This window comes from Monodelphis domestica, chromosome 3, assembly GCF_027887165.1.
Source record: "Monodelphis domestica isolate mMonDom1 chromosome 3, mMonDom1.pri, whole genome shotgun sequence".
Classification (NCBI taxonomy): domain Eukaryota; kingdom Metazoa; phylum Chordata; class Mammalia; order Didelphimorphia; family Didelphidae; genus Monodelphis; species Monodelphis domestica.
Genome location: NC_077229.1, coordinates 39997424 through 40069512, shown reverse-complemented (window position 1 = coordinate 40069512; position 72089 = coordinate 39997424). Strand labels below are relative to the sequence as shown.

At 39.8% G+C, this 72089-nt stretch overlaps 1 protein-coding gene and 1 pseudogene across 1 annotated transcript; both read left to right on the top strand.

Annotated features, from left to right (window-relative positions):
* Nucleotides 1-19265: 19265 nt before the first annotated feature.
* Nucleotides 19266-47303, top strand: LOC100028276 (mas-related G-protein coupled receptor member D-like). Its single transcript, XM_001378318.5, has 6 exons — nucleotides 19266-19543; nucleotides 19867-19995; nucleotides 34930-35033; nucleotides 36524-37482; nucleotides 45577-45613; nucleotides 47113-47303. The coding sequence occupies exons 1-6, from the start codon at nucleotides 19266-19268 to the stop codon at nucleotides 47301-47303; spliced, it is 1698 nt and encodes a 565-aa protein (XP_001378355.3).
* A 14217-nt stretch (nucleotides 47304-61520) lies between these two features.
* On the top strand, nucleotides 61521-62910 carry LOC100619867 (suppressor of cytokine signaling 5-like; annotated as a pseudogene).
* The last annotated feature ends 9179 nt before the right edge of the window (nucleotides 62911-72089 follow it).

The window sequence follows — 72089 nt, the reverse complement described above, 5'->3', positions numbered from 1 at the left end:
CTCAAATCTATAAAGAGCTAAACCAGTTGTACAAAAAAATCAAGCCATTCTCCAATTGAAAAATGGGCAAGGGACATGAATAGGCAGTTTTCAGTTAAAGAAATAAAAACTATTAATAAGCACATGAAAAAGTGTTCTACATCTCTTATAATCAGAGAGATGCAAATCAAAACAACTCTGAGGTATCCCCTCACATCTAGCAGATTGGCCAACATGACAGCAAAGGAAAGTAATGAATGCTGGAGGGGATGTGGCAGGCAAAGTGGGAACACTAATTCATTGCTGGTGGAGTTGTGAATTGATCCAACCATTCTGGAGGGCAATTTGGAACTATGCCCAAAGGGCAATAAAAGACTGTCTGCCCTTTGATCCAGCCATAGCACTGCTGGGTTTGTACCCCAAAGAGATAATAAGGAAAAAGACTTGTACAAGAATATTCATAGTTGCATTCTTTATGGTGGCCAAAAATTGGAAAATGAGGGGATGCCCTTCAATTGGGGAATGGCTGAGCAAATTGTGGTATTTGTTGGTAATGGAATACTATTGTGCTCAAAGGAATAATAAAGTGGAGGAATTCCATGGAGACTGGAACAACCTCCAGGAAGTGATGCAGAGTGAGAGGAATAAAATAAGGAGAACATTGTACACAGAGACTAATACACTGTGGTTCAATCGAAGGTTATGGACTTCTCCATTAGTGTCAATGTAATATCCCTCAACAATCTGCAGGGATCTAGGAGAAAAAACACTATCCTCAAGCAGAGGACAAACTGTGGGAGTTAAAACACCGAGGAAAAGCAACTGTTTGACTACAAGAGTAGAGGGGATATGATTGAGGAGAGACGCTAAATGAGCACCCTAATGCAAACACCAACAACAAGGAAATGAGTTTGGAGCAAGGACACTTGTGATACCCAGTGGAATTTTGCTTTGGCTAGGGGAGAGGTGGTCGGAGGAGGGGGCAAGGAAAAGAAAATGATCTCTGTTTTCAATAAATAATGTATGAAAATGACCAAATAAAATAATGTTAAAAAAAGAAGTAGAAAGCATTGTGATATATAAAAAGAATAATTTTGAATATATTAATTAAAATGTATTTACAAATAAATCTAATATGGCTAAGATTGGAAACAAAAGTTGAAGGGGAAATTTTATAGACATTTTCTCAGACATAGATCTCATATCTAAGTTACATAGGGAAATTTGTCATTTTTATAAGAATATGAGCTATTCCCCAATTGATCAATGTTCAAAAGATATGGACAATTTTTTAGGTATTGAAATCAAAGTTAAATATAACTGTCTGAAAAATATTTTTATTGATTAGAGAAATGCAAATCAAAACAATTGAGAAATACCATATCACTACTGTCATATTGGCTACAATGATAAAAGGGGGAAATGATAATACTGTGGTTGGAACTGTGAACTGATTCAGCCTTTTGGTGGAGCAATCTGGAATTGTACTTAAAGAGTTGTAAAACTTTTATAACTTTTCCCCCAGGGATACTACTAGGTTTATTTTCTAAGATGATCCAGCAAAAAGGATAAGAACTCACATGTTCTAAAATATTTATAGCAACTTTCTTTGTGGTAGCAAAGAACTGAAAATTGATGGGATACAGCCCAACTGGGGAATGGTCAAACAAATTGTGACATATATTTGTGATGGAATACTATTGCACCATAAGAAATAAAGAATGAGTAAAAATAGGAAAAGATCTTCTTGAGGTTTAAAGAGTAAAATGAGCAGAACCAAAATCTACAACAGAAATATTGTTTATAGAATTTCTTGTTTATGTAAGTCTCCAGAGAAAGAACTAATAAATAGAAAAAAGCAAGATATAGTTTTATATATAACTATTTCAAATAGAGGAGGGCAGGGAGGCAGGGTGTTAGCTGGGAATTTTAATCTAATAAACAAATAAATAATTTCAATGTAAAAAAAGAATATCAAGCAAATTAATTAAAATATATGAAAGTGACCTAGCCGTACTAGATCTCAAAATGTATTATAAAGTAGTAATTCCCAAAATAAGCTGGTAATTGGCTAAGAAAGAGCAGAGGATCAATGAAATAGATTAAGTACACAACACAGAACTATAAATGACCTACTGCTTTATAAATATAATGGTCCAAGCTTTGGGGAGAACTCACAACAGTGATCCCTCACCTATTGAGGGAGTTATGTTCTAGAGACCCTGATGATAGTTTAAAATCTGCAAAGTTTAGTGGTGTTATATTCATTTTATTATTTACATATTTTTCAGGCTTTATAAACCCTTTCCACTCTCCTATAAACCTTTTCCACACTCTTATTAACTGACAGTCACTGAGCTAATCAGTGCCCAGCATACAGAACCCAGTGCTGTGGTTTGTCTCCTTTCATTCCACCAGCCAATTGTCTGTTGTTATAAGTGTAACTCCACAATACAGAATTAGATTAAAAAAGAAACAGGATACAATAAAGGGCTGATAAGTGAATTGTGAAATAGTGAGGGAGGACCATATTTGATAAAATCTGCTGTGAAAACTAGAAAATAGTATGGAAGAAGCTAGGCATAAACTAGCATCACACAGCATAATAAAAAAGAAAGTGAAAATGCATACATAATTTAGAAATAAACAATTATGACATAAACAAATCAGAGGATCACAGAATAATTTACCTGTCACACATATAGATAAAGGAAGATTAATGAACAATTAAGACAGAAAATTAAAAGATGTAAAATGGATGGATTTGATTATAATATTTAAAAGGTTTTGACTAAACAAAACCAAAGCAAGCAAGATTAGAAGAGAAACAGCAAACTAGAGAAAAAAAATTATAGCTAATGTTTCTGAGGAAGGCCTAATTTCTCAAATATATATATATATATATATATATATATATATATATATATATATATATATATATATATATAAATGAGTCAAATTTATAGCAATACAAGTCATTCCCTAATTGATAAATGGTCAAAGGATATGAACAGGCAATTCTCAGATGAATAAATTAAAAGTATAGTCATATTTTAAAATGCCCCAAATCACTATCAATTAGAGAAATGTAAATTAAAATAATTCTGAAGTAGTACTGTGAAATTGAGATTAACTCTACCCTAGTTATTCTTTAGAATTTTAGCCACCAGGAATGTATATACTCCTATTTACCGATTAAGTGTGGGGGAAGAAGGTCAATGACCCTCATGTGCTAGCAAGTGACAAAACAGAAACAACTGACTGCCTCCTGGTCATGTTAAAGCCAAATTTAAACCACCATTGGTACAGGTAAGGCACAGGAAGTGATGCAAAGAACTGCCTTTAAATTTCATTACCACTTCCTGTGAGGAAGTCTTCACCTTGGAAATTGATCATGGAGTATCTCGGGCTTGAGATCTCAGACTGTTTCCCTTTGGTCTGTCACATAGTGAGTGAAAAGGCTGACTCCCTTCCCTTGGCTTTTCTGGAGGAACTAGCCTCTGGAGAAGCCCCTCATATTGGAGGAGGCCTTGTGTCTAGAAGATGTGTCAAATTTAAATCCTCCCCTTTCTGGGATCTTTGAATTCTTACCTGGTTCAAACCAGGCAGGAGCAGCTACCTCTCTCTCTCTCTCATTTCCTTAATTTCTTCTCACTATTTGTAAATAAATTACGATAAAAGCCATTCTGACTTGAGTAATTCATTGGGATTTAGTAACTTAAATCCCTGGCAACCAACTCAAATATTCAATTCAACCATAATTTTAACATTAACAGTACCTCAAATTTAACAAATTGATTTCTAAGACAAAAAAAGAAAAATGATGAGTACTGGATGAGATGTGAGAAAACTGGAACACTGATATACTCTTAGGGGAGTTGTGAAATAAAAAAAATCATTCTGGGGGCAGCTGGGTAGCTCAGTGGATTGAGAGCTAGGCCTAGAGACGGGAGGTCCTAGGTTCAAATCTGGCCTCAGACACTTCCCAGCTGTGTGACCCTGGGCAAGTCACTTGCCCCCCATTGCCTAGCCCTTACCACTCTTCTGCCTTGGAGCCAATACACAGTATTGATTCTAAGACGGAAGGTAAGGGTTTAAAAAAAAAATCATTCTGGAGCGTAATTACAAACCATGATCTGAGGTTATAAAACTGTACTTACCCTTTGATCCAGCAATACTACTACTAGGTCAGTATCCTAAAAGGGTCAAAGAAATGAAGAAATGACCTACTTGTACAAAAATATTTATATCAGCTTTTTCTTGGTAGAAAAGAATTGGAAACTGAGGATATGCCCAGGTAGCATTTCAAGTTAAACAAAGTGATTACATATGCTATCTCATTTAATCCTCACAACAACCTTATCAGGGTGGTGCTACTATTTTTTCCTGTTTTACAGATGAGGAAACCTTATCCAAGAAAGGTTAAGTGACTAATGCAGCCTCAAGTAATTAAGGACGGAGGTGAGATGGCAAAGTCAGGGTATCCTGGGTCCAAGGGAAACACTTCATTTTGCCATCACCTTACATATAACAAACCATACCTAGAAACATTGTTACAAGGATTTTTATATATATTTTTTCTAACAGAGGAGAGGGCATGGAGGGAAGACAGGAAATAAATGATTATTATTTGGGGGAAAAATAAAATTGAATAAAAATGAAAATGCAAAACCAAATTCTCAGAGAAGGCAGCAACATGAAAGTTCCTAGAGACACATGTAATACCTAGTGGAATTGCTTGTCAGCTATGGGAAGGGTGGGGGGAGGGAATGGAGGGAAAGAATATTATTCTTGTAACCAAGGAATAATGTTCTAAATTGACTAAATAAATATCTTACAATGAAAAAAAGGAAAAAAAAGAAAAAAAAATAAAGTTCCTAGAGGAGGACATCTCTCCCCAAAACATCCCCAAAAAATGCTAAAAAGGGACCAAGTGGAAAATGATCAATGTCAAGAAATTAATGAAAAAAAATACAATTAAAATCATTCTATCTAGTTGAGGACCACCCAGGCAGATAGCTAGAAGTCTGTAGGCACTTGTCATGGCATAGAGAATAGAAGTCAACCAGAGAATACTTGGAAGAGCCAGAGATCCCCAATACTTTGGCCTTAGTCTATCAGAAGCAATTAATGACGCATTAGATAGAGACCTGGATGTGGGGTCAGGAAATCCTGAGTTCAAATTCAGTTTCAACCATTATCTAAACTGCATGACTCTAGAAAAGTCACTCAACTTGTTTGCATCAGTTTTTACAGGTAGAAAATAGAAATAATAATAGCAACTACCTGACATGGATGTTGTGAGGATAAAATAAGAAAATATTTGTTAAATGCTTAGCACAATACCAGCCAGAAATAATTGATATGATTCTTGTCTTCCTTTCCCCAGAGATGCAGCATATATAGAGGCAGCTTTTGATACATCATTGTTCAGAGACAATGCATGCCATGATAGATTCCATACATTGACTTGAGAAGGTCTTCCATTGAGTTCTATGCTGCCTTTGTGACCAGACTGGGTCTTCTTCATACTACAGAGGGGGATGAAGTCAAGTCCTGAATGGAGATTAAGAAAATTGTGGGATAAAAAAATAAGGCAAGGAGTAGCCTCCCTGTTCACTTACCAGAACATGAACTGAGAAGACAGGAAGTAGGGAAGATTATTGAGTCCCATCTCTAAGAGAAGTAGGCTAGCCTCAAGTGGTCCCCTTCTTCATCATATTAACTTTTAACTACTATATACTATTAAAGAAAAGAGACTGTGAAACCCTTCTGGGTGAAGATCTGGCTCTTTAGTGACAAAGAAATCACAGGGCCAAAAGTCTGCTGGATTCTCCATCTTGTAAAATACACACACACATATAATTTCATGTCTGTGCCCAACCCCCACAAGAGATCTCTGAGAGATCTCCAAGATCCTATTCACACCTTCTGATTCCCAAGACTATTTCCAGACCATTTCTGGACCTCCTGGTCTCTGAGGCCATTTCCGGACCTCCTGACCTTTGGATGACTTTCTAGTCCCTTTAACTTCATGAAAGAATTTGTTTGATATAAATTACATTATAAAGTGGATCCACCCACTTAGGATTAATATAGCTACTTGTTTGTGACTAATACTTACACTTAGCAATACACATAATTGAAATTATAACTCAGATATTACTCTGGGACTACATTCTTAATCCGGTTACATACACCAACTCTTTCCTGGGACTAAATTTTTACAACAAATTACACAAATTGCACTCCAGGCACTGATGAGGCTATTAGTGATTGGTTTTCTAATTATTATGCTGTTGCAAGATCTTTCTTCCTACCTGTCCCTTTGGTACATGAATTTCAGAGAATCACAGATGATGTAATACTGTTTTGTAGCGTTATTACCAAATAAAAGATGACTTCTTGATAATGTCTTCTGGGGCCCAGGAAGGAACTAAGGTTTATCAGTTACATGATCTCTTTTAATATTACATTCGGATTCTTGTCCTAAATGCCAAACTTCCTCCCTTCTCACATGTTAAAAACAAAACAAAACAAAATCCTTTAGTGAGGTCCTGAGTTAGAGGAGCCAGTGATTGACAAGGATTCATCTGCATGTCATGGCCTGTGCAGTGCCAATAACCATCATCCTGCCACTTGTCTAAATCATGGATATAGTGAGGAATCCACAGTCTTTCCTGAAATGTGTGCAAAAGTCGGCAGGGAGGAGAAGGGAAACAAGGGCAGGTCCTGCCCAGACAATTTTAAATAGTGAATGGGTAAAGAAAGCTCATGTGGACATTGAATGCAATTTAGAATCTGCCATTTGTGATGGGAATAAAGTGAGGAGATGGTAAGCTGAGATGTGGGATGTCAGGTCAGAAATGGAACTGGAGATTTATTTTTTTTTTCATTTTATTTAATTAGTTAATTTAGATTAATGTTCAATGGTTACAAAAATCATGTTCTTCCCTTCCCCTCCCCCGCCACCCCTTTCCTTAGCCAACATGGAATTCCACTGGGTTTTGTATGTGTCATAGATCAAGACCTGTTTCCATATTAATGATATTTGCACCAGGGTCATCATTTAGAGTTTACATCCCCAGTCATATCCCCATCAACCCATGTGATCAAGCAGTTGTTTTTCTTCTGTGTTTCTAGTACCACTATTCTTTCTCTGGATGTGTATAACATCTTTCTTATAAGTTCCTCAGGATTGTCCTGGGTCATTGCATTGCTGCTAGTAGAGAAGTCCATTACATTCAATTGTGCCACAGTGTATATGTCTCTGTGTACAATATTTGTTCTCCTGGTTCTGCTCCTCTCACTCTGCTTCAATTCCTTGAGGTCATTCCAGTTTGCATGGAATTTGGAACTGGAGATTTAGACAACATAGAGGGAGGCTCATTTTCCACGGATTGATATTTGTACCTCTGATTTCTCTCCACTCATTTTGCCTTTGTTGGACCCTGCTCCTCTCCTCTAAAATCTACAATAGTTTCTTCCAGTTGAGTGTGGTTGTGGATGTGTGTATTAATGCCTTTTAGTCCCAGGGAAGTCTGGATGGCTTACACCAAAGGAGCACTCAGGTTCCACTGTGTTCCACTCCTCTGTTCACAGGTTCATTAATTACTGCTCATTTCTCGGGATGGAAAGCAGCCAACCAGGATTCTGCTTTTGCTCTGATTTTGTCGAATGATAGAGAATATCTCTTTAATTGGCTGGCTTTCACCTCATGTACAGAAACATGAAAAAAACACACCTTTGGGGCTAAATTGCCTTCCCTAAATTTTGAATATATCATGATCAAATCAGGAAGAAACGTCTAATTTACCAACATTATCAAACAGCAGACAAAATGCAGGCAGATGTTCAAACAAAATTTCAATATGATCCTCAGCAAGCCTTCTTTTTTCTTTTCCCCTTTACATCCCAGATGTCTTGTTCCAGAGCTAGAGGGATAATGGTGAGTGTGTGTGAGGTCGTCAGACAAATCACTTAAGCACTATATTCAGTTTCTCCAACTGTAGAGATGATACTAGCATCTACTTTATACATTTATTGATAGGATATTTAATAGTAGCTAATATTAACTGACATTCATGTGGTGGTTGCTGTGTGCCAGGCATTGTGTTAAGTGCCTTTGAAAATCTGATATTCTTGGTCTTCCAATCAACATAGATAACATTTGTAGAAGGCGAAGCTCGGTGCCTGGAACATAGTGAGCAGCACATCAGTATTTATTCTCTTCTCTTTTCTTTCCCCAGAACAGCAGCAGGTGGAGCATCAGGATTTGATAGGTCATTGTTTGAGGAGAATGTATGCCATGGTAGATCCAGTCATTGAAATGAGAGGACCTTCCACAAGGCTTGGGATGACCACAGAAAGAGGCTTTTATACTTCATTCTTTTGAGACAATCCACATCACAATAGATTCCAGGCACTGACAGGAGAGGAACTCTTAGGCAACCTAAAGTCTATTCTCTCTTGTGATCAGACTGGGCCATATTCATTACCCAGAAGAGGACAGAACCAACTCCCAAATTAGGATTGGGCAAACCAAAGTATAAAGGAATCAGACTAGATCCAGCCTCCCTGTTTCCTTGCCACAATTTAGATCAAGAAAGCAGGAAATACAGAATATTTTAAGATCTGCACTCTAAAGAGTGTTGATCAGTTTAGAATCATGTACACACCAATGAGACCTATCTTCCCCTTATCAGCTTTCAACGACTACTCAGGTTTACACAATCTTCCTTCCATGTCACCCTGTGTGGGAAACATCTCTTATTATCATTGTGACATTGTTACTGGGTAAATGATTGCTTTGTGATAATGAGTCTCCTCTGGCCTAAGGGGTAACTAGGGCCTATCAGTTTCCTGATCTCATTTTCTATTGCATTAGTACACTTTTTGAAATGCTAAACTTCCTCACTTCTCACATGAAAGAAAAAAGACCTTTAATGGTATCCTTGAATGAAGGAGCCAGTGTGAGTGACAAGGATGCATCTGCTTGCCATGGCCGGTGCAAGGTCAATCACCCTCATCCTTTCCCTTATATACTTAGGACACCTGGTGCCATGCCTGAAAGTGTATGGAAGTCACCATGGAGGAGAGAAGGAAGGAGAACTGTTATCCAGAAATGTTTAAAGTGTGAATGGGTAAAGAAGGTTCTGGTGGACATCAGTGCCTTAGACTCCACTGATCCTGTTGGGAAGGAAGAGAAGGAAAGATGAGCTGAAGTCTGAGGTGTCAGGTCAGACATCAAACCTGGGCATCTAGACAAGATGAAGGAACTTTGACTTTCCAAGAATTGATACTCGAATGTGAACTTTTGGATTCTCCCCATTCATTTTATTCTTATCCAAGATTCAGACTGTGGATCTCTAACACCTACCATAGGGCCCTCCCAGGTGAAGTGGGGAATAGGTGGATGTATTAATGGTCTTCAGTGCCAGGCAAGTCTGGGTACTTCACAAATACTTCTTCAATCCCTCAATCCCCATTAGACAAATGAGAAAAAGGAGACTTTTATTGAGGAAGCAATTTGCTCACATTGCCAGAGATAAGAAGTATCTGGATGGGATTATACCATGAATGGATGCCTATGTGAGGATCCCAAAGTGATGAAGACACTTTTCCAGAGTTATTCTGTGACTAATGTCAGGGGAATGAGACAGCTGGGAATTTTCTCCAAATATTGTGTGTTTTTGAGTGCATATAAACACATATATTACTTCATGTGTAATTCATTTGTAGAGTTAAAGTATACAATATTGTATATCTCTTGTGTGTGTTAAAGAGTGTTAACAGTGATTCCCAAATATATTTATTTCTTTTTTTCTATAAACTGTCTATACGCACATGCACCCAATCATATGTATATGCTAATCTTTCCTCAGCAAAGTCTAAGCATGATTGAGTACTGCAGGCCTTCTTTCCTCATCTGCATTCAGAGTAACAAAGCCTCAGACCCCACTAGCTTCTCCAGGAGAGCCTGAACATGCTTACTTTCATTGCCAGAAATATTGTGTGAGGATCAGGAATCTGAGCTAACAGATAATGGGGCCCATGGGCAACTCTCTTGTCTCCTGTCTCAATGGAAGGGCAGAGCACTTTCAGAGGTAGCCAAGGATTATGGGAAAGGCAAGCAGACTAAGGATAACAGACCAGTATGATACTAAGTCTCCCTTCTGATGTCTCTGACCTGAAGCAGGTGTTTCAAGAGAATTAAGTTCAATGCACGCACCTTTTAGTGGCTATTTGCTGGCATCAGTTATCTCAGAGTTGAGGTCTGGGAAATTGTTATTCATTGCGTAAAAAATAGAAAGTTTCTTCTTTTTTAGCTGGGAGCAGAAGCTAAGAAGCTATGAGCAAGTGCTCTGTTCCTGCCTCTGAGCTGGAGTGAACAGGTGTTGTAGGAGAGAAGATGGATTGTCATCTGGTGGCATTTTCTGTGACTGATACTGTCACAATTGGTTTTGCTGAAATCTCCTCTAAAGTTTCTATTTTTCTTTTAGATCCTCTAGGGAAATCTGTCCTATAGAGTAGGAAGGGGGTGTCATGGGTCACTAAAGACTTCTTTCCCACTAAAGACATTTCTGGATCTGAACTATAATGACAAAATCTAAGGATTTTAGGGATCTGTAATGAGGTAGGGGGCAAGTTACATCAAAAGTTTCAGTGAAACTTAATTTCAGACATTTCCAACTGGCTCTCTATCACTGCTCTTTCCCATTTTCTCCTTTTTCTTCTCCTCTTGGCAGCAGCCTGCTTTGCCTACCACTTGCAACAACCTTGTAGCATGAGACCACTTTGTATTAATACCTCTTTTGCCCTTCTTAGTCCCTGGGCAGCCATTGGATGGACTGAGAAAGAAGAGAGCATTAAATTAAGGATTCTTCTGAAGGAAACTAAAGGGTGATGAGTAGGGAGTGGAAATTCTTTCAACTCAAGTGGGAGTTTGTTGTCTAACTGCCAAAGGGAAATCTGCTTCTCTTTGCATGCTCCATGGCTGCACATTCATGGCTTTTGCTGGTCCCAGAGACTGATGACATCTGAGGAGATAATCTCCTCTGGCATACCAGGACTGAGGCAATGAGTTTAACAACTCCAGGATCCCAGTGACCAGCACAGAGATCACAGGATCAGACAGATTCACCAGTTCAAATTCTTTCTGAATAATGAACAAAGAGTCATTCTATATAATTGACTTTAGTGAACTTTCAGTTCAATAAAACCACAGATCTATGTTCATCATTGTTTTGATGAAATTTTTTCTATATAAACTTGTCTAATACCCATCAACAGACCTTATTTTTAGGCCAAATGTAAAATTTTATATTTATCCTATTAATTTTCATTTAAACTAGCCTTATATGTAAATGCAATGATATGATTGGGGTAATGACTCTGTGATCCAATGTGTCAGTGATTCCTCCATGCTTGGTGGCATCATAGAATCTTATTAACCTACAATGTTCTTTTCCCAAATGATTTACAAAAATATTATATCACACATAAGTTGTTTATGTTCCCTGGAGAAGAATTTTAGAGAGCTCCTTCCAACTTGTCACTGAATCATTAGCAAACTATTCTCTTTGGTGCTGCTTTCAATTAGTGGTGAATTGACATCTTGGACAAGTCTTTTAGCCAACATCTCTCCATGGCTTTGTTAGCATTTTATGTTTTTTTTGTGTGTGTGTATCCATTTTTTAGAGTAAGAGAAATGCTTTCAGTTATTTTGATGAAAGCTCATTCATTTTTTGTATACTATGCCCCCAGCCTACATTTTAGTAAATGGATCTAAAGGGGAAAAGTATCTCTTTTATGAATTGCTCTTGATTAAGATGCTCTAGGTTTTTGTGATCATTTTATTTTTGTTATCATTATTTTTAACCAACTGAAATACCTTCCAATTACAAAGTATCACAAGAACAAGAATGTGGATGAAACTATGAGATTAAATTTTAAATGATTCACTTTCTATATAAGATTTAGCATTTGCTATGTTTTTTAATACCTTGTTTTTTTAATTATGTTTAAAATATCTTTAATTTTAGTTTTTTATTTTTATTTTGACCTCCAAATTGTATCCCTCTTTCCCTTCTTCTTCCCTAAGGAGACAAACAAATCAATACAGATCATACATTTACTGTCTCATAAACTATATTTTCATATGAAGGGAAAAAGAACTGGGCAAAGTAGTCTCTGAGCAAAATCTGACTTCATGTGGTGGAAAAGGCAAACAAATCAGAGATCTTCAGATTCCCCACTTGAATTCAAAATCCTAAATTGCAGACTACACACAATTTCATACTTTCCCATCTGTTCCTAACCCCCTCCCACACAAGAGGTCTCTGAGAACATATCCAGTCCTCATGGTCTCTAGGACCATTTCCAGATCTCCTGGTCTATGAGACTATTTCTGGACCGCCTGGTCTTTATGGCCTTCTTATACCTGTAACTTCTTACATGAATTGGTTTGATATAAAATACATCATGAAATGTATTCATATAGGATTAACATAGTAACTTACCTAGGATTCATATGATAACACGCACTTAACATTACTATAAGAATACAAACACGATATTAAAACTTAGTATTCTGCTGGGTTGACATTATTAATCTGGTTACATATACAGACTCTTGCCTGGTACTATATTTTTACTACAAATCACATGTTTACAAGTTATCCAACTAAAAGGATTCCTAAGCTACTATAAATGAGGAAATAATTAAATTTACTTATTACACATATTCGTTATGCTATGAAAGAAATAATATAAAAAATAAAAAAAAATAAAGCAAGCAAAAAATAGTTTGCTTCAATCTGCATTTAGGCTCCATCACTTCTGTCTCTGGAGTGGAAAGCTTTGAAATTGTTCAGCCATTCCACAATTGACGGGCATCTCAAAATTTCCAATTTTCTACCACCACAAAAATAGCTGTTGTAATTACTCTTATGCATATAGGCCCTTTTTTCTTTTTTCTTCTTCATCTCTTTGGGCTACAGAACTAGTAGTGATATTACTGAGTCAAAGGATATATATAGCATAAATATACAGTAATTTGAGCATAGTTGCAAAGTGCTCTCTGGAACTGTTGGATCACTTCAGAGCTCTATCTAACAATGTAATAGTTTCCCAATTTTCCCACAAACATTTGTCATTATCCTTTATTGTCATGTGTGAATCTTAAAACTGCTCAAACTGTACCTTAGAAGATTTGGTTAAGTTTTCCCCCATTGTAACAATGGAGGTACTTGATAAGGAATGTATTGAGAACTTTTAAAATTAATCCACCCTACTCAGACAGTGCCTTAGGGGAAGATAAAGTTGAGAACTCCTGATTGAACAATGAAAAGTGCCCAACTCATACCTTATAGTGAAGCCAAACCCTTAAGTTAGGTGGTCTATTTTTAGATCTAATACAAAAGGGTGCTAAGTACCTATAAAGGTTAAATTAATCACTAAAAGGTCAAGCAACTTACAGAAGTCAAGCTTAACAAAACAGGTGTGAAGTTTTAGTCTACCCAGAGAAGGTGAGAACTAAAGAGTTGTGACTACTAAGAATGGACAGTCCTGGGAAAAACTGTCTACTGTGATTGGTAGATGTGAAAATTTAGGGGAGGGGACATAAGAGAAAATTTCTTTAAAAGGAGAATTTAGTTCAGTTTGGAGTTAGTTTTAGTTTGGAAGTTGAATTGGAGTTGGAGTTCAGAGTCGAAGTAAGGACGTTTTGAATGGAGTTCGCAATTGAACCAAGCTTGGAGATGATCTTGTCATGAGTGATAAAGATTGACTCACTCTCCCTTAGGCTCAGGCCTAGGCCCTTTTATACTGGTTGGCTCACCCTGAGCCAAAGCAATTAATTCTCTCTCTCTCTCTCTCTCTCTCTCTCTCTCTCTCTCTCTCATTCCCTTAATTCCTTCATTTATATTAATTAAAAATCTCCATAAAACCTGCTGGCTTGGGTATTTTCATATATTTGGGAATTTTCCCATGGTGACCACTTAATTTTAAATGTTTAAATCAAGACACTAAAAATTATCTTTACAGTTTGGCTGAAATCTTTACAGTTTTGGCAATTCACAGTCTTGGCAAACCACATTTTCAAGGTTACACATGTTACTTTGAGGTGATATTTCAGGGCTACTTAAATTTGCATTCTTCTAATCAAGTATTTTAGAGTATTTTTTCATAGGACTACAAATTGTTTTAGAGAGAGCAAGGTGTTAGAATGCAGGTAGAAAGGTAGGTTTGGAGTGCAAAGACCAGAATTCAAATTGGGCCTCAGACACTCCTTAGCTGATTGAATGTATTCCCCTTTCCCTGATTTGGGAGAGGTGAGCACATTTGCTTGAAATATATCACCCCTGCCACTGATGGATCCACATACACATTCTCATGGAACCATAAGTACAAACTTACAATAAACACATGCAAACATCCATCCACATCAACAATATGCTAAGAAGATTGATGATATGATAACTAGACATCACTATTTTCCAGGAGCATCTGCTAGGATGAGGATCAGAGCAATCAGATTAACTAAGGACCTAAAAAGAATGAGTGTATGCTACAATGAGGTTTAGGAAACTAAGGGGTCTCAGGAATGTCAGACTCGTGATACCTGCCATCATCTAGGTACTTAGTAGTGTCTTCTCTCATCTGATCCAAGCCTTCCTTCCATGTCAGGATCTCACCTGAAGTAGCGGGACCAGGGAGAAATCATCTTCATTATATAGACTTGGAATTATTTAAAATCTTGTCTGAGACTTTAAAATGTTCGCCAATGTGGCCCTATGGGGTGGAAGTGGGTAGATCACAAGGCATCAGAGGAAGAGGAGTTTAAGTAGAGTCATGGAGAGATGCTGAGAAAATTCCCCTAAGAAGATACTTTTAATACTTCTGTGCTCTGATTGGAGAGTTCTAGCATACCACAAACTACAAGGACTTATTTAAGATCTTGATTTCACTTGCTGTACCCTAAGTTTCCATTCAGAGGTTCTCACAGCCCAGATTCATACAAAAAACATCTCCAGGTAAGTATCCCCAAGGACATGTCTTCCCTTGAGGATAGACCTGTTCCTTCTGTCCTGAAGGAAATGTTGTAGAAGGGAATAGCAGGGATGCTTTTTCATTTTTGGGGGTTGTTTTGAGTGACAGTGTTTGAAATCCCAGGGGGACAATTTTGAGGGGCTAAGAGAGGAATAAGTTGATCTTCTCTTACCTTTTTTATTTCCTTATCTCAGCATAATTTCCTTTTCCATTTTCTTCTTTTGTCCTCTTTCAGTTGTCCCTTTCTTCTCTTTGAGTGCAAAGGACAAGACAAATTCATTTTGAAGGGAGAGGTGGCAAAAGAATTACTCTTAGAGGCAACTGGGGGGCTCAATGGATTTAGAACCAATTCCAGAGATGGGAGGTTCTAGGTTCTAGGTTCATATCTGGCCTCAGATACTTCCTAGCTGGGTGACCCTGGGCAAGTCACTTAACCACCATTACCTAGCCTTTACCACTCTTCTGCCTTGGAACCAATACATGGTATTGATTCTAAGACAGAAAGTAAGGGTTTAAAAAAATACTCTCAGCACATAATGAAAAGCTGAATAATTTGAAACTATGGAAGGGGGTCATTTTATAGATATTCAGGCAGATTTTAATATGTGTAGACAAAATATGTATCTGGTTTCTGTCTCTTTTGCTCATTCCAGGAATCAGTTTAACACTAACCTCTCTGCATCTCTTCTGAAAATTAAAAAGACTCAGAGTTAGTAAAGAGTTCAGTAACATTTTCACAATCATGAAATCTCTTTTATATCCTACATATCTTACCAGCATTTCTTTGGCCACCCTATTATTATGGGGAGAAAGGATTAATCACTCATGAGAAGCTTAGAATCTCAAGATCATAGAGTAGAAGTTGGAATGGATCTCAGAGGAGATGAATGATACTCAATACACTTTGACTCTTTCTGTAATAATAATTGTATTATCTTTCAAGATTGTAGATAGGAATTATATTGTCATTATAAAGTGTTACTTTTGTATATGTAATTACATAATTACTTTATATAATATATACAAAACATATCTAAAAATATATAATTCCTTTTGCATATAAATACTGCAGTGTGTGCTGTACTGCAGTATTTAAAAGGTTGTCCATTAAAAGATGGATTCATTTTGATCTTCTTGATCCAGATGGTACTCCAAGGGGAATGGCTACAATTTACTAAAGTAAAATTGTGGTTAGCTATAAGTGGATATTTAACAATCTCTCTGACTCAGGATCCTCTGAAATTGAAAATAAGAACCAGATTGGCAAGCATATGAAGGAGGAAAATCTATTTTTGTAAAGTACCTCACAACTTTCTGAACCAATTCTCAATGATTAATATGCTTCTGCTCCATATCCCAGTCATATCCTGTTGATTCTGACCATCACCTTGCTATTGTTCAAGGGCCATCCTCAATCTCCCACTTCACATTGCTTTAGTTCTATATCCTTACCCCTCTACAGACACAGATACACACCCAGAGACACACAAAGACACACAGACAGAGATACATACACACACACACACACCTCTAACCTCTTTCTTGATGTACATCCCCTCTTTATCAACTGCTTTTAGACCTTTGAACTGAATATCCCAGGGATGTCTTAAAATGTCTAAAATAGAACTAATTTTCTTACCTCTATACAAATCCAGCCATCTGTTGACCTTCCATCTTGAATAAAGTGTCATCTTCAACTTCTCTCCCAAACACACACCATCTAGTCATCCAGTTGTCCAAATTTTCTGTTTCTATGCCTCCATCATCTCACTTGTATGTATTCTTCCGTCAAATCTCAGCTAAAGTTCCATTTTCTGCAAGAATCCTTTCTTGGTTCCCCTTTATCTTCCTACCTTTCCCTTCTTCCTCCATTCACTCTATGACTACTCCCAATATGTCCTGTCTATATCTTGTTTTTGTATACATGATTCAATTCTATCAGCTACATTATACTGAGAGCACCCTGAGAGCAGGAACAGTGTGTGTGTGTGTGTGTGTGTGTGGTTGTGTGTGTGATTCATTGTATCCAAGATTTACCACAGTCACAACTGTAGACCTGGGACATAGCAGTTGCTTGGTAAAGGCTGTCTGCTTGGCTGACCAATAAAGAACACAGAGAAATGGAGAACTGATTGGTCTTCTCTGTAGAGCCCAGGAATCACCAGTCTGATGAGGTTTGCAAAACCAATATTCAGAATTTGTAGTCACATTAAGAGACAACATATCTCAAGCTCTCCTTTATGTATCAATATAAATTGAATGAATTTATAAATCCTGTTTCAGTATAAAGATATTTGTCTAACTGACAAGAGTGAGCATTGGAAGTCATGTAGTGAGCAGAGAAACATCTTCAAGTGATTCGGGGGGTTCTGAATAGATGGAGGACATCAGAACCTTCAGCCTCTAGTTGGGAAATATTCTCCCTCACAGGTTTTCCAGCCAAGATCCTCTAAATGCCTGCCTCCATTTCCCTCAGATATTGAATGCACTGAGGGGTGAGGCTCACCCAGTTAGAACAGCTAAGTTGAGGGCAAGTAAGAAGAGGCAAGTCACAAGGGAGAAATGGTAGACAGTAACCCATATAGGTGATGATTGTGGTCCATGAAGCGTGTGGGTGTGAGCATAAGAGGCTTCATTTCTAGCTTAGCAAATCAGTTTAAAGTCTCCCTTTTAAGATGAAGAGTCGTATGATTGATAACCTCTTACATGATTTCAAACCTTAGATCTCAGGCACAAAAAAAATCATTATTAATCTTTTGACATCAGCTTGGTAGGCAGTGTCCACTGAAGGGCACCTGAGCATCTCTTGCTTAGGAACTTTATCATTTTTTTTTAGAGTTTAAAGAAAGGCACATTGTACATTAGCAATTCAGGTGAAACAATGATGAGAGAAGAGGCAACATTGTAAAGAGAACAATAGGAACTGGAGCCATCTTTGAAATCTAATAACTGGGACCAAAGTTGAGAAGACCTGGGCTCCTATACCCTGAGCCCTCCAAGAGATTGGCTCAGCTCCTTCTGCTCTATATAGTGGATATAGTGAGAGATAAGGTAGGATATTTTCTGCTTTCTTTCCTGCACCAGGTTCTGATTGTGTTCTCAGAAATGAGCTCCAGATTGGCAATCAGTGAAAAAGGAGAAGGCAGTCTAGGTGTTGGGGTTAAGTGACTTGTCCAGGGTGACACTACTAAGAACTGGCTGAGGCCAGATTCAAATATGTTTATTCCTGCTTGCTGACCTGGCAGAAGAATGAGAAGTTTCAGAAAATGAAGCAATATTTAATGAGATATTAAGGGGCCTCAGCTTCTGTCCAGGAGAGAATCAAATCCCTTACTTAACCCTTAACAGTGTTCAGAAAGTCTCAGCTAGGAGTGAACTCATGATCACTCTGATGGCTCTGTCCCAGTTCTGAAAGTGTCTGTCTGAGACAGGCTATAGTCTAGTCAAATAGAGGCTGGGCTAGAGAGACAGGAGAAAGAAAAATCAGATATTCCATGGGAGAGTCTTCCCTTTGGAGTCCATGGAACACTGGAAGAGAAAAATGGCAGAATTTTCCTAGAGTCCCTTTTAAGCTGAACAGTGGACAATCCCAGAGGCAACCTTCCTGGACTACTGAAATAAAAGTACAACAATACAATATGATTTCACATGTGGATATGAGTATAGTGATTTCGTATTCCAAACCATGTCTAACAAAGAATCCCATGGGCAGCTAAGTAGCACAGTGGATGGAGTGCCAGGTCAGGAGGAAGGAATAAATGTATTTGAATCTGACCTGAGCCAGTTCTTTGCTGTGTGACCCTGGACAAGTCACTTAACCCCAACTGCCTAGCCATTTCTGATCTTTTGCCTTCAAATCTTAGTATCAATTCTAAGAAAGAAGATAAGTTTTTTTTTTTAAACCTTCAACCTTTGCCATAAAACCAATACAGTCTCTTAGTTCCAAGGAAGAATAGGGATAAGGGTTAGGCAATAGGGGTAAGTGACTTGCCAAAGGTCACCCAGATAGGAAGTGTCTAAGACCAAATTTGAATCCAGGACCTCCCATCTCTAGGCCTGGCTCTCTATCCACCAAGTCACCCAGCTTCCCCCCTCCCTTCCTTTTTAAAAATAGAGAACTCTACCTTCCATCTCAGAATAATTAGCTCTGGAACAGTCTCTCACCCACTTCCCTGTGTTGGTGTCCCCAGGGCAACTGAGAGGAGCTGAGCTTTCTGAGGCTGGAACCACCTACCATGGCTGAGTCTCCCACAGCTGAGCAGTTGGAATCTGTTCTTGACACCACAGTGCAAACGAGTACAAATTGGAGCCTAGATCCTCCTACTGAGGCACCTGGAGAATCTGTCTTTCTCCACTGGATAATAATCCCCTCTCTGGTCATTGCCCTGGTCGGGCTGGTGGGGAACAGCATCGTCCTGTGGCTGCTGGGCTTCCGCACCCGGAGGAGCCCCTTCTCGGTCTACATCCTCAACCTGGCCGCGGCCGACGCCCTCTTCCTTGGCAGCTGCTTTGGGTTGTGAATGTGGAGAATTGTTGGAGATTTAAAAGATCTTGACCTGGCACTGTTAGGGCGCTGCCTCCTAGGCCTGCCCCACTGTGTGGGTCTGAGCCTGCTGGCGGCGATCAGCACTGAGCGCTGCCTCTCTGTGCTCTTTCCCCTCTGGTACAGAAGTCACCGGCCCAAGCACAGGTCTGCAGCTGTGTGTGCCTTCCTATGGGCTCTGCCAGGCCTGTTCTGTGGAGCATTGCTGGCTCTTTATTTCCTTGACAAGGACCACACCTTCCATTTCTACTACTTTCTGTGCTTTGTCAGTCTGGCTGGTTCTCCCTCCTCAGCTGTGTGCTCTGCGTGTCCAGCCTGACCCTGGTGCTGAGGGTCCAGTGCAGCTCCCAGTGCAGGCGCCCTCCCAGGCTCTACCTCCTGGTGCTGCTCACAGTCCTCACAGAGCAGTTTCCTGCTCTGCGGCCTGCCCTTGGGGATTATTGAAGCAGTTGGGTTTTTTAGCAGCTCCTCTTTAACGCCTTCTAGGCTAGGCAGGCTCCTGGCCTGTGTGAACAGCACTGCAAACCCTTTCATTTACTTCTTCCTGGGCAGCCAATGGCATAGAAGAGGGAGGGAGCTGCTCAGGGTGGTCCTGCAGAGGGCCCTGGGGGAGGAGCAGGTGGGGTCGGGTGGGGGGAGGGGCACTTCCCTCCCCAACACTGCGGATAAATTATCCTGAGGATGAGAACAAGATGCTCAGACGAGGGAGCCCATGACATGACCCTCGACTTCCTCCACCCCTGTTGACTTTGCCTTTCTAGGAGAGGAGACAAGATTCCGGCCTCTCCAGGTCAAGGTTGGGGCTCAGGATCCTCTCTGTTTCTCTGGCTGTTTCTCTAGGGCTTAGTTTCTTTCCAAGTCTGTGTTTCTTTGTCTCTGACTGCCTCTGTTCTAGTCTTTCACTCTTCATGACTCAGTTCCTGATGAGGTACCTATATGTGGGGGTATTGTAGGGGTCACATGGCAGAGGAACCTCATGGAGGTCAAAAACAAGGGAAAGGATGACCCCTCTCTCTCACAATTCTCAACACCCATATATGAACACAGCACAGAAAAACACACGTGAACATATATGACAATACATATGAGTGCACACACACATATCCACCGAATCACAATCTTTTCTGGAACACCCAGAGTGTACAACCCAGTTCACACTGGGATCCTTCAGGGACAGTGACCTCACTCTCTTCTCTGGGGTTTCAGGCCCATATTCACCTCATGGAGGCAGGGCAGCCTCAGCTTCTCTCATTATCACTTATGTCCTGGCATGTCATGAGCATTACATGAAGGAAATCTAATTAAGCCGCCTCTCATTTGTCTTAGCTTAAGAATCTCTTTTATTTGATACCTTCAACTTGTGAATTAGAGAAAGAACATGGACCCAGGCAGGAGTCTGTGCATGCAGTGAGAAGGTCTCAGAGACCAAGAAGATCTGAAAAGTTCTCAGAGACCAGAAAGGTCTCTAGAGGTATGGAGGGCATCAAGAATGTCTTGGAAATGAGGTTTGGAGCTGTCCTATTAGGACAGATAGGTCTATTGCAAATATCAGTAATATAGAAATAGTTTTTGCACAATGTTATAGGTAAAACCCAGTGGAATTGCTCATCAGTGTCATGAGGAGGGGAGTGAAAGAACATGAATCATGTCAACATGGGAAAGTATTCTAAATTAATTAAATAATTTTTTAAAAAGAACAAATTTGAAACTATAAAATACAGCATAAATATACAGTAATTTGAGCATAGTTGCAAAGTGCTCTCTGAAACTGTAAAAGTGTGTATTTTACAACATGGGATCTCAGTACCTACTAGGGGCTCTAATCCTCTGACTTGTTTGCCTTGCCCACCAAATAAAGTCAGACTTGGCTCAATAAGTGCTTTCCTCCATTTTTTTCTTTCAGCATCAAGAGTCACCTAGGCAGGGAGTGGGATGGAGTAATCCTGGCATCCAACTTTCCTCAGTCATGACACTGTAAAGCTCTACTATTGATTTTCTGTTTTCTTGGCTCCTCCCAGAGTAGGTGATGTGATCAGCAAGACTCCAACAGGATCTGTTTTCCTCCCTAATTTACTCCTTCACACCCTCCTTCCTTCTTTCCCTTTCTTTCTTTCTTTCCTCTTTTTTCCCTCTTATCTTTCATTTCTTCTTCCTTTCAAGGAAATAGAGCATGGTGGGTGAAGAAAAATTAAATTTTTGCCATTTGGAGAAGAAAGAGAGAGATAAAAAAGTGGGAGAGAAAGAGAGAATGAGAGAAGGAAAGAGAAGAAGGAAGAAGGCAACAGTCTAATTCTCAGAAAAGACTGGAACAAGGAAAATCCTAGAAGAGCACAGATCTCCCAAAAGCATCCCAAGAAAATGTTAAAATGGTACTAAATAGAAACAACCAAAACCAAGGAATTGTAATGTCAAGATGAAAATAATATTTTCTAGTTCTTCCATCCAATTCAGGACCACACAAGCATATTGCCAGAAGTCTGCAAGTATGTGGAGTAAAGTCATAGCACGGAAGATGGAAACCAGCCAGAGAAAACTTGAAAGGCCTGATACCTACCCAGTCTATTCCATGATCTATCAGAAGCAGCCAGTAACACAATAGAGAGAGAACTAAGCCCTGAGTTAGGAAGACTTGAGATAAAAAACAGTCTCAGACACTTCTTGTGTCTGAGTTGTGTGACCCTAGCAAAGTTAATTTACATCTGTTTGCCTCAGTTTAACTGTCAAAGGTAATAATAATTGAATTTGTCCCACAAGATTGCTGTTAGAATTAAATGACATAAAATTTGAAAGACTGCTTAGCTCAATATCTGAAACATAGTGGGCACTATCTAAGGTTTATTTCCTTCCTTTTCTCTTCCTCTTCTCTAGAGTCACAACAGGATCCAGAGCCAGCATTTGATAGATCATTGTTCAGAAACAATACATGCCAGAAGATATTCCAGGCATTGACTTGATGAGGGCTTCCAGGACACTCACTTTATGATCAGATTAGGCCATGTTCATAACCCAGAAGGGGTCACAGCCAACACCAAGACAGGGATGGGATAAATGAATGGATAAAGAAATATGACTGAGTGCAGCCTCCTTTATTGCTGAAGAAAACATTGAAATAAGAAAGTAGGAAATTTTAATTGTGATTAGGTCTGCTCTCTAAGGGGTATATAACAGTGGAAAATAATGTAAACCCCAATGAGACCCGTCTTCCTCGGATCAGCTGTTAACTTCTACTTTGGATTACAATATCTGCCTTCAAATGCCAACCACTGATAAACCAACCTCTGAGAAGCATCTATTATACAATATTTTTGTTGTGAAATTTTTACTGGGTAATGATTGCTTCTTGATAATGAGTCTACTCTAGCCCAAGGGAGAACCAAAGCTTCTCACTTTCCTGATCTCATTTTATATTGCATTAGTACTTCTTAATAGGTCAAACAATCTCCCTTCCTTCTCACATAGGAAAACAAAACAAAACAAAACAAACAAAAAAAAAACAACTGTTAGTGATGTTCTTTGGTGAAGAAGCCACTGTGCCTGACACTGATTCATCTACTTGCCATGACCTGTGCAATGCCAATAACATTCATCCTTTCCCTTGTTTAAGTCATGGACATACTGAGGACTTGGGATTCCTTTCTTGAAAAGGGTATGAAAATTGCCATGGAGCAGAGGAGAAGGAAGAATGGTTCTTGCCCTTCTTATCTTACCCAGAAAATTGAATGTGTATGTGTGAATGGGTAAAGCAAGCTGTTGTGGACATTACTGCTTTAGAATCTGCTAATTCTGATGGGAAGGGAGTGAGGGGAGGGTTAGCTGAGAGTCTGGACTATCAGGCCAGACATGGGACCCAGGGATCTAGATATGATGAAGGAACCTTGCTTTTCCAAGGCCTGAAATTAGGATTTGAACCTTTAGACTCTCCCCATTATTTACATCCTTATCAGACCCTGCATCTCTACCACCTATAACGGGGTCCCCAGGTAAAGTGGGGCATAAATATGTCTGTTAATGGTCTTTTAGTGCCAGGTAAGCCTGGGTACCATCAGGATATTTCTTAAATGCTTCTTCAATCCCTCAGTCCTCATTGGATAGATGAGAAGAAGATTTTTACCAAGTAAGGGTTTTGCTCACATTCCAGAGATAAGAAATATCTGGGTGGGATTATATTCTGAATGAAAGCCTATATAAGAACCTCATAGAGAAAGTTATTTTCCCAATTTTATTTTGTGACTAATGATTGGGATATCTGGGAATTTTATGTTTGTGTGTGCATATATACACATTTTTGGTTTATAATTCACTTGCTTAACTAATGCATATATCTATGAATACATTAGTGTTGTCAGTGATTCCCAAATATGCTTATTTCTTCATGTATATAAACTGTATATATGTACACAAATGCACTCACACACCTGTGCTGTGTTAATCCTTCATCCACAAAGCCTTAACTTAGTTCACTGGATCAGGCCTCCTTTCTTCATCTCTATTCCAAATAACAAAATCTCAGGCTCTACTGTATTCTCCAGGAGGATCAGAATTTGGGGAAGAGTGTTTGGTCTCATTTCCAGAATTATGCTGGGAGGACTAAAGGTGACTTTCTTGTCTTTTGTCTAAACCACAGGACACGGGACTTTCAGAATTCTGCAAGGAATCTGGGAAAGACAAATAGAATGTGATAATGGGTCACTGTGATGCTGGAGATGTCTCTGAGCTCAGTTGGAAATTTAGAGGGAATGGACTGTCATGCATACACTTTTTACCTGCTCTTTCCTGGCATCAGGCTCTTGAGGATGAGTTTTGGAAAATTACTACTCATGATGGTAAAGGAATAGAAGTTTCTACTTTCCTAGGTGATGGGCAGAATTCTAGCACCTATGAGCCAGTGCTCTGTTCTGTCTCTGAGCTGGAATGAACAAGTGCTGGAGAAGAGGGGAGAGATTGTCATCTGATGGTATCTTCTGTGTTTGCTGCTATCACTCCTGGTTTTGCTGAAACTTCCTCTGTAACTTTTGTGCTTGTATTGAAGATGGGCTAAGAAATCTATCCTATAGGCCAGGGATGTAGTGTCATGGCTCACTGAAACTTCTGTATCTCTCATGAAAGAGGAGGGAAGCTAAAATACAATTAGTATATCTAGGAGTTTTGAAGAAGCTAATATTTTTGTCCTTCTGGTTTCTTTTCCTTCTCCTTTGATCTGTTTGTGGAATAGTCCTAGTAAGTATCCAGTGCTGAGATTCCTGGGAATTAATTTTTTTAGCATATAAAGAAGTATTTTTAAGTGGGAAAAGTTCTGCATCAATCTGTATGCAGGTGATTAGCTAGCTTAACATCACACCAGTAGAATGAAACTTAATTACTGTGGTATTCTTAAGTTCTTAAGAATAAGGATTTAAGTCCTTTGCAGTTTTTTACAATGTTGATGATTTATTATCATTCTTTCCTTAACTCTGCTCATTTCATCCTACTCGAGTTGATCTATGACTTCCCAGTTTCACTGAAACCATTCCTTTCCTCATTTGCATATCACTATTTTTTTCTCTTTTATTCTCATGCCACAATTAGTTCAGCCATTCTCCAGTCATTGGGCATCCTCTTAGATTCCACTTCTTTGTTCCTGTGAGAAAAGCTGCCATAAATATTTTTTGTCCATATGGGTTCTTTTTCTCCTTCTTTGATCTTTTCATGAAATAGTCCTGGTAGTAGCCTTACTTTCTAGAATAGCTAGATCAACAGAAAACTCCACCAAGATGAGAGGAAATGAGGGCAGTAAGGTGCATCAGTAGATTGAGAGCCAAGCCTAGAGACAGGAGGACCTGGATTTAAATATGGCCTCAATTATTTCCTAGCTGTGTGACCCTGGGCAAGTCACTTACCCCCACCCATTGCCTATTCCTTACTTCTCTTTGGCCTTGGAACCAATATAAAATATCAATTCTAAAATGGAAGGTAAGGATTTTAAAAAAAGAGTGGAGGGAGTGCTCTCCAACAATCCCAAGAACCTAGAACTCACAGGTTCTAGCCTCTTGATAAAACTTAATCTAATTTCAGATGCCCTTAATATCTCTAGGACAGAAAATAGTGACATATCTAGATCAGTTTCCCCACATGAAGTATTGAGTCTAGCTCCCCTCAATAATCTCCTTTAAAATGTCTTATCACTCCTGAGAGCCCAGAAATGATGAATGGAACAGTTTCAGAGAAATTCTCCAAGATTTGCATAAACTGATTCAAAGTGAAGAGAACAGAACAAAGAAAAAATAGTTGCAATACCAAAAACACTTAAAGAAAATTTGAAGGAATTAAGAACTCAAATCAATTCAAATAGGCAAAACTTTGGAGGATCAGGGGTGACATAGATTGCATACATCCTAATAGAGAGATATTGGACTTTAAAGTGAATTTATTTTCCCTAGAATAAATCTGTTACAAGATTTGTTTTTATGGTTTTCTTCTTTTGCAGTGGTATCCAGTGGGTACATAAGAGAGGTGGGGGGACATTTTTTAATTGAATTCTTTTTAATTTAAAAGCAGGACTATTAAGTGTTGCTTGTATCATTGTGGAATCTGGAAACCCCCAAACTCAGCCCTGTAAGATCTGATGAACCAATTTTGTAATTGATGATTAATGATTAATCCTAAAACTTGGAGTTTATCAGATCTTACTAGACGGTATGTTTGGGGGTTTCTAGATTCCATAATGGCAAATTCTATTTCTCCCCTTTAATGGAGCCTCTTTTAATTCTTTTTTTTTTAAAGAAAACTTTATTTAGTCAATTTAGAACATTATTCCTTGGTTACAAGAATCATATTCTTTCCCTACATCCCCTCCCTCACCCCTTCCCATAGCTGACCCACAATTCCACTGGGTTTTACATGTGTCCTTGATCAAAACCTATTTCCATGTTACTGATGTTTGCACTAGGGTGATCATTTAGACTCTACGTCCCCAGTCATGTCCCCCTCGACCCATGTATTCAAGCAGTCATTTTTCTTCTGTGTTTCTAATCCGACAGTTTTCCCTCTGAATGTGGATAGTGTTCTTTCTCATAAATCCCTCCAAGTTGTTCAGGATCACTGCATAGCCACTAATGGAGAAGTCTATTATATTCAATTGTCTCTGTGTATAACATTCTCCTGGTTCTGCTCCTTTCACTCTGCATCAATTCCTGGAGGTCATTTCACTTCATATGGAATTCCTCCAGGTTATTATTTCTTTGAGCACAATACTATTCCATAACCAAAATATACCACAATTTGTTCAGCCATTCCCCAGTCAAACGGCATACCTTCATTTTCCAATTTTTTTTGACAGCACAAGAAGTGCAGTTATAAATATTCTTGTACAGGTCCTTTTCCTTATTATCTTTTTGGGGTATGAACCCAACAGTGCTATGGCTGGATCAAAGGGCCTTTTACTACCCTTTGGGCATAGTTCCAAATTGCTTTCCAGAAAGGCCCATCTCTTGGGACTCCCTTTTCCTTGGCTTTTCTGGAGAGACCCCTTGACTGAGGCCTCTGAACTATTGCCTAGTTCAGATCAGGCTGGAGAACATCTTCTTCCCTTTTCCCTCTCTCTCTCTCTCATTCTTAATTTCTTCCTTGTATTGTAAATAAACCACCAAAAAATTCCATTCTGACTTGAGTATTTCATTGAGATTTAGAATTTAAAGCCCTGGCAACCAACTAAAATATATATTCCACCCAACCATAAAATGTACCCCTTACAGTAGGAGAAAGGAGGATCACTTGTCAACTCAGGACCAACCAAAGGTCAGTCCAAAAGGATTGCCCTGAACACTTCATCTTAAAACCTAGCTTTGACAGACTGCCTTTGCCAACAATAAGAGATTCTTTATTCTGGTCGTTTTGAACCAGAGGGGCCAAGGACTTACTGGGCAGCTCTGAGCTGGCTCCCCAGAAGACCTTTGCCTGGGCTTGCCTTACTTCCATTACTTGATAATATAGTTGAGATTAAGATAAGGATTAGGGGAAAGGAAGGTGAATTGGCCTTTTGGGTCAACCAGGGAGAAGGATCTTTGGGGTGTGAAGATTGGATTTAGCTATCTCCTGATTGTAACAATGAAGATACTTAGCTCTTATTTTATTGTGAAGATAAAATTGTAATCTGCTGATTGTAACAATGAAGGTACTTAGCTCTTCATTTATAGTGAAGCTAGAATTGTAATCCCCAATCTATTTTTAGATTTTAATCTACTGTAGGGTCCAAAAAAATTCCCCAAGAATGGAGACATGGAGACAATGAAAGTAAGTAAAGGATCACCTTTAATAATTCTAATGCATTAGGGCTTCCCCAAAGAAGGAGCCACACTGGCTTGGCTAGGGGAACACCTTTTATAGCACAGGGGGCTAGCATGAAATGTTGAACAACAGGATGTCATGATTTGGCAGTTGCAGCTAGCTGAGGGGTTCAAAATACAGGGAATGTCTGCTTTGCTGCTGGAATGGTTATGCTGACTTGTGCAAGAGTTTACCCCTTACCCCCAGAAGGAGATTGTTCTGACCCCCTTCACTACAGAAGGTGATAACTCAATATTTTAAGTACACCTACCCATTTTAACCACAAAAAGGTGTTAAGTAACTTCAAAAGGTGAACTTACCAAAAAAGATATAATCTAACCAAAGAGGCTGAGAACTAAAGAGTAGGCAGCCCTGGAGAAAAGTATCTGCTGTGATTGGTAGATGTGAAATTTAGGTGTGGTGACACAAGAGAAAAAGATTCTATAAAAAGAGGACCAAAAGGCCAAAAGAGGACACATTTGACATTTGGGATTTGATATATTCAACTCGAGTTTTGAATTGGAAGAAGGATCTCTGACTCAGAGGTTGACTTGGAGGAGAGACTAGATGACAGACCCTTGAGGAGTGACCAGAAGACAGACACTCAGACTTCTTTACATTTAGACTGTCACTGTTGGTGAGAAAAAGGCTGATTTAGTGACCCTGATTTTTCTCTTCCCCTGGCTGGGGCTTAGAAATTCTAACTGATATCAGAAGAAGCCAGAGTTTTTTCTCTCTCTCTTGTTCCTTAATATCTTCCATTATAAATATTGTAAATAAACTACAATAAATTACATTTACTTTAGTAATTCATTTTGGGATTTAGAAATTAAATCCCTGGAGACCACCTATTAATATATTTGAGTCCAATTTCAATTAATTTTAACAAGCGTTCAGATTTTAGGTACACCTCATATACCTCTACCCACTCCCCACCTTCTGTCACCTCATCATCATGATACTTTAACTTCAATCACCTTCAGATAAGGGAAGACCTTTATACAGAGGGACATAGAGGAAACTAGAAGCAAGAGACAAGTGATCATTTTGAACATTTCCACACTATAAGAAGGTTAAAAAGCTTGCACAAAAATGTGAACTGAGCAGTAGGCCGTTGTTGTTCATTTTGCCCACACCATGTTTGCCGAGCACTCCTTTCCATCTTTCATGGTCCTGGCCAACTCGGGCATTGAAGTCTCCCAGTAGTATCAGCTTGTCATTTGTGGGCACTGAGTGCAGGGCGGCACTCAGGTCAGAGTAGAACTGCTCGATGGTCTCCTCTGCGCTGGTCAGTGTTGGGGTATATGTGCGATTGTGGCGTACCGGTCTTTGCTGAGAGGCAAACAGATCTTCATGAGCCTCTGGCTGATGCCCACAGGCAAGTCTGGCAGATGTTTGAGCAAACTGGTCTTGATGGCCCAACACCGTGGATTCTGTCTTCATTTGAGGCTCTGCCTTTCCAGAAGAAGGTGTATCCAGTGGTGGGTTCGCTGAGTGATCCCTCTTCTGGTAAGTGTGTTTCACTTAAGGCTGCAATGTCATTCTCAGTCACCGAGAGACTACTACTACTACTAGACTGTGAAGATCCTTTGGCTGTGGTGAGGAGTTATTCTTCAATCATCTGCTGGTCAGAGATTGAGGAGCTGTCTTCAACTTGAAGGAGTTATCATCTGTGGACATTTCACCTTGGTTTCCTGTTTTGGCTCTCAGAGACTATTTTTAGATCCAGTTTATGAGTTTGACTTCCCTTAGGATTTTAGAGTAATTAGATAGAATTATTATTTTTAGAAGTGAAAATTAAGGGTATAAAGATAAGATCACCTCTCCTTCACTTTCCTTTCCCCAAACCCTCTCCCTAATTTCTAATAAATACAAACTATTTAAATATTAATCCTCATGTTTTCCCTATTTACCTTCCTAAAATCCTAGTATTACAGGAATGAGGCTGAAATACAGTGACAAAATCTGAGGATTTGAGGGATCTAAAATGAGAGAGGGGCAAGTTGCACCAACAGTTTCAATGAAACTTAATTTCTACTTTTTCTTCTCCTTTTGGTGGCAGCCTGCTTTGCCTACCACTTCGTTTCAACATTGCAGCATGAGATCACTTTGCAAGAAGAGTTCTTATGCCCTTTTCAGTCCCTGGGCAGCCATTTGATCGACTGAGAAGAAAGAGAGAAAAGGTTAAGGAAGGGAACTAAAGGGGAATGAGTAGGAGCAGAGATCTTTCAACTCAAGTGGGAATTTGTTGTCTTACTGCCGAAGGGAAATCTGCTTCTCTTTGGATGCTCTATGGCTGCACATGCATGGCTTTAGCTGGTACCAGAGACTGATGACTGGTGAGGAGATAATCTCCTCTGGCATACCAGGATTGAGGCAATGACTTTAACAACTCCAGGATCACAATGACCAGCACAGAGACCACAGAATGAAGCAGATCCACCAATTGAAATTCTTTATGAATGATGAATAGTCATTCTATACTATTGACTTGTAATGAACTCTCAGTTCAATAAATCCCTAGATCTGTGTTCATTATGGTTTAGATGAAATGTTTTCTACATAAACTTGTCTAATCCCATGCCATCAGAGCTTATTTTTAGGCCAAATGTAAGATATTATATTTATCCTATTAATTTTTATTTAAACTAACTAATGTGTAAGTGCAATGATATGATTTGGGGTGATGATTCTGTGATCCAATGTGTCAGTGATTACTCCATGCTTGGTATCATCATGAAATCTTATTAGACTATAATGTTCTTTTCCCAAAGAATTTACAAAAATTTCATATCACACATAAGTTGGCCACACTCCCTGGAGAAGACCTTTAGAGAGCTTCTTCCAACTTGTCACTGAATTTAGCAAACCCTTGTCTTTGGTGCTGCTATTCAATTAGTGGTGAATTGACATCTTGGACAAGTCTTTTAGCCAACATCTCTCCATGGCTTTGTTGGCATTTTTGGTTTATTTCATTGTGTTTCCATTTTTTAGAGCAAGAGAAATGTTTTGAGTTATTTTGATGAAAGCTTCTTCATCTTTTGCACACCATGCCCAAAGCCTAAGTTTCAGTAACTGGATCTAAATGGGAAATGTATATCTGTAATGAATTCCCCTTAATTAAGACACTCTAGGATTTTGTGATCATTTTATTTTTGTTATTATTATTTAACCTACTGAAATACCTTCCAACTTCAAAGTATCATAATAACAAGAATGTGGATGAAATTATCAGCCTCCATTTTAAACGACTAGCTTTATATATGATTCACTATTTGCCATGCTTTTTAATATTTTTTCTAATTATATGTAAAAACATCTTTAACTTAAGTCATGTGTTTTTATTTAGGGCTCCAAATTGTGTCCCTCTTCCCCTCCCTCTTCCCTGAGGACACAAATTGATATAGATTATATGTTTGCAATATCATAACATATATTTTCATATGAAGGAATAAAGAACTGGGAAAAGTAGTCTCTGAGCAAAATCTGACTATTTGGTGGGAAAGGCAAACAAGTCAGAGATCTTTAGATTTCCCTTTTTGAATTCAAAACCCTTAATTGCAGAAAAACCACAATTTTATAGTTTCCTCTCTCTCAGCAGCCCCCTGCCACACAAGAGGTCTCTGAGAGCATTTCCAGTCCTCCTGGTGTCTAGGACCATTTCCTGGACCATTTCCAGATATCTTGGTCTTTGAGACCATTTCTGGACCTTCTGGTTTCTGTGATCTTTAGATGATATTCTTATCCTACACTTCTTAAATGAATAGGTTTGATATAAAATACATCATGAAATGAATTCACACTCATTTAGGAATAACGTAGTAACTTATTTAGGATTCATATGATAACACAAATCTAAAATTACTATAACAATATACAAACTTGAAATTATAACTCAGGTATTCCCCTGGGTTGACATTCTTAATCTGGTACCATGTACATACTCTTGCGTAGGACTATATTTTAACTAAAATGTACATGATTACAAGATATCAAACTAAAGAGATTCCTAAGCTACTATGAATGAGGTACTGCTTAAATAAATTTGCTTCTTAAAATATTCATTATACTATGAAAGAAAACATCATAAAAAGTGAAAAATGAAAGCAAGGAAAAATGATATGCTTCAATATGCATTTAGGCTCCAAAAGGGATGATATGAAAACTGGGGATGACTATTTTCCAGGAACATCTGTTGGGATGAGGATCAGAGCAATTATATGGGGGAAGGAACCAAAAAGAATGAGTGTATTCCACAATGAGGTTTAGGAAACTAAAGTGGCCTCAGGAATGTAAGACTCATGTTACCTGCCATCATCTAGGTACTTAGTAGTGTCTTCCCTCATCTGATCCAAGCCTTCCTTCCATGTCAGGATTTCACTTGAAGCAGGGGGCTCAGAGAGAAATCCTCTTCTTTACATAGAGCTGGAATTATTTAAAATCTTGTCTGAGACCTTAAAATGTTAGTCAATGTGGCCATATGGAGTGGAAGTGGGCAGATCACAAGGCATCAGAGGAAGATGAATGTAAGCAGAGTCATGAGGAGATGCTGAGATAACTTCCCTAAGCAGATATTTTAGTACATCTGTGCTATGATTGGACAGTTGTAGCATACCACAAACTACAAGGACTTATTTAAGATCTTGATTTCACTTGCTGTACCCTAAATTTCCATTCAGAGGTTCTCACAGTCCCAGGTCCACACACAAAAATTATCACTAGGTAAGTCTCCCCAAGGGCATATCTTCACTTGTGGGTAGACCTGTTCCTTCTGTCCTGTAGGAGGTAGTGTGTAGAAGGAAGTAGTGGGCATATGTTATCACCTTTGGGGATTGGTAAGTTATAGAATTTGGAATCCCAGGGGGACAATTTTGAGGGAATAAATAGAGGAATAAATGCTTCCTTTCTTGCCTTTCTCATTCCCGTATCTTAGCATTATTTCCTTTCCCATTATCTTCTTTGTGTCCTCTTTCAGTTGTCCCTTCCTTCTCTTTGGTACAATAGGAGAAGACAAATTCATTTTGAAGGGAGTGGGGGCAAAAGAATTATTGTAGAGGGCAGCTGGGTGGCTCAGTGAATTAAGAGCCAGACCTATAGATGGGAGGTCCTAGGTTCAAATGTGACCTCAGACACATCCTAGTTGGGTGACCCTGAGCAAGTCACTTAAAACACCATTGCCAAGCCCTTACCACTCTTCTGCCTTGGAACCTATACATGGATTGATTCTATGTTGGAAAGTGAGAGTTTAAAAAAAAGAATTACTCTCAGCACATACTGAAAATCTGAATAATTTGAAATTATGAAAGGAGGTCATTTTACAGATATCCAGGCAGATTATAGTAGGTGTAGACAAAATATGTATCTGGTTCCTGTCTCTTTTGTTCATTCCAGGAATCAGTTTAACCACTCTGCATCTGTTTTGAAAATTAAAAAGACTCAGAGTTAGCAAAGAGTTCAGTAACATTTTCACGCGTAAAGAAATGTCTTTTATATCCTACAAATACTACCAACATTCCTTTGGCCACCCTAATTCTATGGCGTAAGGGATTAATCACTCATGAGAAGGTTAGCATCTCAAAATCATAGTATTGGAATGGGTCTCAGAGGACATGAATGATACTCAATACCCTTTGATGCTTTCTGTAATAATAAATGTGTATCTTTCAAGTTTGTAGGTAGGAATTATATAGTCATTATAATGTATTACTTTTGTAAAACTTTTGTAGTGCAAAAGTACTATACTGCAGTATTTAAAAGGTTATCAATTAGAAGAGGGATTTGTTTTGATCTTCTTGACCTTAGATGGTAATCTAAGGGGAATGGCTACAATTTCCAAAATAAAATTATGGTTGGCTATCAGGAAATATGGTTAAATAATGTCTGCCTCAGGATCCATGGGAAAGAGAAGGCTGACATTGAAAATTAGAGCGAGATTGGGAAGTATATGAAAGAGGAAAATCTATTTGGGTAAAATACCTCACAACTTTCTCAACCAATTCTCAATGTTTTACATACTTCTACTGCATATACCAATCCTATCCTGATGATTCTGACCATCACCTTGCCATTGGTCAAGTGACATCCTTAATATTCCACTTCTCATTGCTTTATTTCTAACTCTTTCCTCCCATTCATACATACATACATACATACATACATGCAGACAGACAGACACAAACAAATTTCCAACCTCTTTCTTGAGGTACATCCTCTCCTTATCAACTGCTTTTTGACCTTTGAACTGAATGTCCCAGAAGTATCTTAAAATATCTAAAATAGAACTAATTGTCTTACCTCTACACAAATCCAACCATCTGCTGAACTTTCATCTTCTTATATTCTCATCTTCAACTCCTCTCACAAACACACAACACCTAGTCATTCAGTTGTCCAAATTGGCTGTTTCTATGCTCCCATCATCTCATTTGTATGTGTTTTTTTCCCAAAATCTCAGCTAAATTTTCACTTTCTGCACGAATCCTTTCTTGGTTCCCCTTTATCTTCCTGCATTCCTCTTCTTCTCCTTCCCTTCACTCTGTGACTACTCCCAATATGTCCTGTCTATATCTTGTTTGTGCATACAAGATTGGATTGAATTCTACCTGATACATTATACTGAGAGCTCATGAGAGCAGGAACAGTGTGTGTGTGAATGTGTGTGTGTGTGTTTCATTGTATCCAAAATTTGCTACAGGCACAACTGCAGGCCTGGGCCATAGCAGTTGCTTGGTAAAGGCTGTCTGACTGGCTGACTAATAAGGAACGCAAAGGAATGGAGAACCAATTGGTCTTCTCTGTAGAGTTCAAGAATCACCAGTCTGATGAGGTTTGCAAAACCAACTTTCAAAAGTAATAGTCACATGAAGAGGCAACATATAAATTGAATGAGTTTGCAAATGCTGTTTGAATATGAAGAGATTTGGCTAACTGACAAGAGTGAGCATTGGAAGTCATGTAGTGAGCAGAGAAACACCTTCAAGTGATTCAGGGCTTTCTGAATAGATGGAGGACATCAGAGCCTTAAGCCTCCAGTTGGGAAATCTTGTCCCTCACAGGTTTTCCAGCCAAGATCCTCTAAATGCCTGTCTCAACTTCCCTCGGATATTGGATGCATTGAGGGGTGAGGCTCACCCAGTTAGACCAGTGAAGTTGAGGGCAAGTAAGTAAGAAGAGGCCAAGTCAAAAGGGAGAATAGGTAGACAGTAACACGTTTGTGAAGATGTGTGGTCATTGAAGGGGGTGGGTGTGAGTACAAGAGGGCTCATTTCTATTTTAGCAAATTATTTTAAAGTCTCCTTTTTAAGATGAAGAGTTGTATGACCGACAGCCCTGTTACATGATTTCAAACCTTAGATCTCAGGCACAAAAGAAATCATTATTAATCTTTTGACATCAGTTTGATAGGAAGTGTCCAATGAAGGGCACCTGAGGCATCTCTTGACTAGGAACTTTATCATTTTTATTTAGAGTTTAAAGAAAGGCACATTGTACATTAGCAATTCAGGTGAAGCAATGATGAGAGAAGAGGCAATATTCTAAAGAGAACAACAGGAATTGGAACCATCTTTGAAGTCTAAAAACTGGGACCAAATTTGAGAAGAGCTGGGCTCCTATACCCTGAGCCCTCCAAGGGATTGGCTCAGCTCATTCTCCTGCTTTATTTAGTGCATGTTGGAGATAATGTAGGATATTTTCTGGCCTTGTCTGCTCCAGGTTGTGATTGGTTCTCACACATGATCTCCAGATTGGCGAACAGTGAAAAATAAGTAGGCAGGCAGAAGAATGAGAAGATTCAGAAATTGAAGCAATATTTAAGGAGATGTTAAAGAGACTCAGCTTCTGTCCAGGTGAGAATTGAATCCCTTGTTTAGGCTTTCACAGTGTTCAAAAAGTCGCAGCTTGGCGTGAACTGATGACCCCTCTGACTTCTCTGTCCCAGTTCTGTTAGTGTTTATCTGAGACAGGCTACATTCTAGTCAAATAGAGGCTGATCAGAGAGGCAGGAGAGGGAAAAATCAGGCATTTCATGGGAGAGTCTTCCCTTTGGTGCCCATGGAACTTGGAAGAGAAAAATGGCAAAATTTTCCCAGAGTCCCTTTTAAGCTGAAGAGTGGACAATCCAGAGCCAACCTCCCTGGACTACTGAAGGAAAGGTGTAACAATACAATATGATTTCACTTGTGGAAATGAGTACAGTGGAACCCTATTCCCATTCATGTCTAACAAAGAATCCTGTAGGTAGCCAACTGCCTATTCATGACTGATGTCCTGCCTTCAAATCAATACTTAGTATCAACTCTAAGATAGAAGATGAGGCTGTTGTTTTTTTTTTAACTTTTACATTTTGCCATAGAATCAATAATGTGTATTGCTTCCAAGGAAGAATAGGAATAAGGGCTAGGCAATAGGGGTTAAGTGACTTTCCCAGAATCACCCAGCTAAGAAGTATCTGAGGCAAGATTTGAACCTAGGACTTCACATCTCTAGGCTGGCTCTCCATCCACTGAGACACCCAGCTGCCCTCCTCCCTTCTTCTTCTTCTTTCTTTTTTTTTTTTTAACAGAAAACTCTACCTTCCATCTTGGAATCAATAACTCTGGAACAGTCTCTCACCCACTTCCATGTCTTGGTTTCTCCAGAGTGACTGAGAGGAGCAGAGCTTTCTGAGGCTGGAACCACCTACCATGGCTGAGTCCCCCGCAGCTGAGCAGCTGGAATCTGTTCTTAACACCACAGTGGAGAGGAGTACAAATTCGAGTTTAGATCCTCCGACTGAGGCACCTGGAGAATTTGTCTCACTCCACTGGGCAGAGATCCCCTCTCTGGTCATTGCCCTGGTCGGGCTGGTGGGGAACAGCATCGTCCTGTGGCTGCTGGGCTTCCGCACCCAGAGGAGCCCCTTCTCTGTCTACATCCTCAACCTGGCCGCGGCCGACGCCCTCTTGCTTGGCAGCTACTTTGGGTATGTCATGTGGGAAATTGTTGGAGATTTAAAAAGTCTCTTCCAGTCACTGCTAGAGGACTGCCTCCTAAACATGTCCTACTGTGTGGGTCTGAGCCTGCTGGCTTCGATCAGCACCGAGCGCTGTCTCTCTGTGCTCTTCCCCCTCTGGTACAGGTGTCACCGGCCCAAGCACACGTCTGCGGCTGTGTGCGCCATCCTATGGGCTCTGACAGGCCTCTTCTGGGGAGTTCTTGTGGCTCTTTATTTCCTTAACAAGAAACATTTCTTCCGTTACTACATCCTTCTCTACTTCAATCTCCAGTTCGGCTGGTTCTCCCTCCTAACCTGTGTGCTGGGCTTGTCCAGCCTGACGCTGGTACTGAGGGTCCAGTGCAGCTCCCAGCGCAGGCGCCCACCCAGGCTCTACCTCCTGGTGCTGCTCACAGTCCTCGTGTTCCTGCTCTGCGGTCTGCCTTTGGGGGTTATTTATGCGATTAACTTTTTTAGTGGCTCCTCTTTAATGCCTTATGAGCTCTGCAGGCTCCTGGCCTGTGTGAACAGCAGCGCAAACCCTTTCATTTACTTCTTCCTGGGCAGCCAATGGCGTAGAAGAGGGAGGGAGCCGCTCAGGGTGGTCCTGCAGAGGGCTCTGGGGGAGGAGAAGGTGGGAGGGGAGGGGGGAGGGGCACTTCCCACCCCAACACTCTGGATAAATTATTCTGAGGATGAGAACAAGATGCTCAGACTAGGGAGCCCATGAAATGACCCCATTCCCCTACCAGTGCCCTCTGCAGGAGCACCACTCTTTCTAGCAGAGGAGACAAGCTCCCTTGCTTTCCCTTATGGTGGGTTCTTGGGTTTTGAACTGTAAGGAACAAACATTTATTAACTGCCTACTATATGCCAGGAACTTTTCTAAGGGCTGTAAAGATTAAAATTAATATCTATCACTCCAAGTATTATATTTAATAACACTTATTAAATATTAAACTCAAAGTATAAGGAAGTAATCCTAGCCAAAACCCCAGAGCACTCCTATCTCCTCCACATGGATCCACAGAGAGTGTGCCCACCCCACACTGAAACCAAGTAGGAATTCAATATAATGATGTATGTACACGAAAGAGAAAGGGGAATTGTGGGAATTATAGTTCCCAGAGTTCAAGATTCCAATCAATACAATCCACCCTGTGATCCTTTGTGATATCAGTCTCCCCAATGGATCATAAAAAACATAACTAGCTTATAACTTGAACTAGAAGTATATACAAATATTATATTTTTAAAGGGAAATTACAATAATTTGGGAGTAAGAGAAAAAAGTGAAAGAACAAAATCAATGTTAATGCATTGACAAAAACAAATTAGGGGTCAGTCCCCTTTGGCATAAAAGTTTACACTAAAAACAAAAGCATTTCAACCCCCCAAAGTTCAAATTCACCACATCTCAAATTTCACTCTGGATCTTCTGGTGCAGTGTGTGGTCTCTGCAAGAATCTTCATGGTTCCTTCTTGATTCTGGGAGGTAGTCTCTTGTTCTAAATTAGGCTCAAATTCAAATCAAAGTTCATAACAATAATGTAGTCCTCCCTGATGAAGTGGGGTGTATGGGGTGCTCAGGGAAGGGGAGCACCTTGGTATGGAGGGCTTGTTGTGCCCTCTGAGGGCAGCTTTCCAGCCTCTGACCCCCACTTGACCCCCAGCTCTCACTTGTGGCTCCCAGTAGCTGCTAGCATGCAGCAGCGGCCACACCCCGGGCAATGGCTTTGACAGGCCGGCCAAACCTTGTGAAGGTAGCCATCGGGTCGTCGACCCCTGGTGAACCAGGGTTTTGCTCACCCAGCATGTGAAGACTGCTTCGGCGGAACAAGAGGAAGAAACCAACAAGAAGGTTCAACGGCTGAGATGGTGACCCAGCAAAGCACTGAGGAGTGCTTAGGGCATGTTGGAACATAGATGACAACACGGCCATCCAATGCAGCTGAGGAAGTCTCCAGGTGTAACGACTTTTCGTGTCATTGGACCCAGGCTTCCAACGCTGAGAGAGTGGGACTGTCTCTGTGCACGGACTCTTCCACTTAAATCTTTTTCACACTATCAAATTTAGAAAAATCAAACCAAAAAATAAACAAGAAAGAGGTAAAAGAGGTGAATGAAATCTTAGAAAAATTAGAGTTAATAGACATATGGAGAAAAATAAATAGGGACAAAAAAGAATACACCTTCTTTTCAGCACCACATGGCACATTCACAAAAATAGATCATACACTAGGTCATAGAAACATGGCACTCAAATGCAGAAAAGCAGAAATATTAACTGCAGCCTTTTCAGATCACAAGGCAATTAAAATATTGATCGGCAAGGGTACATGGAGACCCAAATCAAAAATTAATTGGAAATTAAATAACATGATACTCCAAAATCGGATAGTTAGAGAAGAAATCATAGAAACAATTAAAATTTCGTTGAAGAAAATGACAACGGCGAAACATCCTTTCAAACCTTATGGGATGCAGCCAAGGCAGTACTTAGAGGAAAATTCATATCCCTGAGTGCATATATTAACAAATTAGGGAGGACAGAAACCAAGGAATTGGAAATGCAAATCAAAAAACTTGAGAATGAACAAATTAAAAACCCCCAGAAGAAAACCATACTAGAGATCCTAAAAATTAAGGGAGAAATTAATAAAATAGAAAGTGACAGAACTATTAATCTAATAAACAAGACTAGAAGCTGGTACTTTGAAAAAACAGACAAAATAGACAAAGTACTGGTTAATTTAATTAAAAAAAGGAAAGAAGAAAGGCAAATTAACAGCATCAAGGATGAAAAGGGGGACCTCACCTCCAATGAAGAGGAAATTAAGGCAATCATTAAAAACTACTTTGCCCAACTATATGGCAATAAATATACCAACCTAGGAGATATGGATGAATATTTACAAAAATATAAATTGCCTAGACTAACAGAAGAAGAAATAAAATTCTTAAATAATCCCATATCAGAAAAAGAAATCCAACAGGCCATCAAAAAACTCCCTAAGAAAAAATCCCCAGGATCCAATGGATTCACAAGTGAATTCTATCAAACATTCAGAGAACAGTTAATCCCAATACTATACAAACTATTTGACATAATAAGCAAAGAGGGAGTTCTACCAAACTCCTTTTATGACACAAGCATGGTACTGATTCCAAAACCAGGCAGGCCAAAAACAGAGAAAGAAAATTATAGACCAATCTCCCTAATGAATATAGATGCAAAAATCTTAAATAGGATACTAGCAAAAAGACTCCAGCAAGTGATTAGAAGGGTCATCCACCATGATCAAGTAGGATTTATACCAGGGATGCAGGGCTGGTTCAACATTAGGAAAACTATCCACATAATTGACCATATCAACAAGCAAACCAACAAGAACCACATGATTATCTCAATAGATGCAGAAAAAGCCTTTGATAAAATACAACACCCATTCCTACTAAAAACACTAGAAAGCATAGGAATAGAAGGGTCGTTCCTAAAAATAATAAACAGTATATATCTAAAACCATCAGCCAATATCATCTGCAATGGGGATAAACTAAATCCATTCCCATTAAGATCAGGAGTGAAACAAGGATGCCCATTATCACCTCTATTATTTGACATTGTATTAGAAACACTAGCAGTAGCAATTAGAGAAGAAAAAGAAATTGAAGGCATCAAAATAGGCAAGGAGGAGACCAAATTATCACTCTTTGCAGGTGACATGATGGTCTACTTAAAGAATTCTAGAGATTCAACCAAAAAGCTAATCAAAATAATCAACAACTTTAGCAAAGTTGCAGGATACAAAATAAACCCATATAAGTCATCAGCATTTCTATATAATTCCAACACAGCTCAGCAGCAAGAACTAGAAAGAGAAATCCCATTCAAAATTACCCTAGACAAAATAAAATACTTAGGAATCTATCTCCCGAGACAAACACAGGATCTATATGAACACAACTACAAAACACTCTCCACACAACTAAAACTAGACTTGAACAATTGGAAGAACATTAACTGCTCATGGGTAGGACGAGCCAATATAATAAAAATAGCCATCCTACCCAAACTCATCTATCTATTTAGTGCCATACCCATGGAACTTCCAAAAAATTTTTTTACTGATTTAGAAAAAAACATAACAAAGTTCATTTGGAAGAACAAAAGATCAAGGATATCCAGGGAAATAATGAAAAAAAATACAAAGGAAGGAGGCCTTGCAGTCCCAGATCTCAGACTATATTACAAAGCAGCAGTCATCAAAACAATTTGGTACTGGCTAAGAGACAGAAAGGAGGATCAGTGGAATAGACTGGGGGCAAGCAACCTCAGCAAGACAGTATATGACAAACCCAAAGATCCTAGCTTTTGGGGCAAAAATACACTATTTCATAAAAACTGCTGGGAAAATTGGAGGACAGTGTGGGAAAGATTAGGCTTAGATCAACACCTCACACCCTACACCAAGATAAATTCAAAATGGATGAATGACTTGAACATAAAGAAGGAAACTATAAGAAAATTAGGCGAACACAGAATAGTATACATGTCAGACCTTTGGGAAGGGAAATACTTCAAAACCAAGCAAGAATTAGAAAGAGTTACAAAATGCAAAATAAATAATCTGGATTACATCAAATTAAAAAGTTTTTGTACAAACAAAACCAATGTAACCAAAATCAGAAGGGTAGCAACAAATTGGGAAACAATCTTCATAAAAACCTCTGACAAAGGTTTAATTACTCAAATTTATAAAGAACTAAATCAATTGTACAAAAAATCAAGCCATTCTCCAATTGACAAATGGGCAAGGGACATGAACAGGCAATTCTCAGCCAAAGAAATCAAAACTATTAATAAGCACATGAAAAAGTGCTCTACATCTCTTATAATCAGAGAGATGCAAATCAAAACAACTCTGAGGTATCACCTCACACCTAGCAGATTGGCTAACATGACAGCTATACAAAGTAATGAATGCTGGAGGGGATGTGGCAAATTGGGGACATTAATTCATTGCTGGTGGAGTTGTGAATTGATCCAACCATTCTGGAGGGCAATTTGGAACTATGTCCAAAGGGCGATAAAAGACTGTCTGCCCTTTGATCCAGCCATAGCACTGCTGGGCTTGTACCCCAAAGAGATAATGGACAAAAACACTTGTACAAGAATATTCATAGCTGCGCTCTTTGTGGTGGCCCAAAATTGGAAAATGAGGGGATGCCCTTCAATTGGGGAATGGCTGAACAAATTGTGGTATATGTTGGTGATGGAATACTATTGTGCTAAAAGGAATAATAAAGTGGAGGAATTCCATGGAGACTGGAACAACCTCCAGGAAGTGATGCAGAGCGAAAGGAGCAGAACCAGGAAAACATTATACACAGAGACTGATACATTGTGGTACAATCGAAGGTGATGGACTTCTCCATTAGTATCAATGCAATTTCCCGGAACAATCTGCAGGGATCTAAAAAAAAAATACTACCCACAAGCAGAGGATAAACTGTGGGAGTTAAAACACCGCTGAAAAGCAACTGCTTGACTACAGGGTTGGAGGAGATAAGACTGAGGAGAGACTCTAAATGAACACTATAATGCAAATTCCAACAACAGGGAAATGGGTTCGAGTCAAGAACACATGTGATAACCAGTGGAATCATGGGTCGGCTATGGGAGAGGGAAAGGCGGGGGGGGGGGGGGGTGTGGCATGGGAGGGGAGGAAAAGAAAACGATCTTTGTTTCCAGTGAACAATGTATGAAAACGACCAAATAAAATAATGTTTAAAAACAAAAAAAAATCTTTTTCACGCACAAGTATATCGTCATACTTGGCTTCTGAGAGACTACTACTACCCTGAGGAAAATAATATTATATTCCCACCTGAAGAGAATACAGGGATACAAATTGGAATTACACAGGGATGCATGGTTGAATCATAAGGTATATAAATGAATTATCAAAAATATCAAAGAATACAAAGAAATTTAAAAAATAACCTCTGAGTAATATACACAATGTAAAAGGAAAACTTGAAAAAATTTGGGGAAGCAGGAAAAAAAGAAAAAATCCACAACTCACAGCATGTTCTTATAGCAATCCATGTCATATAACTATGCAACAACAATCACTCACTAACCCAGTTTAGCAGTCCAGACTACAGTATGTTGCCACATGATGAAAGAAAATAGAAAAAGACACTGGATTTTGAGACAAATGGGAAATAGAATTCCCCAGTTCAACCCTTTTCCTCACTTTTCGAGATAATGGAGCTAGAACAATCGATGTTATATGCTTGATATAGAGTGTGGAACAAGAAAGTCCTGCATTTAACACATGTTAAACAGTCACAACCTCACTCTCACACATGACCAAGTTATTGCACTTTTTGTGTAGAATGTGTGAAGATTGGATTTAGCTATCTTCTGATTGTAACAATGAAGATACTCAGCTCTTCCTTGATTGTGAAGATTAAATTGTAATCCCCTGATTGTAACAATGAAGGTACTTAGCTCTTCCTTTATTGGGAAGAATGAATTGTAATCCCCTATCTATTTTTAGATTTAAATCTCCAAAAAGTGTTAACTCAGTATTTGAAGTAGATCTACCCATTTTAACTACAAAAGGTGCAAACTAACTACTAAAGGTGTGAACTAGCTACTAAAGTTGTGAACTAGCTACTAAAGGTGCAAACTAACTACAAAAGGTGTGATCTAAACAAAAAAGTTATAATATAACCAAAAAAGGTGTGAACACCCATTCCATGCATTGAGTGGAAGGTCTGTGATGCACCTGTGAATGACTGAGCAGTCCTAGAGAGGAGGGTCTGCTGTGATTAGCAGGTATAAAATTTAGGGGAGGTGACACAAGAGAAAAAGGTCTTTAAATAGAAGACCATAGAGGATAGATAGATAAAAGAACTCTAACTTAGAGTTGGACTGGAGGATTAGTCTCTCAAGCTTGGAGTGAAGAAGAGTCACTCGGAGGAGAGAGTGGAAGACAGACACTTGAGAGACTGGAAGACAGACACTAAGACTTGGCTGTGGAACTCGACTCTGGAGGAGATTGTGCAGGAGACCTCAGACTGCTTTCCTTTTAGATGGTCACCGTGGTGAGTGAAAGGTTAATTTAGTTTCCCTGCCTTTCTGAAGGTGCAAGCCTCTAACAAAGTCCCATCATCTTGAGAGTCTTTTCCCTGATTAGGACCTTAGAATTTCTACCTGGCTCAGGAGGAAGCTGGAGTTTTTTTTTTCTCTCTCTCTCCCCTTTTATCTCTTCCTTACTATCTTTCCTCTATTGTAAAAATAAACTACCATAATTCCATTTACTTTAGTGATACATTTTGGGATTTAGAAATTAAATCTCTGATGACCACCAATTAATATATTTGGAGTACAACCATAATAAATTTTAACAAATGTCATCAATCCCCATAGGATTAGCTTGGCTCCTTTTGTGCTCATTTGACACTTTTCAGGTCAAGTTCTGTGTTCCTTTGTTGTCCATTTCAACTTGGATTAGACATAGTCATTGAGCAAAAGTCTCATAATAGTTAAATTAATGAGTGGCAGGTTGCCATAGTCCAAAGCTGTTTGGGTATGTTTTATATGCTCAGTAAATGGACATCTTAGCTTATTCTATGGCAAAAATTAAAAATCGTTTTAAAAAGCCTTTTCAATACTTGTAACATATGGTTCAAAAACAAAAAAAAATGAGAAAAGAAGAAAAAAATCAAATACTGTATGACACAAGTAGGAAGAAAACCAAATATTAAAATTGTGTATATTTCATAATTATAGAGTTAATTGTGAAAATATAGAGGCTAGTTTTCAAAAAATAAGATTCATTTCCTTTTTGTTTTACCATGATCTCCAGTGTGAGTGCAAATGAAGCAGACAAAACAATGTGAGTGCAAATGAGGTAGATAAAGCAATAATACATTAAAGAAAATACAAAAAAAAGAAAAGGCACAAAATGTTACAAAAGGCACATCAGGTCAATATAGGTCACTAATATAGATTTTCTTCTTTGAGGTTGTATGTATAAATATGTATATGTATATATATATATGTATGTATGTATGTATGTATGTATGTATGTATGTATGTATTGCCCTAAAAGGAAATTTGTGCAAGGACTTGCAAATTCTTCCTCACTCTAACCTTGTACTCTATTACTTCCAAGTAATCATGCTCTTTTTTTTCTCATGGTTTTCCTTCTTGGTCCCCCTCAAAAACATTGCAGGGTTCAAATTGGAATCTGCTGTCAGAACTAGGTCATCTTTCTCTAACAAGATGGTCCCACACTTCAATATCCTTGAGTCAAACTGTAAAGCCCTCCTCAGTTCTGAGAATTTCTCTTCTCCCTCTGAGTCCCACCTTATAGGATCCGAAGATTCCTTTTCTACACATTGTAATTGCTCTGATATATTTGCTTGCTCATATTTCTCTTCTATTGGCTGGGAGTTGGGAACAGGAAAATCCTCTCCTTTTACCCCAGGCACCATAAGTCTCATTTTACAAAGCTTGGCCCTTAGGGCCAGCACAATAATGGGACAACTTAGCTGCCCCTTTATCTGGTCTCTGCTTCTTGATCTTGTATTTTCTGGAGTTTTCTACTAAAATTTGGTGAGGAATTAACAGTCACATCTAAGCCAGAATTTTAAAAAATCTGTGGGGGGTTTCATTTTTCTCCTACTTGTTTTCATACACCTCATTCAGGCTCTGATTTGGGGGAACATCTGTTCTCTGGACCTGAGTGAGTGACCCCTCTCCTAAGGTTTCTCATATTTTCCTAATGGACTGAATCATTGTTATCCTGGAGAGGGAATTCCTGTTCAGCTCTTGGTCCACTTTGATCTATGGGATGCTCATGATCCCAGGCCCTCATAGTAGCTTGTCTGCTCTTACTCTGAGAAGAGTTGTTCCAAACCTGGCATCATTTCAGTACATACATATACATGTAATTGGGAAAATTATGAGGCTGGATGTAAATCTAATAAATTTATTTAATCAAAAAGAATTAAGGGAGAATGAGAGAGGGGAAAGAGAGAGAGAGAGAGAAGAGAGAGAGAGAGAGAGAGAGAGAGAGAGAGAGAGAGAGAGAGAGAGAGAGAGAGAGAGAGAGAGAATTTTCCTTGCTGCTCCATTTAGTTTGCTATTCTGGGGCCACCATGTGGGCCCCTAGCCACTCTTTCACAGAAGTCCAGCCAGCACCAAACATGGAAGAGAACAGGCTTCATGCTTCCTTGTTCACTATTGATTTGCCCTCTTGACTCTGCCATCAGTACTGGTATTGCAGGCACACTGACAACTAACATCAGGGTGCTGGAGATGTTTATGATGATACCAGATGCCTAGCTTACGTTGACAAAGCTGTAGTCAGGGAATGCCAGGCTGTGGTGAGTCCTAGGAAGGTGAATGGAGCTATTTTTACTCACACAATCTTTAAGCCCCCAAATTGGGTAAATTGATCTGCCAGACCAATTGGTCTTCCAGCAGGTTTCTCATTTCTCTCTCAAAATTTCTCACTTCAGAACCTTTCAGGGGGGCATTAACACATCCAAATCCCCTGTCCTATTGGAACTTTCCCCAGTGGGTATTGCTTCACTACCCCAACCAGGGGCAAGTTTCTCTGGTCCTCTACTAACTGTGTAAGCTCATGACAAAGGGGTGATAAAGATCAGGAAGAGAGATTATAATCTCCTCAAGTGGGGGTGCTGCTGCTTGTGAAACAGGAGGTGGTAATGTCTGAGGAATAGGAAGTGGTGGAGGAAAAGTTTCAAGTGGATCCCATAATATCTCATCCTTATGACATAATTCTAATTGACATAAATGACATAAATGACATAATTCTTCTCATATAATTAGTTCTAGTATCTCCTCTTTTAAAGCCAATGTTTTCACTCTTGGTAACCAGAGTCACATAAACATATTCTTCCTCCTTTCTAGGCTATTTTGACTTTACAATGATTTTGATCTCTCACAGGCCCATGCTTCTGTAAAACCAAAATGAGGCCAACATAAGTCATTTTTCCCAAGAGAGAGTCTCCTCCATAACCCCCTCTCCCAGCAAAAACAACAGTATCTGATCATCTCTTTCTCCTCCATGTTTTCCTATGGAGTGAACTGTTCTAGGCTATTAATTAAACCCTATAGGATTCTCCTTGGGGATATCATATCCTCTGTTTCTGTCCTTCCTCTCTCTTGAATGTTTCTGACCCATCTTCTCTATAGGTAATCTTTGTCTGCTTTCAGAATCAGTATTCCAGCCCCCTGTGGCAAAGTTCTGCCAGCCCTCATTGCTGGCCTTTAGCCTCAGACCACCTTTTGAGTTGGGTTCTTCAACTCGAACTCTGTGGAATGATGTTCCTAGTCTACAGCCCAGCTCTGATCCTGTTCTGCAAGCTAAGAATGCTAGACAAGTCCCTCCAAACCTCTTTGTTTAGGGAAACCTCTGCAAGACTCTGCTGAAACCTCATGGCCAGCCCTTTGATATCTAGCATTGTCCTCCCTCACTCTCAACAGACCTAAGATTACAAAGACTCTGTCCTTCTCTGTCTCACTTCTGTGCACAAAGAAGCCTTTCAGAGTCATGACTTGCTTCCTTTCCTCCCCCAAACTTCTCATCTCTCTTGCTTAACAGACTTGGGTATCCCATCCTGCTCTGGTCTGTTCTTCTGGATCTCTTTCATACATATCATATTTGCTTTGCCTGGTTTCTTTTTTTTTTTTAATTTGCAAAGCAATTTATTTGTGTCATTTGATTTTCACAACAATCTTATGTGATATTGTTATCTTCATCTTACAGATGAGAAAACTGAGTCATAGAAAGGTGAAGTGACTTGTCCAGGGTCATGCAATTATTTTTATGAAGTAAGATAAGTGAAGAAGAATCAGGAAAACTATATAAATGGTGACTACAAAAATGGAAATGGAAAGAATAAAAGAAATTGAGACTGATTGCCACATAATTATGATAACTAAGCTTGGCCCTGATAAGGTGATATGAAGATGTAATGTGTTTCCTTACTTTGAAGACTTAGGAAACTATGGAACTAAGTTGATGGGTAGATTCACTGATGTACTTTCCCCCTCTCTCCCTTTTTCCCTTGTAAGAAGAGATAGTTCTCAGGGTGGGAAAGGGGGAAAGAAAGTGTTGAGAAATAAAAGCAATGAAAAAACCAAAATAACATTACAAATGCATTGCTTTCTAGAATGGTTAGACCAGCTCATGCCTCCACCAACAATCTTGCAATGATGCCAAGAAAGTGACTAAAAGGTCTAGGGATGTTCTCACTGCTGGGCACATATCCCAAGGAATCAAAGATTTCAAAGACCTCATAACTGCTAAAGTCTCACAATAGCTTCAAGTCTGGCCTTCCTCTGGCTCTGATTTTGCTGTACCATTCATGTAGCTGACCTCCAGATTGGTCTAGTATGCCAATACAAGTCTGAAAATGTTCTCCCCAAGTCACCATTAATTGTCAGTAGCATTGTATCTGGCAACTAGGGCACCACCAGTGGTAGTAGCCAATGTTCAGTGGTGGTCACATGGCTCTTAATCTATCTCTCTATCTCTTACTTAGCTCCTAGTTGTGAAAATAGCAAATGACAAATTCACAGTAAGAGGGCAGTTGAGGTCTAGAGAGGTTGAGGAACTGTCAAAGTTTTCACTGCTAAGAAATAACAGTCAGGATTTTTAGACTGTGACTTTACTCTATCCTCTGCCCAGATCAAAACCAATTCATTCCAATGTAGTCCTGAGTGCTAAATTTTAGGACAGATGTTAAAATGGAGAATGTCTGAAGAAAGGCCACAGAGAGAGGCTTAGAAACCATCCTTGGATATGTTGAAAGAACTGAAGATTTTTAGCCTGGGAAGACTTAGGTATGGTTGTGGTAGGGCTAGGAAGTGGAAGAGGAAGAGGGGAGGATATTATAGCTTTCCTCAAAATATTTGTCAGCCTGCCCCCCTGAAAAACCCAGGAACCTGAGTAGGGGATTGGACTTTTTCTGATGGATATCAAAGGAACAATGGGTTTCAGAAGCTACAGAGTAGACTCCAGTTCAACAATTAAGAAAACTTAGCAGTATCCTAAAATGAAATAGACTTCCTCATAAGGCAATGAGTTCTCCATTGTTAGAGGTCTTGAAATAACTTCTGGACACCCACATGGTGGGGAGGTTCAAATAGTGTTTGAATTAGATGGCACCTGAGAGGACTTTGGCAGCCCAAGATCCATATTCCCAAAAGATTCCAAAGAGGACAAATACTTTTTTGAAGCCCACACAAGTAGCAGTTGAAGACTGGGCATTTCATCCTGCATTCTATGCCTCTGAATCCTAGAATTCTCCCCACTGTGTGCCACTGCAGGTACTCCACCCTGCAAACATACAGGGCTTAACAGGTTCTCACTTCAGTTCATAGAAACATCTTAATTGCATCTTTAATGCCTACATGTGGAAACCTTCAGCATTAAATTATGCCTTAATGGGAATACTAAATTATCCACAGACCTTAGAGCGTCCTGAAGGGCCAATATATTTATAGTTTCTCAAAGTAGGAATTTATAAATACTGTTCCTTAGCAAAGCCTTCCTAGGCCCTAGGGCTCCTGACAGTTAGTATTTTTGCTACAGAAAAAAGCTGAAAAATTTACGCCCTCTTTCCCCAGCACACTGTTAGTTGGAATAAATGTGCAGTTGTGGGAGCTGGGGGAAAGAGCAGAGGCTAGATGGGTGCAGGAGGATTTTAGACACTTATACTCAATCAACAAGCATTTATTATGAATCTACTATGTGGAATAAAACTTTTTTAACTTTAAGGGTGAACTGGGACCTCACAAGACTTTGAACCTCTCTAATGAGCCTGTCAAAAATATTGTACATTATAATTATCTGTTTTTATGTCTTTTCCCCATCCTAGATCCTGAGCATCTTAGAGGGGCAAGGACCTTTCAATAAACTGTGTATGGCTTCCAAGGACTAGCTCAGAGCTCTTCAAGGCCATTATAGTTGTCAGAGTTTGTCTTTCCCCCACTCTAGTGCCATGGAAGACAAGGACTCTTTGATAAACTTCTCCTTCAAGGCCTAGCTCAGAGCTCTTCAAGGCCATTATAGTTGTCAGAGTTTGTCTTTCCCCCACTCTAGTGCCATGGAAGACAAGGACTCTTTGATAAACTTCTCCTTCAAGGCCTAGCTCAGAGCTCTTCAAGGCCATTATAGTTGTCAGAGTTTGTCTTTCCCCCACTCTAGTGCCATGGAAGACAAGGACTCTTTGATAAACTTCTCCTTCAAGGCCTAGCACCGAGCTCTCCAGGGCAGCAAATGTTTAATGGATATTTTCTGAATTGCACTGGTTGAATTTAGTTACTTACCCACACTCCCTTAGTGCAGGGCCTGGCTATAATGTGGTCAGCCTTACAGACAGGCAAGATGCCTTGTGAGCCTTTTTCTAAAAACCTCCCTTTCCCTCCTCCCTCCAAGCTATCAGCATCACCCCAACCCAATTCTGGTCAGCTGTGAGGTTCCTCATTTTGAGGGTCTGCAGCTATAGGTAGAGCGGTATTTACTGAAAGCTGGGCAGAGAATGTGGTGCTGCCATGTTTGCCTCTTGAAAGTATTCTTGCTCCATGAAGAGGGGAAGAGGAAATGTCATCACTGATCTTTGGAGAGTAGACCTGAGCTGGCCTCTGCTCTTCACTGTACTCCCTACCTCCTATAGATGCCTCCTAGCCCAGTTTCAGGACCTGTTTGGATAACAGGAAGTGACCACCTACTTACTCCTACCCAATCCAGTCAGTCAGGAAACTGTCTTACATGGGTAGCACCATCAGAATCATAGAGGAAGGTAATTTTAGATGGCTTAAATGTCTACTTTGGAAGTTAAAAAAAAACTACAAGAGGCTGGTCTGTTGGCCTTTGCAAATGTACAGATATGCCCTTGTACCCATACCTTCACACACAAAAGTACAGAGGGATATAAGCTTCTACATGTTAATATGCACACACATAAAAACACATAAATGCACATGCACACCCACTAGACATCTATTAATGATGCAGCTAAATTAGCTGGGGCTAATTTCACCCAGGCTAGACCTGGGTGAAAATCCTCTTTCTTCCAAACTGAGTCTAGTCCAGAGGCTAATCCAGCAGGACTTGCTGGTTGGATGGTCCTAAGCGTTTTTGATTGCTCCATATATCTCTCAGCCCTTCTTTGACTCCTCAGGGGTGAAAGTAAGGGCCCCAAGTATTTTCCCCTCCAAAAATACACCTCTATATTCCAGAAGACAGTAGATCTTTTAAGCAATCTCAGGAGCCTTATTTCCTTATTGAAAATTAGACTAAAAGGGCAGCAAGATGGCTGAATGGATAGAGAGCCACACCTCGAGAGGGGAGGTACTGGGTTCAAATGTGGCTTCAGACACTTCCTAGCTATGTAATCCTTGGCAAGTCACTTAATCCTAATGGCCTGGATTTTTTTGCTTATCTGTCTTGGAATCAATACTCAGTATTGATTCTAAGACAGAAAGTAAGGGTTTTGAAAGAAAAAGTAAAAAGGTCTAAGTTGGGGCAGAGAGGATGTTTCCAGCAGTCACTGGTGTCCCTCTCCCCAAACTCCAGAACCCTCTCTCCACCCCACTCACATTCAACAATGACCTTTTCCATGAGAAATGGAAGTAGCTGTATTAAACATGCATGGATTTCAGACATGGGTCTGGACTAAAATGAGAGCCTGCCTAGATTTCTCTAAGTCTTTCTCTCTCTCCCATTTTGTTTTTTTTTCCCATATCTCTTCTCCCCTCCTTTCCTTCCCTATTTCTCTTCCTGCCTAATGATTCCTTACTTCATCTCTCTTTTTTTATCCCTAGGTCTTCTTTTCTTTCTCATTCCTGTTTTTTATCCCGTTCTTGCCCCCATCACCCCTTCTTTATCTTTTGTTGAACAGAGAACACACTGGGGACAAAGTGTGAGAAGAAGACAGAAAGGCTTTGTAAATATGATGGCTTCAGCTTCTCCCAGTCCTGCCTCCCACATGCGCACACAAAAGCTGACCACTGAACTTGATCCAGGTTTTAATATGTTGTGCTCATTGATTCCAACTCCAGTGATCATCAGTTTAAGTCAAGTATTAGCCTGGTGTGATTTCCTTGGAGACTAGGGAGAAAGGGTTGGAAGAGGAGAGAAATAGAGGGAGGGGGAGGTACAGAGAACCAGTGAATCATGGAGTTGGTTGGTGCCTCCAGCAGAGAGGTCCCATACATCTCAGGCCCCACTTTTGTCCTACATCATGGGGACAGTATCTCTCTCCATGCTGGGCTGTGATGCCAATTTTATGTCCAAATCAGGCAGCGATGTGTAGGCTAGGAATAGAATGGATAGAGAGCCTTCCCAGCAGAGCCAATTCTGGACTTCCACCAGCTGGCCAGTGAGGAGGGCCATTGACCTCCTTGTGCGTCCCAAGACTGGGACCGATCAGTCAAGCATTGATGGTGTTGGCCACATCAGTGAAAACCAGTCGGCTGGGTCTCTGCATTGGGCCCTGGTTTGTCAGCAGGATCTTGTTTTGAGAAGCCTGAGCAGAGGTTGCATCTCGTCCATGCTCCAGCAACTCCTGCTCCAATTCATCTTGCTCCTCAGTAGGGTCAAAGTTGTACATGGCCATGAGCTGGTGACGAAGTTTCTCCAACTTGCTTTCCATTAAAGTCACTCTTGCGGATTTCCAGCTATTAGCTTTGGTGGATGGGGGGGGCGGGGGGGGCCTGTGGGGCTGGTCTAGAAGCCGGTGGATGTGAGGGCCTCTAGCACCCCGCCCCCCTCCCTGGCAATCTGTCTGTCTACCTGTCTGCTCATCTGCCTGCCGAGCTGCCCTAGCTGCAGCGCCAGGTGCAGAGTAGTCCTGGCTGCCTCTGGGGGTCCCTTAGGGCTCGGGGCAGTGAGGGGGCAGCAGGTTAGGAGAGGGGGAGGGCTGCTACCTTCCTCCCAGCAGGCATCGACAAGGCGAGTGACCTCAGCAGTCCCAGAGGCTCTGGCTCTGCAGAGGGCAACCTGGCACCATGCCCTGGCCTGATGGGTTTGGCAACAGCCTGGGGAGCAGGCGCAGCTGTCGCTTTGCCTGGTTTCTGGCTGGGCCCCTCTCAGGGTACAAGAAATGTATCATCTGGGCACCAACTCACTCTGCAGCCTGAGGCTGTCATACACACTCATATCCAGAAAAACATCTCAGAGCCAGGATCTCTTACTCCCCTTTTTTCTTGTGAGCCTTTTTTACTTAACAAATTTCTTTTTTCCTTTTGGATCCAAATCTAGATTTCTGAATTCTTCACTGTCTTTCACTTCAGTCTCTGTGGCTGCTTGGAAACCTAGCAAGAAAAACCCCCCAATCTTCCTCCTCCTCTTTTGGCTGGCTCAGTCTACACTGCTGAAAATCTCAGCTGCATCTTAAGTTTCACCAGGAGGGGACCTGAAAGTTTCTTACATGTGATGAGATCCCAGATGAACCCCCAACTGTGTAAATTGAGGGAGACTCCCTCCACTGAAAATATGAAACCTTGGGAGTCCACACCAAAGAGAAGAAAGACTATTAAAACTTCCTGTGGGGAAGGGAAGTCTGCATTCCTAGTCTGCAGGAAATGCTTCAATACAGTAGAGATTTAGACTCATTGAAATTCTCCTTCACCCAGTACCTTTCTCTAGACAGAAGATGCCTGGGGAAGTGCTGATACCTATGTAAAAGGAGAATTTTTATGGTAATCCTGATGAAAGATTCTCCACTTCTCTTGTCCAGCCCCATAAAGGGGATGGCGTTTGTGAAGCTTACAACACCAAGTGAGTGATTTTTAATGATACCTATTCCCAACCCCCTTGAGTTATCAGGTGGTCTTTAGTTTAGGACAAATGAAGATACTTTTGCAGGGATTTGCTACTTGAGGGGAAAAAGAACACCTTGTTCTCATGATATGTCTTACTCCTTGGAGCTTTTCCATGTTCCCTGCTATCACTCTTCCTGGACTGGTTGCCTCTGGAATAGATAAGTTTTTCTCAAGGTTCTCCCTCCCTGCAGGAAGGAAAATTGTCTTGAAACTCTTCTTTAAACTGTGGTTCTTGACCCTCTGAGAATATTGGGGTGCAAATCAGGGGGCTAATAATACCTTACTGAGAAAAACACTTTTTATCCCATTCATGAATAATAAAATCACATTTCTTTCCTAGTAGCCTGTAATTGGATTTTTGTACAAGTATAAATGATGCCTCACCCTTTCATTCAGAATAAATGAGATTTTACTCTGTAGATTTCTAGCAAAGGTAACACCTAAGTCATCCTTTAGTCCAGCCTCCTCACTTCACAGGCAGGACAACTGAAAATCAGAAAGTGGAAGTGACATTCCCAAGGCCATACAGAGTACAAGTGTCAGAACTGGGATTTGAACATGACTCCAAGGCTCATGGATTATCCATGTTGCCAGCCCTCCTGTGCCTGCATCTGCAGCTTGAGTTTGTTTTGCTCTAGAGTCACCATTTCATCAGTGTGAAGGACTCCCAAGGAGGAAAGTCATCCTACACAGGCAGCTTAGCAGTCCTTCTGTAACTTACAGTCAGAGCAATGAATGGTTCAGTGACTCACTCAGATCACACCATCAGTAGGTGTCAGAAATAGGCTCTCAATTCAAGTGTCCCTCGATCCAAGGTCAGCCCTTTTATTCTCTTTGCCTTGTCATCCCTCATAATAAATACTTTCTGGACTGAATAGGTTTGACTTTCTTCCTTCTTTAATAGATTGTGGGAGCTGGACTAGATAACTATGCTGTCTGCCAAAACCTGGGCCCTTCCAGTTCTTACAACCCATCAATCTATTAACCAAGTACTAGTAAAGCAATTACTGGAGCAGCTAGGTGGCCTAATGGATAGAGCACTGGGCTTGGAGGCAGGAAGACTCAACTTCATGAGTTCAAATCTGGACTCAGACAGTTTACTTTCTGTGTGTGGACATGAGCAAGTCACTTAACCCTGTTTGCCTCAGTTTCTTCATCTGTAAAATGAACTAGAGAAGGAAATACAAACTGTTTCTGTATCTTTGCAAAGACCATCCCAAATGAGGCCATGAAGGGTCAGACATGACTTTAAAATGACTGAATGATAACAAACAAAAACCACCTTCTGTATGCCAGGCATTAATTACGCTATGAGCAAAGGATACAATGGGGAAGAACAAAAGCTAATAAAGTCTTCCCTGGAGAAGCTTACATTCCGTGGGAGGAGGGACAAGACAGGATAACTTAGTGCAGACAGGATACACCCAGAGTAGATAGAAGAAGGCATCATTAACAATAGAAGGTGCTATTACTCCATGATTCTCTAACTTGTGGGGATGGATTTCAAAATAGCCTCGCTCCCACTCCAAGCTTGATTTTGCTGAGCAGTAACTGAGCCACCACACTGAGTAATGAACCACAGTTTTTCAGCTAATAACCATATGGAATGTGGAATTGAATTCCAGGGGCTCAGAAAGATCTTCCAGGGGCTTCAGGAAAGCAGAAGCAAAGCTTTATTTTTTTTTTAATTCCCCAAGAAGTACTCAGTTCCTCCTTTCACTCCAACCCCCACCCCCATACTTTTAGCAATCATATATGACTACTTTTTGCTGCTTTCCAAAAGATGTTTCCCTAGTGAATAACAACATAATCTCAGTTCCTTAATATAGTCCCAGGGTGCAATAAGTCCGAAACGGCTGTCATCGTCCAGCCCAGGATGGTCTGTTCACTGTTTGAGCCTGTCTTCTTATGTGAAGGGGGATTTCTTTTTTTCTGATCTTCTCTTCTCCCCCTCTTCCAACACCCCTCCCTCTTCCAGCCTTCCCCAAATTAAAAATATGTACCGACCGTTCTGAAAGCCATCGTGGCTTCAGGAGCCTGAATCAACATCCCCTAATAAGAACACCAAACTGCATCTATACCAGCCCAGAATGGGCTCCTCCTCTATCTCTTCACATCAGATGCTGCCCTCAGAGGGGGTGCTGGGCTGTCCACAGGAGAAGGGGGAAGACCTGGGGGAACCCAGCAGGAAACATCCATTTGCAAGCTCTCTAGGGGAGAGGGGAAGGGGAGCCCCAGCCATTCAGGCCTGCAGAGAGGAGCTAAGGTTGGTCCTGGACTCTTCATTTGTGTCTGATCACATCATGTCTAATTGCCTTCTCTTGGAGTCCCAGATGTGTAGAATATGAGCTGGAAGGGTTTGCTGGTTTGGGCCTGGGATAGACAACTTCTCTCATCCTAACAGAGAAGACCTGGCTAGCTCCTGACACTAGTTTGTTAATCAAGGCTTGTAAAGCACTTTGGTAAAGGTGGGCAGGTAGGTAGCATAGTAGATAGGATGCCAACATTGTAGTCAGAAAGATCTGGGTTTAAATCTGACCTTAGACACATGCTATGTATTCTTGGGTGAGTTATTTAGCCCTAACTGCCAAGGCACTATCCATGATTGATACCAAGATAAAAGTTAAGGATTTAAAAGGAAGAAGAGAGGAAGAGAGAAGAAAGAAAAAAGAGAGAAAGAGAGAAAGACTTCACTTATAAGGACCCTGAAGTAGTAGAAGGGGCTGTGGGGTAAAATGGAAAGACCCTTGATCCTGGCAGAATCACAAGATCTGGGTTCCAGTTCTGTCTCCATCACTTATTACTCTTGTGGTCTATACATCTCTTGGTCCTCAATTTCCTCACCTGTATAATGAAAATGAAAAGGTCCTTTCCAGTTCTAAATCTGTGATCATGTGAGCTACTATGGGGGGCTGCCATCAGCCCCCACAAGAAGAGGAAAGATAGAAGAATATCCCTTGGGGGGAAGGAACTGAAGTAGAGGGGATGGCAAGAAATGAGTCAGACACCAAACCATATTAGGATCGAACTGCACAGAACTAGCTCAGCCACTCACTTCACAAGGACATGAGGCAATGAGGTGACTTTAAAAAACAACACCATGGGAATCAGGATTGAGTTCATAGATCAGTAGAGGGAGAAGCCATGAGTCCCTTAAAGCAGGTGCTTTAAGTATGGAACACTCCTCCTTGAGGATGGGAGATAGAGAAGTAAAGGTGTTTCACAGAGATAAAGGAAGCTTCATAAGGAAAGCTGAACATGGCCAGAGGCCAAGCTCCAAGAGAGAGAGAGAGATAGGGTAAAGGTAAAAAGAGAGGGTGGGCTGGCTGTGTGCTGCTCATCTTTATTGGGACTCATATGCAAAGATACGTAATACATATTAATGAAGACCCAGTGGATTGTCATTGGTTTAGATGTAAATCACAACAAGATATGGGCTTAGTTTTTCTCAGCCTGGTGAGAACAAAGAAACCTGAGTTCCCGCCTAAACCCTTAGGAATGTTGGTATCAAAGGTCAGTGCCTTTCTTGCCATGCACAGGACTGAGTATGCTCTCTCCTAAAACAATCTTTACAGATTAAATATTTCCCTTGTGCATACACAGGCGTGGACTGTTACAGCTACATACTGTATTATCTTTTCGGTTGTTCAGTCATCTCACTCACATCATGACCCTATAGAGTATCTTCTTGGCAAAGATACTGGAGTCATTTGCCCCTTTCTTTCTCCAGCCTTTTTTTTTTTTCAGATGAGGAAACTAAAACAAATAGGGTTAAGTGACTTACTCAGGGTCACACAGTTAGGATGAGATTAAGGTCAGATTTAAACCCAGCCCCTTCTACTTATAGGCCTGGCATTCTATTTACTGGGCCACCTTGCAACCCCCATTATACCTATTTTATAGAGTGGAAAACAAGGCTTTGGAAATTTTTTGATTTAGAAATAAAGGACCTGGACTATCATGTTAAATTTATGTGTGAGTTTATATATTATTGCTATTGTTGTTCAGTTGTGCCTTTATTACCCTATTTAGGATTTTCTTAGCAAAGATACTGGAGATAGTTTGCCATTTTCTTCCTCAGTTCATTTGTCAGTGTTATATAGTAAAAATCAACTGACCCTCACTTTGTATGGGACAACAGAATGTTCTGCAACAGAATGTTCTGTGCAAAGCCCTGGCTCTATGTGCATTGTGTCACACAGCTGCCTCTGACTATTTCCTTTTTTTAAAAATTTTTTTAAATGTTAAATTTTAAATTTTTTTAAATTTCCTATCCTTTTATACCCCATGACCAGCCCAATATCTGGCACATAGTAGGTCCTCAATAGAAGCTCATTGTTATTGTATAAATAAAGCATTTTATACTTTAATTTCACAGCATGAAACACCATGCCTTATACTTGGGTTAAAAAAAACAACAAAATAATTTCACAAGTACAAGATGAGGGAGATAAGGCTAGATAGTAATTCCTTTGAAAAAGATCTGAGGGTTTTAGTGGGCTACAGGCTCAATAGAAATCAACAGTGTATTATGTCAGCCAAGAAGGTTAAAAGTTGCATTAAGTATTTACTTTCTGTTATTTACCAGCTATGTGACCATCGGTGAGTGACTGGACCTCTCAGTGCATTGGTAAGTCTTTAAGACTATAAATGACAGAGAAGTTTCTAATTTTCATTAGTGAAGGGAATTTCCACAAGCAGAACTCCACCCATTTGTGTAATCACTGGTTCAGATCATCATCAGCAGTTTAGGAAAGACTTAATGAGCTAATAAAGAATACTTTTACCACTTTTAGTTCTGTATACCAAAGAGATTCCACTCCACTGAGACTTGCCCCATTGGAATTATGAGTTGGTTTATGGATGAAGAACGACCTTTTGGGAAGGTAGGTGGAGAATGGTTCTATTACTTCACTATTGAATAAGAAGTGAGACTCACATATTAATAGAATTTAAGCTTCTTGGAGAATAGGTTTTCACCTTATATTCCCAATGACAGAAGAAAAAAAAAAACAAGTAGGTGTTGCTTCCATTTCAACATGGTTTTGGATTGATATCCTTTAGAACATGTCCAACACTATGTATATTTAGGACAGATGGTACAGACACTTGAGTCTGAGATGAACAGGAAGAGGGGAAGCAGCTGAATTACTTTTGTCAAAATGTAAAGCTCTTCTTAAGGACCTCAAATTTCCCATGAAAACAAAGGGTTATCTTTTGAATACAAACTTTTTTCTGGTTCTTCCTTATAGTAAGAGAACATAGAACATCACTGACTTTGAGGGTTCAAAAGTGAGTGAAAATAATGGAGGCGTGCAGGGCAGATGTGAGCAGGCTGTAGCCTATCACCGATGGGGAACTATGAGAAGAACAGGAGGAAAAGATGTCATGGAGGAATTTCGTGATAAGAAGAGATGATCTGGTCTCATGAAGAGAGTGAGGCATGACAGCTTTCATACTCTGGGAGGAAATATAGGAAGCTCTCTCCCTTCCTTGTTGGTGAACTTCAGGGGAGGATGAGGACAAGTGTTAGGTGGGATGAGTTGGTATCTTCCCTGTTGGAAAGAACTCACAAACTGATGAGATCACAAAGGGGGAAAGGGTGAGCTGTGTTAAACACTTAACAAATATTGTCTTATTTGAGTTCAAATACATTTGAATATGATCATATCATTTCTCTGTCTAGCATAGTGTCTACACATTATAGGAACACATACATGCTTGCTTGGTGAATAATTAATGTCCCCATCTGCTTTGTAACAAATTCACTCTATGTTCCATGTTCAATACTTTGCTTGCTAGTAATTGAACTAATGAAATATGAGAGAGAAAGAGAGAGAGATACACAGAGGGAGAGATATAGAAAAAGAGATAGAGTGACCTAGAGAAAAGCAGAGAAAGAGTGAGACAGAAAGAGGCAGAGAGAGACAGAAAAAAAATCACAGAAAGAGGGAGACAGGGAGAAACAGAGATGGTGTGACACAGAGAGACAGGAAAAGTCAAAGAGGGAGACCAGATGGAGTAAAATATAAGTTATGGAGAAGAGTTTTAGTGATAAGACCTTCCCTGAATCAGCTATTCATGTCTCTCTCCATCCTCAAATGACCTATTTATTTTGCATATATTTTATATGGGTGTCTCAGTGGATAGAGCTCCTGATCTGGAGTCAGAAAGTCTCATCTTACCGAGTTCAAATCCAGCATCAGACACTTCCTAGTTGTGTGATCCTGGGCAAGTCAATTAACTCTACTGACCTCAGTTTCCACCTCTGTAAAATGAGTTAGAGAAGGAAGTGGAAAACTACTCCAGTATCTTTGTCAAGAAAACCCCAAATGGGGTCACAGAGTTATCCATGCCTGAAATGATGTACACTACCAAATGTGTACAAGTTGTCTTTCAACTGGGTTGTAAGCTTCTCAAAGGCAGGAAGTATTTCCTCTTCTGTCTTTTTATGCTAAGAGTCTAGATAATTCCTAGTATACAGGAGACACTCAACGAATGCTTGTTAATTGATTGTGAATCTTCAAGACTGAACCTAGAGTGATTGTTAAGGAGAGAGACCTTTAGGAGTCCTCACTGGACACTTAGGCTTCATTTAGTGACAATCAATTAGCATCTAAATAAATGGACAAAAGATAGTAATTAATCTGGAGCCTTCAGGGACCACAGAGGTCATCTCTTTTAACTTAATCATTTTCAAGATGAGAAAATTGAAATCCAGAAAGGTTCTGGAACTTTCCCAAGGCCACAAAGCTAGTGTTATCCAGATCTTGGCCTCTAAAGTCAGTGCTCTTTTCCACCCTATCTTTCTTCAGAGAGAAAGCCACAAGTCCCATGTTACTTATTATTTTCTAGGTCTTCTTATGCCCAGCCTAGGGCTCTATCCCCTTTACTAGGCTGTAGGGTAATTCTTGGGAATATACTGGACCTTTGTCTTTCCTGAATCACCCCTTATCCTTCATATCTGTAGCCAGGAAAATCATTAAAATGAAAACCAATGGCGCTTGTGGAGAAGATAGGAAGGATATTTTACCTGTCTTGTCATCATAGATTTAGGCTAGAAGGAAACCTTGATGTCATCCAATCCAACCTTCTCATTTTATAGATGAGGATAGTGAGGCAAAATTTGTCCAAGGTCATCCAGCTAGTAAATGCCTATGGTAGGATTCCAATCTGTGTCTTCCTGGTTCCAAGTCTACACCCTGGAATCCTGTAATCTATACCCTGTCTACTACTTCATGTTTCTCAATTTTATTTTTTTACATGCAAGATGATTTTATTTCCAGACTTAATGAAAATCATGCCACTAGGAGGAGGGGAAAAAGCTGAGGAGGGAGTGGGGGGCCTTAGGAGAGGGCAAGGTGACCCAGGAAGATGAGGCATCAGGTCGAGCTGGGGGGGCACCCCTAGGCTCCATCAGGAGGAAGTGGGAAGTCAGTCACTGAAGTCAGCATGGGGACGTCAGCTAGACTCGCCCACACCCTGGCCATGCTGCTCAGACCTGTCCTGCTGGGGCGCAGGTGCCCCTAGAGGAGGCCGCCCCATGCCACCGGGGTCCCCTCTGGTCTGCATGGTGATGAGATATTTGTTCTTTGGCCTATTCCTGTTTTCTGTGGTCCTTGAGATATCATTGATAATGGCCAGTCTTACTTGATGGTATAGTTCATTTGGATCAGGTGACTTGAATTGATTCAGGTTCTGAAAAACTTTAGTATGACTGTTCAGAAACCCTTAATGCAAATTTCAAGACATACTTCTCCCCCTAACATTCCCATAATGAAGCCTGATTGATGACTGTAGATGACAGTGGTTTTAGATATGATCAATGGATAAAGTGGGGAAGATACAGGTGTCAGAATCTTTTTAACCATGAAGGAGGAAACAACAGTGAAAATACAGTTGTGAACTCTGTCAAGGAAAGGAATATCAGCATAGAGGATTGGCTCCCCAGCAGCCAAGTAGTCCCTTAAGAGAGAAGGGGGTGGGGTGGGGGGGGGGAGGAGAAGAAACGTTCCTGTTCTCCAAAGGCACAAAGTTCTTTGGATAGTGAGAAAAGGTTTGATAGGACCTGCAGTGGCCTGCAGAGAAGAGAGAGAGGAAAGGGCTTGAGCTCTGTCCACGACATGGAGAGTGTCTCTAGCAGGACTGTTGAGAGCCGATCTCTGAGGCAGAGGCTGAAGGACACTGTCGGGTTGTGCTTTCCCAAGAGAAGGTATAGTAAACAAGCAAAATCTCTCTTTTCTAATAAGAGAAAAATACACCTTTCTGAATTAATGCTTGAAAAATGTCCTTTCCCTGATGGATCAGATCTAGCAGAAATGGCATTTGATTAATCAGCACGCGGGTGCTGTGAGCCCTCATTCAACCTTCTTTGATACCTTTGACCCGTCTTTGGTGTCCACTGAAGATGAGGAAGATCGGCTTCTGGAAAGAAGTCAGCTGAGGGTCGAAGAAGGTGTGGATCCACCTCCCAATGCACAAATACATCCGTTTGAGGCCACTGCACAGGTTAATCCCTTAAATAAGCTGGGAGCAAAGTTAGCCCCGGCAATGACTGACATGACTAGAGATGGGGCTGCCGCCTCGCAGGGCAGCTGTGATTCTGAAGAGGATGTCACCACCCCTCTGCCTGCAGGAGCGGCGGCAGAAGCAGCACCAGGGCTCTGGAGAGAGCCACGGTCATGCCCACAGGGGCCGCCAGGGGGCGTGGAAAGTTCACAGGCCGATCGATACATCCACTACCTGATGCCTGACCTGCACCATATCATGGGGAATCCCTGCTACTGGGGTGTGATGGACCGATATGAAGCAGAGGCCCTCCTCGAAGGGAAGCCCGAAGGCACTTTCTTGCTCAGGGACTCTGCATAAGAGCACGACTTCTTCTCTGTGAGCTTCCGCCAGTATAACCAATCCCTGCATGTGTGCTTCGAGCAGTGGAACCACAATTTTCGCTTCAATGCCCCTGATCCAGGGGTGTTTCACTCCTCCACTGTCACAGGGCCTCTAGAACATCCTGAAGATCCAAATTCTTGCGTGGGTTTTGAACCATTGCTTACTGTGTCACTAAATAGGACTTTTCCTTTCAGCCTTCAGTATATCTGCCAGGCAGTCATCTGTAGGTGCACTACATACAATGGAATCCATGGTCTCCCTTTACTGCCAATGTTACAAGACTTTGATTTTTTTTTTTTAATTTTTTATTTGATCATTTCCAGGCATTATTCATTAAAGACATAGATCATTTTCTTTTCCTCCCCCCTACCCCCCATAGCCGATGCATAAATCCACTGGGCATTACATGTTTTCTTGATTTGAACCCATTGCTGTATTGATAATATTTGCGTTAGAATGTTCATTTAGAGTCTCTCCTCTGTCATGTCCCCTCAACCGCTGTATTCAGGCAGTTGCTTTTCCTCAGTGTTTCTACTCCCACAGTTTATCCTCTGCTTATGAATAGTGTTTTTTTCTCCTGGATCCCTGCAAATTGTTCAGGGACATTACACCGCCACTAATGGAGAAGTCCATTACGTTGGATTATACCACAGTGTATTAGTCTCTGTGTACAATGTTCTCCTGTTTCTGCTCCTCTCTCTCTGCATCACTTCCTGGAGGTCGTTCCAGGCTCCATGGAACTCCTCCACTTTATTATTCCTTTTAGCACAATAGTATTCCATCACCAACATATACCACAATTTGTTCAGCCATTCCCCAATTGATGGGCATCCCCTCGTTTTCCAGTTTTTGGCCACCACAAAGAGCACAGCTATGAATATTTTTGTACAAGTCTTTGTGTCCATTATCTCTTTGGGGTACAGACCCAGCAGTGCTATGGCTGGATCAAAGGGTACATATTATTTTGTCACCCTTTGGGCATAGTTCCAAATTGCCCTCCAGAATGGTTGGATCAGTTCACAACTCCACCAGCAATGAATTAGTGTCCCCACTTTGCCACATCCCCTCCAGCATTCATTACTTTCCTTTGCTGTGGTGCTAGCCAGTCTGCTTGGTGTGAGGTGATACCTCAGAGTTGTTTTGATTTGCATCTCTCTGATTATAAGAGATTTAGAACACTTCTTCACGTGCTTATTAATAGTTTTGAATTCTTTATCTGAGAACTGCCTATCCATGTCCCTTGCCCATTTATCAATTGGAGAATGGCTTGATTTTTTGTACAGTTGATTTAGATCTTTATAAATTTGAGTAATTAAACCTTTGTCAGAGGTTTCTATGAAGATTTTTTCCCAGTTTGTTGTTTCCCTTCTGATTTTAGTTACATTGGTTTTGTTTGTGCAAAAGCTTTTTAATTTGATGTAGTCAAAATTATTTATTTTACATTTTGTGATTCTTTCTATGTCTTGCTTGGTTTTAAAGTCTTTCCCCTCCCAAAGGTCTGACATGTATACTATTCTGTGTTTACCCAATTTACTTATGGTTTCCTTCTTTATGTTTAAGTCACTCACCCATTTTGAATTTATCTTGGTGTAGGGTGTGAGGTGTTGATCTATTCCTAGTCTTTCCCACACTGTCTTCCAATTTTCCCAACAGTTTCTATCGAATAGTGGATTTTTGTCCCAAAAGCTGGGATCTTTGGGTTTATCATATACTGTCTTGCTCAGGTCGCTTTCCCCCAGTCTATTCCACTGATCTTCCTTTCTGTTTCTTAGCCAGTACCAAATTGTTTTGATGACTGCTGCTTTGTAATATAGTTTAAGGTCAGGGACTGCAAGGACCCCATCGTATGTGTTTTTTTTTCTTCATTATTTCCCTGGATATCCTTGATCTTTTGTTCTTCCAAATGAATTTTGTTATTTTTTTTCTAAATCAGTGAAGAAGTATTTTGGTAGTTCAATGGGTATGGTACTAAATAGATAAATAAGTTTGGGTAGGATGGTCATTTTTATTATATTGGCTCGTCCTATCCATGAGCAGTTAATGTTTTTCCAATTGTTCAAGACTAGTTTTAGTTGTGTGGAGAGTGTTTTGTAGTTGTGTTCATATAGTTCCTGTGTTTGTCTCGGGAGGTAGATTCCTAGGTATTTTATTTTGTCTAAGGTGATTTTGAATGGGATTTCTCTTTCTATTTTTTGCTGCTGAGCTGTGTTGGAGATATATAGAAAAGCTGATGATTTATGTGGGTTTATTTTGTATCCTGCAACTTTGCTAAAGTTGTTGATTATTTCAATTAGCTTTTTGGTTGAATCTCTAGGATTCTTTAAGTAGACCATCATGTCATCTGCAAAGAGTGATAACTTGGTCTCCTCCTTGCCTATTTTGATGCCTTCAATTTCTTTTTCTTCTCTAATTGCTACTGCTAGTGTTTCTAGTACAATGTCAAATAGTAGAGGTGATAATGGGCATCCTTGTTTCAGTCCTGATCTTATTGGGAATGCGTCTAGTTTATCCCCACTGCAGATATTATTAGCTGATGGTTTTAGATATATACTGTTTATTATTTTTAGGAATGCCCCTTCTATTCCTATGCTTTCTAGTGTTTTTAATAGGAATGGGTGTTGTATTTTATCAAAGGCTTTTTCTGCGTCTATTGAGATAATCATGTGGTTCTTGTTGGTTTGCTTGTTGATGTGGTCAATTATGTGGATGGTTTTCCTAATATTGAACCAGCCCTGCATCCCTGGTATAAATCCTACTTCATCATGGTGGATGACCCTTCTGATCACTTGCTGCTGGAGTCTTTTTGCTAGTATCCTATTTAAGATTTTTGCATCTATATTCATTAGGGAGATTGGTCTATAGTTTTCTTTCTCTGTTTTTGACCTGCCTGGTTTTGGAATCAGTACCATGTTTGTGTCGTAAAAGGAGTTTGGTAGAACTCTCTCTTTGCTTATTATGTCAAATAGTTTGTATAGTATTGGATTTAACTGTTCTCTGAATGTTTGATAGAATTCAGTGGTGAATCCATCAGGCCCTGGGGATTTTTTCTTAGGAAGTTCTTTGATGGCTTGTTGGATTTCATTTTCTGATATGGGATTATTTAAGAATTCTATTTTTTCTTCTTTTAGTCTAGGCAGTTTGTATTTTTGTATATATTTATCCATATCACCTAAATTGGTGTATTTATTGCCATATAATTGGGCAAAGTAATTTTTAATGATTGCCTTAATTTCCTCTTCATCGGAGGTGCTGTCCCCCTTTTCATCTTTGATGCTGTTAATTTGCTTTTCTTCCTTCCTTTTAAAATTAGATTGACCAGTACTTTGTCTATTTTGTTTGTTTTTTTCAAAGTACCAGCTTCTTGTCTTATTTATTAAATCAATAGTTCTATCACTTTCGATTTTATTAATTTCTCCCTTAATTTTTAGGATTTCTAGTTTGGTTGTCTGCTGGGGGTTTTTAATTTGATCGCTTTTGAGTTTTTTCATTTGCATTTCCAATTGGTTGATCTCTGCTCTCCCTAGTTTGTTGATATATGCACTCAGGGATCTGAATTTACCTCTGATTACCGCTTTGGCTGCATCCCATAAGGTTTGAAAGGATGTTTCGCTGTTGTCATTTTCTTCAACGAAATTGTTAATTGTTTCTATGATTTCTTTTCTAACTATCCGATTTTGGAGTATCATATTGTTTAATTTCCAATTAGTTTTTGATTTGGTTTTCCATGTACCTTTACTGATCATTATTTTTATTGCCTTGTGATCTGAGAAGGCTGCATTTATTATTTCTGCTTTTTTGCATTTGTGTGCTCTGTTTCTGTGACCTAATGTATGGTCAATTTTAGTGAATGTGCCATGTGGTTCTGAGAAGAAGGTGTATGCCTTTTTATCCCTATTTATTTTTCTCCATATGTCTACTAATTCTAATTTTTCTAAGATTTCATTCACTTCTTTCACCTCTTTCTTATTTATTTTTTGGTTTGATTTATCTAAATTTGATAATGGTTGGTTTAAGTCTCTCACTAATATGGTTTTACTGTCTATTTCTCCCTTCAATTCTCCTAGTTTCCCCATTAGAAATTTGGGTGCTATATTATTTGGTGCATACATGTTGATTAGTGATATTTCCTCATTATCTAAAGTCCTTTTTAACAAAATATAATTACCTTCTCTATCCCTTTTGATCAGGTCTATTTTTGCTTTGGCTTCATCAGATATCATGATTACCACTACTGCGTTCTTTCTGTCAGTTGAGGCCCAGAAGGCCTTACTCCATCCTCTAATTCTGACCTTGTGGGTGTCAACCCGCCTCATGTGTGTTTCTTGAAGACAACATATGGTAGGGTTTTGGATTCTAATCCATTCTGCTATTCATCTACATTTTATGGGTGAGTTCATCCCATTCACGTTCAAAGTTATGATTGTCATTTGTGGACTCCCTGGCATTTTGATATCCTTCCCTAATTCTAACTTTTTCTTCTTTGGCTCTACCTTTTAGTCCAGTGATTTACTTTGAATCAGTCCCCCTTGTCCCCTCCCTTGATGTTTCCCTTTTTAGTCCTTCCCTTTTTGTTCCCTCCCCCTCCCCGTCTCTTTCCCTCCCTTTTTGTTTTCCCTCTCCCCCTCCCCCCCTTGGTTTTCCCTCCTCCCTACCCTTGTTGGATAAGAAAGAATTCAAGATCCGAATGGATCTGGATATTTTTCCCTCTCAGAGTTGATTTCCCTGAGATTAAGGTTTAAGTAAAAACCCTCTCTTCCTCTCCTTCTTATAGTTGTTTTCTTCCCCTCCCCTTCCCATGTGAATCTTTGTGTGAGAAAGATTATTCTATTTGGTCTTTCTTTTCCCCCTATTTACACATTACATTTTCCCCACATGTTAGTATACATAGATAGATATAAATGTAGTCCTTATAGAAGAGAGTTTGAGTAAAAGAAGAAGATAACATTTTTTCCTTTTCCCTTTCCTTCATATTTACCTCTTCAGGTATTCCATGCTCTTTGATTTTTGATATCGAACTTTCCACAGAGCTCTGGTCTTTCCATTGCAAAAACTTGGAAGTCTTCTATTTTGTTGAATGCCCATACTTTCCCTTGGAAGTATATAGTCAGTTTTGCTGGGTATTTGATTCTTGGTTGAAGACCCAGCTCTCTTGCCTTTCTGAAGATCATGTTCCATGCCTTACAATCATTTAGAGTAGAACTTGCAAGGTCTTGTGTGACCCTGATTGGCATTCTTTTATATCTAAATTGTCTTTTTCTGGCTTCTTTTAGGATTTTTTCTTTTGTTTGAGAATTTTGGAATTTGGCAATTACATTCCTGGGAGTTGTCTTTTGGGGGTTTAGTGTAGAAGGTGTTCTGTGAGCTCTGTCAGTGGCTGTATTGCCCCCTTGTTCTAGAATCTCTGGGCACTTTTCTTTGATTATCTCTTATATTACAATGTAGAGTTTGGTGTTTATTTCTGGCTTTTCTGGAAGTCCAATTATTCTTAAATTATCTCTTCTCCCTCTATTTTCCAAATCTGTCACTTTGTCAGTGACATATTTTATGTTCTCTTCTAATTTCTTGGTCTTTTGGCTTTGCTTTATTAGTTCTTGCTTTAAAGCCTGGTTTTCTTTTTGTAAATATTAAAATTTAGGGGAGACGGGGAGACTGAGGCATCTGAGGCAGGTAGAAATTAGTTTCTCTCTGCAAGGAGTATTATATTTTTTAGAGGTTTATTGAAGATTAAGGATTAAAGAAAATACAGGATAAGAAACACGTTTCTAGGCCATAGAGAGGCCTAGACACAACCTCACCTACATTATGAAAAAAGGCCACGCCTGCCCCAAAAAGGAAGTCCAAGAGCCCGGACAAGACCTTTGCCACCAGCTTAAATCCTTCCTCGATCTCGGCTCACCTCAGAATTCCCATGAGATTACAAAGCATTTTGGGGAAGTGGAGCAAAGGCTCATGGGGATTGTAGTCCTGTATTCGAGTCTATTTTTTACATTCCCCCCTTTTATCGTTTGCAAAAAATTAATTTTTTTCCAAAGGATCATGAAAACATAATCAATTTAAAGATTACAATAATTGAGGATAAGAGAAAGAAAAGAATAAAACCAATAATTACTGGACGCATTGACAGAAAGCCAGTTAGGGGGCAGTCCCCTTTGGCATGAAAGTATGCATGCAAATAAATGTTCATTAACCACACCCAAAGTTCATTTTGTGCAGTTCGTGGTCTGGAGGCTTCTTCATGGTGGTTTCTCCAACAGTTCAGTTCTGGATTCAGAGACATAGCATCTTCTTTACCTAAAATTTTCTCAAAAGTAATTTAAACTTTGCAATTTACAATTTACATTTCCCCATGTTGTGGGTGATTGAAAGATACAGAATCAGTTAGGAATGCATGGCTGAGATATGAGGTATATGAATCAATTGGCAAGAGGTATTAAAAAGACATCAGAAAAATCAAAAAGAAAAGAAAAATTTCTGGATGAAAATATAGACTATCAAAGTCTTATGTGTAAAAATTCCAAGTAGAAGAAAAATAAATCTATAACAGGTCCTTCAATCAGGGCACAATCAAAATGATCTAAGCAATGATGCATTTACCCAGTCAATAGCCAGGACCACAGAAAGGTACCACACTATGAGAGGCAGAAAAGAAAGGGACCAGATTATAGAAGCCAAGTAGGAGCCAAGGTTGGGGATACTCATCTGTGAGTATCTTCAGAGTGAGTGTGGACACAAGGAAAGCCGATGTCGTAACAACATGTTAAACACAGTAACCTCAAGTCTTCACACTAGCTTCAGGACCTTTGTATTGGCCTAGAAGTGCATCAATCCATCCTGGATTGGCCTTTCTTTGGCACTGTACAATGGCTCTTCAGGACCTTTGTATTAGCCTAGAATTGCATCAAGCCATCCTGGATTGGCTTTTCTTTGGCTCTGTGCAATGGCTCTGTTGTGTATATCTTGTCCTGGAATCAGACAGAATCATTAAGCAAAGTCCCATAATTTATTTAAATAATTAGTGGCATCGTTTTTATAGTCACAAGCTTTTTAGGGCATGTATTAGCAAATGTATTTCAAACTTGTAGCACTGAAAATCAAAAAGTTAAAGAAAATCTTAATGCTGGTGACATGTGCTTCAAATATAAAAAGGAGAGAAAAAATAATAAAATAAACTGAAAAAGTATATTGCACATGGAAGAAAAATATAATAATAAAAGAGCTTTTAAGAAAATTCAAAAATATAGCTTATAGTCGTTGACACTCTGTGTCAGCTAAGACAATATAAAATGAAAGACTTTCTCACCAAAAATGAGATCCATTTCCTCTTAATATCTGGCCATGATCACTGTGAGTAGAAGGCAAATGAATTGAACAAGATTAACAATTTTTTCATCTTTAAAAATACAGTAGTACAAATATGTAGATATTAAAATCCCCAAAATTCTCAATAGCCCAATTAATTACAATAGCAAACAAACACACTCTCATATTTCACATAAGTTGCTGTATAACATTTTTAAAACCTATGAATTGATGGAGATTTGTCACAATTTTTACAGACATAGCAATCTTTCAACCTTGGTAATAAACATATTTTTAAACAAAGTAAAACTCATCTTGGGTTAAGAACATAATCAAGAAATCTATATATCATTCTGGTAGAAGTAAAATAGTGAGCTGAAGAGTATAAATAAAGGGGTGCTCCTTTTTTGGGGGCTTTTAGGGATACAAATGCCCTGAGATTAACTGCCTAACTTCCATTCACATATTTAGAAATGCGGGAAGGTTGGGGGTTATAAAATGTATTTCACTTCAGCTAATGGGCCTTAGGGCAGGCAAAATTAACCATATTGTTAAAAAAATTCCAAAAATCATATTTAAAAAACCCTTAAAATCAAATCATTTGAGGTATTTAGCACATTAAAATTTCCAAAGGTTGTTAATACAATTATAACCCGTTCTGAAGTCCATCTATCCTCGGCAAAATAGAAAAAAAGGCTGTTTTTTCATACATGGGCTTATTCACAATAATATTTTTCAACACACTTATAGGGGAAAAACAACAGAATTTTTAAAACTCAGTACATTCAAAATAAATTCAATCAACCTTCAGTTCAAGCAGAATAATATTGAATCCAGTAATATCTGAACTTAAAATTACAAAGTTAAACCATAACAAAAAATGTAATAGAATACAGAGATTTTTTTATAAACCATTGGAGTCTGAAATGCCTTAGAATATAGCCTTTAGTCTCTTCAAAGTTCCTTAGGTGTGTTTATCCATTTAAATGTCTATTGTCCAAAGGCAGAGTAGTAAGAACTAGGCAATGGGTTTCAAGGGACCCATCCAGGGCCCCACAGCTGGGGTGTATCTGAGGCCATATTTTAACTAGAGACCTCCCGTCTCTGGGCCTGGTTCCCAGTTTGCTGGGCCACCCATTTTCCCCTTCAAAGTTAGTTGAATCTTCTCCCTGACACGCAGGTGAAGTTAATGCTATTACCAGAACAGTCAAAAGGTATCCTTTTAAACCCATTGCTTTTTAGGTTTCTGTTCGAAAAAATCTGTTTCTTCTCCTCTAGTCTCTCTTTCCCCTCTCCCCTGATATAATCCCTCCTCCTGCCCCAGTCCACATGGAGCCCAGGCCACCCAATCCACCCCGTTTTCTCAGAGGCTTAGCCTAAGGGATAATTTCTCTCCCCTCTGCCCATGTGGCCAATACTGTTACCAGCTGGTTGAAATGAGTCTTGAGCTATCTGCTCCAAGGATCTGGGTGATGAACCATCTGGGTTGGAGACCAGATGGGTGAGAGACAGACAACCGGGGTGGGTCGGGCCGGGAGCCGGAGCGCAGCTCGGGCACCAGGTGAGAGGCCAGGAGCAGAAGCAGGAGCCGGAGCAGGCCACAGGCAGGAGCTGATCAAGATGGTTTTCTAAAAAGCATCTCAGAGAACCGTGGCTTTAAAAAAATCATTATCTAGGCTAAAAAATTTGAGAAGTTCTCATCCAATCTAGTGGTCGCCAAAACTGTAAATATTAAAATTTAGGGGAGACGGGGAGACTGAGGCATCTGAGGCAGGTAGAAATTAGTTTCTCTCTGCAAGGAGTATTATATTTTTTAGAGGTTTATTGAAGATTAAGGATTAAAGAAAATACAGGATAAGAAACACGTGTCTAGGCCATAGAGAGGCCTAGACACAACCTCACCTACATTATGAAAAAAGGCCACGCCTGCCCCAAAAAGGAAGTCCAAGAGCCTGGACAAGACCTTTGCCACCAGCTTAAATCCTTCCTCGATCTCGGCCCACCTCAGAATTCCCATGAGATTACAAAGCATTTTGGGGAAGTGGAGCAAAGGCTTGTGAGGATTGTAGTCCTGTATTTGAGTCTATTATGTACATTTTACAGTTTGGTCAAACTGGTTTTGTAGATGCATGAATTTCTTTTGCATTATTTCCCACTTTTCCTCCTAG

What these genes read in the sequence shown, in the direction of transcription:
- LOC100028276 (XM_001378318.5), top strand. Translation starts at nt 19,266, where the DNA reads ATGGCTGAGTCTCCCACAGCTGAGCAGTTGGAATCTGTTCTTGACACC. An exon ending in GAGCAGTTTCCTGCTCTGCG is followed by an intron (nt 19,996 to 34,929) that starts GCCTGCCCTTGG and finishes TGTCCCTCACAG; the next exon opens with GTTTTCCAGCCAAGATCCTC. An exon ending in CATCTGTTCTCTGGACCTGA is followed by an intron (nt 45,614 to 47,112) that starts GTGAGTGACCCC and finishes GTCTGCTTTCAG; the next exon opens with AATCAGTATTCCAGCCCCCT.